Source organism: Accipiter gentilis, chromosome 9 (genome assembly GCF_929443795.1).
Source record: "Accipiter gentilis chromosome 9, bAccGen1.1, whole genome shotgun sequence".
In the NCBI taxonomy this organism is placed as follows: Eukaryota; Metazoa; Chordata; class Aves; order Accipitriformes; family Accipitridae; genus Astur; species Astur gentilis.
Window position 1 is genome coordinate 33,424,864 of NC_064888.1, and position 67,014 is coordinate 33,491,877.

Sequence of the window (67,014 nt, forward strand, 5' to 3'; positions counted from 1 at the left end):
CAGCCTCTCCTTTCCACCTAGCTTGCAGAACATCCAGTTCTCTGCCTTCCACAGCTGTAGGGGGCCATCAGTTTGCATGGGGTGGGAGGCTGAGGGGGATCTGATATGGGGCTGCAACCCAGAAATCTAGTCTTGCATTTGGGACACTTCCAAACTCGAGGCATGCTCAGATCTGGACTTGCAGCGATGGCTTCGTTTCTTTAAAATGCCTGTCCGAACCAGAGGTTGCAGGAGGAAGACGAGGTGAAGTGAAGAGCTTCTCTCCTAATGCAAATTTTCTCTTGAAGCAGCATAAACACCACTCCATGCCACAGGCATTAAAGATGGTCTTTCAAAGGTGGTGGTGTTTGTGTCAGGTGCCACACACAGCCTGACTCCTGCAACTATAAAAATCAATCACAGCGACAGATAAAATCAGCTCCAAACGAAGTGTTTTCCATGTTAAACAAATATTGCATCTGGCTGCCAAGGAAATGATGTTTCGTTTCTAATGGACAGCCTGGGGGCTGAGGTGTGGGAATGGTGGTGTCCAGGCCCTCGGCGGGGATCGCAGTCGTAGATGAAACTCCACCACCACCTGCTGGACACACTGAAGATGGAGCTGGGCTCATCCATGTTTGTCTATTAGCAAAATGACAAAATCCCTCTAAAAAAAAAAAATAAATTAAAAGGCTGGGACCAAAGTCCTTAACCCTCTGTTTTCCAGCCATCGGGAATTTTTCTACCCAAGGACGTAAGTGGCAACTACACGTCTCCTTTGGGAAGTCTGTTTTTATTTCATTTTACTGTAGCCCTGATAGATCTGAGAGGCAATTCTTACCTCACAAGTACAGTCTGAATACAAAAGCAGGCTAACAGTGGGGAAAGAGTGTTTTCTTACACAATTTAAACAAAAAAACCCTTATGTAGTTTACACAGTAGGGAGCAGTCAGACGCAAGATTAACCCCCTGTATGAGAATGAGTTGGGAGAAAGAAGCCACTGTACCAGAGCCCATGCAGACAGTGGAAATTGCTATAGTCACACAGTAATAACAGGGAGAACTGAATTTTTATGTATTAAAGAAGAAAATCACCCTGAGCTAGTTGGACCGGGAGTCTCACTGTGCCTCCCTTCCCTTCGTTTATTCCTACCTGCCGTGATGCTGCTGGGGGGACCGGGACCTGCTGAGGCTGGCAGCCCTCTGTGCATGCCACACGCTCCATCCCGGCCGTGCGGCGGCTGAGCAGGAGCCGTTCATCCCGTTCAGGGACAGGGATGGGGCAGAGGTGCCCACTGCAGGGACGCACCTCGGGATTGCCAGCACGGAAAGCCGTAGCACCGCGCCTATCAATACCTGTGGAACTACAGAGGCATCGGTCCATCCTCCATCCCTGCTCCCGGGACGTGGGTACCACAGGGCACCACGCCGTTACCTCCCGGCCCCCGCGGGACTTATCAACAAACATAGAGCATTAAGTGGTCTTCCCAGGGTCACATCTGGAGACCATTTCAGAGCCAGGAGCTGAGTTCCATATCTTCATGCATCAGAGAGACGTCCCCCCAGCCGTCCTCCAGTTGCACAGCCCTCCCGACCCTCCTACCCTCCCAGCTCCTCACCTCTTCACGTGACCTACAATAACAATCCCCAGGGAAGTGACCAGGATATCTCCGGGAGGTCCTGCATACCCAAAATTTCCTGCGCCAAACCCAACTTCCAGCTTAGGCCAAGTCTGCAGCAGGGCACGATACACCAGGCTATGGCAACAGCAATGTCTCAAGCCTGCTGCATCATTTAGATCTGATTCTTTAATAAATGAAGAAGTGAAGCTTTAATAAGAGATAAGGGAGCCTTGGTCTGCCTTTCTCAGACTAATATTTTAATGGTTGAAAATGATAGAAAAGCTGCTCCGATTTCTTATCTAGCATTTTGCTTTGAATTATTAATAACCAATTTGTACTTAATTTACTTAGTTCAGAAAATTAACTACATGTGTCACTGGTTCCAACATTTTTCATTTTTACTGCCTTCTGCATTGGCAAAGGGATAACTTCATATAAACCAATTAAAAGACAAAAACACACACGCAACCTCCTGCCCTGGTTCACTCTCCTAACTCTCTGGAGTATATCCAAAATATACCAGCTTCTAATATTTCTACGCTTCTTTGCTTCAGACTTCCTTAAACTACAACTTGGCTTAACGATTACAGCTGGTAAAGGGATAGAATTCTCCTAATATCTAACACAGTTTTCCCAGACTCTTGGATAAAAAGAAACATTTGGGGGTAAAAGGGACAGAATCTGCAGTTTTGAGGGAAGAACGGAGGAGTTCTAAAACCTACCACCAGAATTAATTCACATTATATCTAAGTATTACAAAAATGTAAACGTAAGACACGCCTAAACTTCCTCATCTCCTAGAGACAGGCAGCATTCACTGTTCTACATGTAATGATTTCTTTTGGGGATTTAAAAAATATTTTCCAAGGCATGTGCACTGTGGTATGGCTTCCTCAAAACATAATTTATTTGCATAGAATACATTATTCTGCAGGATAGCATTAAAATTGATCTCATTGAGTCAGGCTGATCATTTTCAAAAATAAAAAATAACATTTATTCAGGAAAACAAATACTAGTGGATTAATCAAGCTAGTCTCCAAAATGAAGAGGAGATGAATTACATTTCAATGACAGCTGAATGAAACATCACAAGCATTTCAAATCCAATTGTTTTGTTGAAAGTTTTTTATGGAAAACTTTTGAGAAAGATCGTGTTCTACCTCCACTTTTAAAACCCCAAACTGAACAAAGCCACTACTTCCATACAAAGTCTTTCTTCAGATTTAATTCTTTCACAAACACCTTGCCAAAATAAGGAAGCATAGAGAGAAATATACCTGCTTTTTAATACATTGATTTTTAAGGAGACAGGATTTTCTGACAGGAAAAAAAAAAAAAAAAGATGAAAAATATTAATTCATTTTAATTACCATGCCTGGATTTTAAAGGGGCTTATTTTTATATTTCAGGAGCTTTGTTTGAATGAGAAAGCTGAGTCACCCAACCAAAGAGCTGCTGATAAGAAGGACAATGAGAAGCACCTGGGAACAGGAACGGTGGTGAGGACGAGGAGTGTCTAAGCCCGTAGCATACAGGAAGAAGAAACTGGGGAAACTGGAGGCTATAAATGGCCAGCCAGCCAGAGAGACAAAGGGAGAGATTTGTAGGCAAAGATGCTGAATTATGATAATGAAGTTTAATGAAGGGGAAATATCAGCACTGAAAAAGGGCTTTTACAGCTTTCTGACAGGTAGTAGTTTAAGTGGTCTTCTCCATCGTGCAGAGACAAGAGGAAGGCTGATTCAAAAGGTGCCTAGCACCACTGCTAAAATCAGGCTTCAGCTGAATTTAGAGAACACATATATTAACAGCCATAAGGTGAGCCTGTAGAACTTTCCACAGATAGGCAAAATGTTTAACCAATCCATCAGCTCTGCCTCAGCCTCGTCTGAAGGACGACAACAAAGGTGAGACACTGGTTTTACAGACACATTCCAGCTGGCTGTTAACAAGCCATCTTGGGTACCATTTACCCAGCAGCCCGTCGTGCAGTACACAGCTCACTGAAAGAGGTTGCTTAAGTACTTTGGGGGGGAACCTGGAAGGTATTCCAAAGCAAACACATTGTGCTAAAACAATGCCACTGTCAATTCTGTGGCATTTATAAATGTTGTTTTCTTTCGGCAGATACAATCGCTGGAGCCTGAACTCCTGAGATAATGCAATAGTCAAGGCAGCGGTAAACCCAAAACTCGGGAAATATCACTTGGCTTTCAGCATTTCCAAAGCAGGGCCAGAGTTAAACTGTAATCTCTTAACAGATTACAGGGTTAATTTGTGATTTGTTATTGTAATCTGCCAGGAACAGTCTAGAAGGTGAAAATGCCAGGGGCAGGATTCCTTACACTTTTTCCAGTCACCAGGAATTTTCCTGCTGGCGGAGGTAGGAGGCTCCTACACATCTCTCCATGAAAATGCTCACACAACACTGAAGACGCCGTGCAGAGGCACAGCGATGTTACCCGGTTTCTTCTCTATTTCTTTCCTGATCACTGATGGCACTCCGTGTGCTTTTTGACCAGAAGAGACACTAAGCAAACATTTTTACAGAACCACCTTAATAAAGCCTTCATATATTTTATTCCTGAAGGATTATAGGAACAAGAAGTATAATCTATATTAGAGCTGCTCCTGATCTCAGGACTCGGGGTTAAAGAGCCAGCCAGACCACCAGTCAAAGCAGCCTGACCAAGCTGCTTCTGCACAAAGCCATTTCTATTTCACCTAGGGAAGACACCCAGGCCTGGAAGGGAGAACTTCACCTCCCGTCTGTTCTGCTCACCATCATGCAGCATGGGACAACCAGCAGGGACAGGGACCCAACACCCAGGCCATCTATCTCAGTGCTTCTCTTTGCTTACAGTAAAAAGATTTGTACGGTGTCTAACCTGATTCTTTTCACTGCAACTGAAGACTGAATTGACTACTTTTATCCAACCTGGGTACTCCCATATCCAGGGAATAATCCAGATTCTTGTCTTCTTCTCCACAAGGGGAAAAAAAAAAGCCTTTTTTTTCCTTCCATCTTGCCCATATCAACCTTCAAATAGAGCTCCTCAAACAGAACATGGTATCCCAGCTGAGACCTTATCAATCTGAATGGAAAGTTTTGCCCTGTGTTTGTCATTCATGTGCAGGCGTAAGGTATCTTTGCATGACATCTGCCCTTTTCATAACAGTATGCCACTTCTGACTCATGTTGTGTTTGTGATTTGCCAGTAAATAGGAGTTTTCTCCAAAGAATTGCTGCACAGGCAGTTTATTTCTTCTCCTGTGCCTGTGCATTTAGTTTTTCTTCTCTCAGTTGTAATACCATGTACTTTCCTGGTTGAACTGCATTCTTCTTTTTGCCTTCAGGTCTTTCCAAAATGTATCATTACCACTGGGATCATGACAACCTCCAGTGTACTACCTGGCTCCCACAGATCTTGTTAATCTACAAATGTAAAGAGCAAGCTCTCTCTTCCATTCCCCAAGTCACTAACGAAGATACCGAACAGACGAGACTCAGAAGAGATGCTAGTGGAATCGTGTCCACTACTGGTAGTAATTCTTCTACTCTATAATTCTTCCATTCTGACTATGAATTGTGCTTTAAGGAGAGAAAAAAAAAAATCCACTTAGTACCTGTACACATGCAGCTTTCCTTAAACTACCATCACTTGCTAATGAAAATACAAGACAGCATCAGAAGTGACATGTAAATTAGGAGCAAAAGAACAGGCTCATTGATGCCAGGGAGCCCATGCATGGCCTTAGACACATTATCTGATCTCCACGTTTAGGTTTCCTCATCTGACAGATATTGTCACTCTGTAAAACATTTGGGACCAAGAGGTTGCAAACACTATCAGCTTAAGAACCAATATTACTACTAAGCTGGAGAACACCTTTTTTATGCAGATTACTCATAGCAATCATGCCATGCATCTTTTATTGAAATTTTGCATTGCATAATTACATACACATGTATTTGTATAACTAATAGTTACACAATAATTAATTAGCTTTTGTTTCTGTAGCTGTCAATGCTTTATGACAGATGGAATCTAGAAGTCTCTTTGGGGTTTATGGTCTCTCAGGTCTGAACTCCAGCATAACATGCAGCAATGAACATTTCATTCATGAAAGTTCCTTATTCTAATGACAGCATCAACTATGATACTTTTTGGACAATTACATTAACAGGTGAGCCAACTTACAGAAGAATTAATGAGGATGACGCTTCTCACCCAGCAAATGCAAAGTGCAATGAACATCTACAAAAGACTGAAAAGAAAATGTTTCAAGCAGCAATTCAGATCAATGTGGAACTTACCTTGAATATACAGCGCTGCTGAAAACTCAGTGTACCATAAGAGAGAACAAAGCAGAGCTCACATCAAGCAATCCTTCTAAGTAAGCCTGACAAACTTTTATTACAAGAAAACTGAATTAAACAAAAACCGGAGATAAGTGCTTTATCTGACATTTGGGATTTTAAAAGACTGAGAAATAGGAAGACATTTACAGAAAGAATAACATGTAAGGTCATCACCAATAAGAATTGGGTTTTATTCAAGCTATTGACAATAATTGAATTTTAGTTTCCTGCCTCAGCCTAGAGTTGTCAATTAATCGAGCCTTGCTTGCATGTGAAGATTGCTAGAGGCCTCTTAAAGAATCAGTTGATTACAACTTTTTTTTTTTTTCTGAGGAGTGAAACAGCATCCCTCCTTCGCAATTTAAGTAATGATCATCTATGCAGGTTTTATTATATTAAAGCCCCACTGCAATTGATTCACATTTGCCAGATGCTGTCAGAATTGCTGACAGGTGCTTATTGCACTCCAGGTCAGCTTGAAATCGCCACGAGGAGGGACAGTCTGCAGCATCAGAGCAGTCCTAGACTCCTGAATGACACCCCCCCCACCACCACCATAAGGCAAGAGGGAGTTTTTAAAAGAGGAAGCCACGTACAAGAGCCTTGCAGGGATCAGGAAATGGAGAAGCAAAATGGCACCTCCGCTTCACAACAAAACAGTGACTCAGGAGTCAGGATGTCACCTCAATCTGCTTTTTAAATGGTTCTGCTCCAACACATACACTGCTGGAGACACACCTGCAATGAAAGCTTTTTGTGGTTTAATTTCAGAAGCTACCTGGAATGGGACAAAATTATTGAATGAATTATCTTAGCAGGTTATTTAAAAAAAACAAACACAAAAAACACTAGAACTTGATAAATGTCATATTAGCAAACAGTTTAATTTATTAAAATGACTCCAGTACACCTCTGTGCTTCTACAACAGACACAGCATTACACGCAACAGGTAAAATGTGGTAACATTCTCAGGAAAGCAGTATCAGGCTCATTAGTACGGAAACACGAAGAGCAACAGTATCTTACATCACCTCCCAGCTCAACCTTCTTCTACATGGTGATTCTGATACTTCTCTGTGGAGCAGGCAGACAGTTGAATGCAAGTATGTGCATATGCTTCCTAATCAAAGATAGGTGAATAAAGCCCTATACTGTCAAAGAGAAGGCAGGTATGCCTCCCATGTCAGTGTAAGTAGAAAGTAAATGTATTAACAAGTTTACAATCCCTGGGAGCCTGGGGAGCTGTGGCGGCACGGGAAGTGGAATTCTACGTTTTCGTCACTCTAAAAATGAGATCTACAGGATGCATATGGAAAGATTAAGCTTCTCATATCATGAAAGATCCTGGCCCCAAAAGACTTGCACACCTGAGTAATATGCTCATAGGAATGACGAGACTCCTGTAAGTCTTTGTAAGAGGAGAGTCCTAAAATACATTAGTGGTAATTCAGGGCCAGTCCTTTCTTCTTTACTGGTTAACTTTACCAAAATTAACTCATCCTGGCATTCTATCAGCAAAGGAAACATGAGAGATTAATAAAATTAGAAGACACTGAAGGTGTAAATACAGTGCAAAAGTGTTGGGTTTAGTTTTTGACTGTTACAGCCTGATAATTTTATATTCTGTGCTTTATTTTCAGGGAAAAGCATAGTTGTCGTGTGTCATAATATACACGCTTGCATATATATGTATACATACACACTTGCTGCAGAATGCAAAGGCTTCCAGTGGCATATGATTCATAGTACTGAATTCTCACATGCAGGTTTTATTCATACAAAAACAAACCAGTTTTAGAGGTGGACCCTCCCTGTGCATACTAAATGTATTCATTAATGTGTATTCACATGCATTATTACCCTACCCACTCACTGATTTATATTAACCAGATTATTTTTTTTTTTTTTTAAATGTCAGCCATAAATTATCTTAGGTGCGACACCTAGCCAGAACACTCCAGTGACCACAGTACTTCTGGGGTTTATGGTAACTAATATGTCAGTTGGCAGAATATTCTTAATAAAATTACTCAAGTTTTGTTTGCTTCATATTGCTTCATTTTCAAAAATCTTTTTTATGTACAATCTTTGCTGTTAGTACACTGCAGATTTACTGAAATGCAGTAAGCTACGAGAGCTTGTTATTCAGAAGCACCTAGTCTTTTTTTGACATTAAATGGAAGCCATCAGCAACAACTGTTGTATGGAGCATTCATCAGGTTAACGAACAGTGCATATTAGCTAGTATGAGATGAAACTGTTTTCTAAATAGCTAGTAGACTTCACGAAACAAATTATGTGCGATGTGGTCACTATCCTGCTGAGAGAGCAGAAAGACACAAGAACAAAAGCGACTCTATGGTCAGTTTCTATCCGTATTAATGTAGCTTTGGTTCAGAAATTCTTTAGTGTTGTAGAGCACCTGGTTTAGTGACAAAACACATGCGTCTCACAGTGCTAACAGTATAATGCTAATAAACTATAAACTGCAGGTTTCAAATATTAATAGCATTTCATAAAAAAATTTACAGAAATATTCTTGTTGACAGATGTGCAGTACAAACGCAAGCTCCTTGGCCACAAACTCAAATTGTGTGCATCAGTTTTGTGCTGGCGTAACAGTGCAAGTGCTGAGATTCAAGTATGCTTTTCCGTATTTATGTTAAGCAACAGAGATTACATGATGAAGGTTGGGGGATTTTCTGCTCACAAGGCCAGGACGTGAAAATCAAGCAAAACATTGCAGTAATTGAAATGTTTGATTTCCCTCATATAGAAGGCAATCTAAATCAGGAAAAACACATTTCACAAGCAAACCAGCTTCACATACCACCAAGTTATTGCTTCAGCTAGACCAGCTGTACTAAAATACAGGACTATAGGTTGCAATCTAATCTCCACTCACATGAAGAGAAGATGAAATCTACAGTGCAAGTCCTCCATGCAAAAGTATCAAATTGCAAGACCAGAGTCCTGTTTCATAGGACAGAATTTATTAATAATTCAGTTTTGCCTACAAATTTACTTTTTTTGTTCAGTTAAATCAGAGTCAAAAGTACATTGTTTATGATATTTCTGTGTTTCTAGAGGTTACTGCCAATTCAGATCTGCTCAGCAACAGAATACAATATGAACACTTGTTTCCAAAGAATTGCAAAAGTTATTGCTGAAATTTTTAGGGCCAAAATTAAAAATCATTTCACCAAATCAAGTCTTTACCCCACTAAAAAAAAGAAAAAGATCTGACATTTTATTAATTAAAAACAAAACAACAGCTTTTTTCAATTAAATAATAATCTAAGATTTTACAAGATACTCACATTCAGGCAACCGTCTCCTGACTTTCATCTGGCTGAATGACAGATGCCATAATAAAAACAAGAACGCTACTCTCACATTCTTCATGACAGCAGTGATTAGTGCAACTTACCACTGCACTACACAGCTCTAATAGTGCAAGGTGTGTCTGCTGACATTTTTAACAACCATCTGCTACATGACCATTATTCTCAGATGTCTGTAACTGTTATTAGAATTTTGGCATTTATGTTAACTTTTATGAAAAACTATGGCTTTATCCATGAAATATATATCCTGCCTAAGCAAAACTTTTAAACCATTTATTTAAAACAAAAATCTGAATTGGAATGAAAGTTAACTTGTTTATGCCATAAGCTGTGTTGCCACTAAACTCAAGATCTCAGGGTTAGCTACAGATCACCAATATGTGTATTTGTGCATCTGTTACAGTCTTTAAAACTTCATTTAAAATGTAACACTGATAAAACTTCACTCTTCATTTTAAATCTAATTCTAATCATTTATCTTATTTTTTGCAACATGTTTAATTACTTGTATCCAAAGTGTCATCTGAGTACCGTTGTATTACAACAGGATTGGGACTGTAAGAAACCCATAAATGCATACATAAGAAGGCACTTGTCTTCCAGTAGTTCAAGTCAGAGAAGGCCTTACCCAGACAGTGGCACCTTACACTTGGTAGGATTAGCAAATGTCCCCAGGCTTTGACACAGTCTCAAAACCTGTCTTCATGCCCCTGAACAAAGGTGCTATATGTGGTCTATAATACCATGAAGCTCATGATGAATTCCAGTAGTTTTTGCCTGTTGCGCTGAGGTAGGAACGTAGTGCTTAGTTCCAAAATGGTGTCTCTTCTTTGTTTTGTCTGATTGAAAACCTAAAGCACAGCATGAATATATGTAAGTATCACCATGTTAAAAGAATCTCCTTTCTTTCATGATTAAAATTTTACGGTCTATACTAAATTTGCCCTCATTTACAAGACTTTTTTTTTTCCTTTCTTGAAGACTCAGATGGCAAAGTCTTTAGATATTATTAGAATTCACTCAATGTTGAAGCCCTTCAAGTGGTACAAAAGAAGAGAAACTGAGAAGTAAGCACAGTGTATGGTAAACAGCAAGCTCCTAACACCAAGGGATAAAACACGCACTCTAAAGGCATCTGAACTGAAAGTGTAAGGACTTTGAAAATAAGAATTCAGATGCTATGGTCTAAGTAGGTGCTCGGCAGATGCTATCTAGTTCCACTTTTCCAACAGCAGAATAAACTAGAATTAAAATGATGGATTTGATATGCGCTTTCTTCACAGCTCTTACAGTCTACAGGAAGATACATTTACTATAGGCTTTACTATAGACTAACTACTGTTAGTTTATTTAATACATCAGAATTTAAAGACAAAGACTTCAAAACCCTTATCTAGTAATACTTTGCATAAATGCTGATGCTTTCAAAATTATAATGCTGAAATCCATCTGGCATTCAGGAAGCCATGTCATTCTGATGAAAGAAAAACTCTTCATTTGCAAAATCTAGATAGGTGATTTAAAATTCAAAATGCTAGTGGTAAAGTGCAAAACTGATCCTTTATTTTAAGGAAAACCTGTATCCTCATGGTGGACACAGGAGGTCTATTAGGATGGCTCTCCTGGAGCATCAATCACTGCCAAGCCAAAATTCAGTAACTAATACTTTTGGAAGATTTAAGTAGTCCTTCAAAATTAAATTTAGCTGTTACTAAGCACAGAGCATGCTCTCAGCCTTCCAACATTGTCACTGATGTCCAATAAGGGCCTGTAGTAGAGCAGTGGAACTTCATTTGCTGTGAATAAAAATGTCTAGTTACCTAGTACTAATCTAGGTTTTCTCAGGGGCAAGAAGTAGTACCCTGTTCTGCAATGTATGCTCTTTTCCTACAGCCTAGAGCCTTAAGGAAAGCAAAATGCTTAAAACCCACAATACATTTGCACAGATACATTCACAGATTTTAAACTGACACCGAACAGGTTCCATGAATTGTCAAAATTGTGCTCGTGATTAAAATGAAACTAAACAGTCTCCAGCTTTGATCACCACTTACCCCAATTTCCTTAAAGACTTTCACTGCATTTTTCACATGACTGTAGGTAGCGCTCTCAGCTGCAAGAAAGAAAACCCAGATAAACAAACTGCAATTGAATTTGGACTACCTTGTGCTAGGAGGAACAGAATTAATCAAAACCAGTTCCAAAACCAGTTTAACATACCATATACAGCAACATTCTTCTCTGTCCTGCTTATTAAGTGCCTGTGTAACTTTTGAAGGTATTCAGACTCTGAAACAGGACCACTAAAATTGTGCACGAAGATGACAGCAGAGCTGTATGCCTCCAGTAAAGGTCCCAATAACCTCTGCAGGAAAGTGATGTACTGCTGATGCTCTTGAGACTGGCTCACCTAAGAAAGGGCAACAAGAGCTTAAGTGACAGAGACCAGTGGAAACAGGAAATGACCTGCAATACAGTACATGGCAAAACAGCAGCCAAAATAATTCTTATTACAAAAAGGAATACAGGGCCACAACACAGCACATTATGAAAACATAGCAAAAAAGCAGTTTACCATGAGGGACAAAACAGGCGCTGCAAATCACAGATCAGTGCTACTTTTTTCTCCTCCAGTATATTAATAACTATTTTCCTAAGATGAAATTAAAGACATCATACTGTTCTGCAGCCAACAGAGGGGTTGCCATACATTCACAGAGATGGACATTTCCAAGTATTAACAAGATATCCTAAAGAGTATTTGTGTCTAAAATCAACATGATCAATCTGTGAAGTGAAATTTAGGCTGAAAATAAATACCAGCTGGATGTGCCCCTTTTAGAGTGCGTGCTGTCAGTAAAGAATAAAACATTTAAACATTAAGATACTCGAGCCTTTATTAGTTTTCATAACACTAAACATTGCCCTTCCACCTCCCTATAAGATTATTCGATGTTTCTTCAGCTGTTTTCCTCATGAGAAGGACAGAAAGATGTTTTACTGACTGTAGCAAAATACAACAGACTAACACTGTGAACCACCAAAAAAAAAAAAGCATTACCCCTCCCAAACTAGTGAAGTAGTTTGTATCTCTCACAACAGGCTTCAATATTATTAGCCTTAGGTTAATATTACCTTCAGGTAGCAATCTCTCTGCTCTTCTCCAAAATCACTGTCTTCATCTTCCTCATCACTTCTCCAAGATAATGGCTCAGGGAGTTTTTTATCCCACTGCTGTTCTGTAAGACTGGGGCTAACATCCTCCTGATCATCCTGCTTAAATTTGAAAGACAAGGTGGTAAATAGGTAAAAACCCCAATCCAGGTAAACAATGGATTTATTTTATAATCTCATCTGACTTAATCAGTCCATTCATTAACCAATATTCAATGAAAGCAGGTGAGACCCAATTAAAGACAGCGTTGAGACAAGCAGAGAGAAGAGACATTTGGTGAAAAAGATGGTTTTTCTTTAGTTTGCCTGTTGCATAGAAGTGGAAATCTTTGCAAGTGTTGCTGAATCTTCCTACCAGAGGCCATGCAGTAGCAGTTGCCAAGAAAGTGTTTTCAGCTGTGTTAGGATAGAAAGTTGAGATGCTATCTGGATGTGGATATGGCTAACCTCCATGTTACTGTTGCCTTAAAGACAGCGTAGTAAACTCAGTGTTACTACATTACAATAGCTAAAGTCTCAATTAATACAGAATGCCACCAGTAGCTATTTGGAAGCGGTAACTTACTGCCTCTAACGATGCTGTTCTTGCATTTGTCCCTACATGAGATATAGGTCAGAATAGAATGAGCCAGTTTTAATCACAAAGGCCCAAAATTGTTTAAACCTTGATTACATTGATGAAGGTATGTCAGAAGTTCAGGTGTACAGTAACTGAGATGGAAGAGAAATACTCCACCTCACCGACCAATGTTTGATGCAACATTCAATTTCAACAATGCATCTTCAGAAATTAGTTTTAGAGATAATAAACACACACTCGAAAGAATAAATGAAGCCTTAGTGTCAGTCATTCGCCATTATTTGTTTTGCTCAAAGTAGTAGAACAGAATGATTTTTCAAAGGTCACCAGTGCTAAGTCACTGAGGAAAGACCCTCATACATTAATTCCATTTAGAAATGGGAATCAGGGAAGATTAAAACCAATTGGGTAACAGACACCTTGTAGATGTGATTACTGTCATAATATTCATGACAAAGAAAAAGGCTTCTGCAGCAAATGAAGAATGACATCCTTCCAATCTTACACTGATTAAATGTTTTATTTTGAATGAAGCAAAGGTCACAAAATAAGTTTAAAAAAAATACCAAAGAGATCACTATGTGTTAGGAATATTTCTTTGAAGTAGACACTAGAATCACAGGAAAAGAATTTAAAAAAAAGCATGGGTCGATCAAGCTCAATTTAATGGGAAATTTATCAATGTGTTAATGTCAGCAGTAAACTGAAATAATTAGAAGGGACAGAAGCTAGCTACCTTTCTTAGAGAACAGGTTGTAAAACCCCACAAACATTTCCAACCTGTCCGAAGTCATGAAACCACCATTGTTTACAGTGTTTGCACTGATTATGCGAATCCTTAATGTGCTAAAAGTAGTAAGCAGGTACAGAGGTCTTCTAAGTTTAAGAAATTTCCTGACACAATATATCTCCTTTTTAAGCATTCAAATGTTGCACTTTTGTTGCACAAATATTTAAATACTGCCTAATAGCTATCTATATCACAGCTATAAACAGCAAAGTACCAGACTCAGCAGCCAGAACTTACAGAAGAACCCTCAAGGCAGGTTTCATCCTTGATAGACAGAAGTGCTTATCTACTGCTGTCCACACCTATTTTCCTCACCTGTCCCCAGGCATGGAACATACAGGTTTCTTCCTAATCCTCTGATTAGCATTCGTTTTGGGATTTATCTAATAATGATTACAATCTAATGCACAACAACATGTCTGTCTGTAGTTTAGATAAAAAAGCAAGCAGTAGTACCTCCAAAGAAGGAGAGTGTTTTAATATCCAGGTATATCAAGTAAATAGTACCTATGGTTACATATATTAAAAATGGAGGATGTATCAAAAGGTGAAGCATTAGAATGAAGCAGTGGCCATTAGCAAATGCCCCAGAAGCAGCTCTAGCCTCCTTTGAAACTAGAATGGTGCAAGAAGCAAGCAGCCAAATAGGTAACTCCTTTTCCATGTGCTCTTTAAATTTTGTTTCTTGCTCCTGGGTGCCCAGGTTTGTTTACTGTGCACAAAAAAAGTTTGAGGAGCAAAGGTATGCCGAGTCACCTGCCCCCTGGTCCCCAGGTTTTCTTTACACTGTACGTCTCTGGTGGACTGCACCACACAGTGACTCCAGTACATCCCTGAAACTGCAAATTGTGCTAGCAGAGGAGGTTTACAATAATTTTGAGATCAATGCAAAGGAATCAAAGAATGACAAAAGATCTGGACTACTGACTCCTGTAGAATAGAAAGTAAACACTCATGCAGTTATGCTACAATCTGAAAGGGCTCCAATAATAGAATAAATCCCAATTTTACAAGACAGTATAAAATATGTGTCTTCTTTAGTAGGTTTAATGGTATGATGAAATTACACACAGAGTCATTCCTAGCATCACAGGATGACTATACCAAAATGTCTGACGCTTATAAATGTAGGAATGAAGTAGTATCAGTCTTGGACTTGTTGTTACAAGCTTTCAGTAACAGCATATATTTAGAACAAGACTCACAACTAAGAAGCATAAACTACCTATGGCTAAAGTCAAGTACAAGAAACAGAGCTCATTTAGTATCTCTATCACCTTACCTCAGCCACTAGAAGAATGCCATATTGTATCAGCCTTTCCACAGATTCATGGCAAACTTGATATATCACCTGGCAAGGCTGCACAACATAAAAGAAATGCACTGAAAAAAATCACATCCATTACAGCAACACCAGTTCCCAGTTCAGTAAGAATGTTTCAGATACAGCAGTATTATTCCTTTTAAGCAAGTTATTAAACTTTTACCAGCATAATCCCAATGCACCACTTTCATGTTTATCCTGGCAGACAAGCAGACATTAAAAAATTACAGTGAAATAGGATATTTAAAATTTGTCCAGGTTTTTTTTTGAAGAAATGCATTAATACATTGATAGAAAACCACATTAAATATTCTTGCCTTTTAATCACCTCTAACCAAATTTTAGTTTGTTAACAGCTCTGGAATAAAATCATCATAAAACTAAAAACATTGAGACTCATATCAGTGATTTATTTGGAATTTAAAGGAAGGTATACTTTTCAGAAATTCCCTTATGTGTTTTGAAACTCTGAATAATAACCCAATCTCTTTTACATTGTTCATAATCACATAGGAAATATTTTCTAAGTTTAAAAAAAAAATCAGTTGTTAACTCTGAAAGCGGAAGGCTAAGATTGCTAAAGAACCCCACCATATGAGCTACATTACTGGCCAGACAAAAATACTAAATTTGGCTCATGCTTCATTTAAAAAGGCATGAGTCAGAAATATTTGTACAAATTTAAGAACTAATTTAAGGATCTCTAGAATTCTAAGTAACTTCTAAGTAACTAAGTAAGAAAAAAGAAAATATCTAGCACTTTAAATTGCAAGTATACAGAGCGTTAAGTATACAGAGTGTCTGAAAACTGAGATAACATCAGCTCTTTTCAACGTTTTGTAACAAAACAAAAAACAAAGTCAGGCCATGTTTAAAATTGCCACTAAGTACTAGGTGTGGCACACTGTGACTATTGCACTTCTATGCAAATTAAGAATACCTTTAGAATCTGGAGCCTTACTTCCCAGCATAATTTCAATCATCTATGCAAACTCGTATGAGCTGGGTACTCTCAAAGACGTGTATTTGTTTAAGTTAAAAAATATTTAAATAATTTGGGCAGAATGCAGATATAGTTGTGATGGTCCAATGACATAAGCAACACAAAATCTGTTAGAAGGCATTAAGAAGCCCAACCTCAAGTTGTGGGAAACTGACAGAGACAGAGTGAGAAGCTTTTCTTTCTCAGGAAAGGCCTAATGCCAGCAGAGCAGAAATGCTGCAGGCTCACACCAGCATCATCCACTTTAGCACTTCCAGGAGCAGCAGGCGTGTACTCAGTATGTATCCCTGAAACTGGATCAACTGATTTGGTTACACCTTGCCAAGGAAATAAGGTAGTGACAGGAGCTTGGCAAGTTAATTCACGTGTTATCTTAGGCCAGACATCTTTTGGATGAACTGTTCTCATGGAACTACTGTCGTTCAAATGTTCAGACGCTTCCTTGAAGCCAATGGGAGGAACACTATCTTCCTTTTTCAAATTATATTGAACCTCTTGACACCCCTTACCATCAGACTATACATACCGTGAATGTATCAAAACTGTGACACATGAAGAAAGCATCAATTAATTTCAAAGTAACAGATGCAGTTACAAGCAGAACAGAAATTTAAAATGTGGACAACTAATGCAATTACTTACTTACCAAAGATACAGTAAATTCATTAGAAAGCAAGTAACACAAGCTGGCAGCTTTTCGGACCAGGTGTTCTTGACTAATCAAACTGGGAGAAGCACCACTGGTACCATTTCTGTACCTCCTACTCTGAACCGCATGAAGACTGCAGGCTAGAGCAGAAATGAACATAAGCAAAGTTTATTTTTCCAAAAAGCTTTACAGCAAAGGAAACTTTAAATTTCAGTTTTGTCTATTTCTAGGCCTAAAAGCATTCAAACATTACACATGCAATTGAAGAATAACTACAGAATTCACCACTATTTTGTTTGTGTCCAATTTATGTCAGATCAAAACAAAATCTCATTAAAGTATTGAAACAAAATCTCATTAAAATACTGCTGATCAAAGCACAGGTTTTGCCATGTTGGCTCAAAATTCTCATAGTAACTTCCCAATGGCACTGACCAATACACAAATACTTCCAAGAAAGATAAAGGACAATGAGAAAAATGGGTGGAAACATTCCACAAAAAACCCTGAGTTCACTTTAAAGTTGTTTTTGTTAGGGTAAACATGGGCTGAAGCAAGGAGGGGAGATATAAATAGAAGTAAATTACATGAAAAACTGATGAGGTTTTTTGTGCAGATACTTCAACTTCATGGGTTACAAGAAAGTCTTTCCTTGGTAAACCCCAAAACATACCAATAATGGCCTCTTTAATGAATACATGAAGTACTCCATTGCTGTAGAAGTTGAGTTCAAAGACAGCAGGTATTGTTGTGCTGGGAGTGATGAAGAACTCATTGTTTCGGCTAGTGTTTGTGATATTTACACAGTTCCCCAACAAGTGGATGGCATGCATGACAACATCATCTGAGTTTCCTGAAAATCCCAAGTCAAAGTCACGGGCTAAGACCTCCTCCTTCATGGAGAAGAAATCTTCTACCAACCTGGAAAGATCAGTTCCCTAGACATAAAAAGAGAATCACACTGTGAAACAATATTTCTGCACAGCAGTTTATCTGTAAACCACATAACCATGTATATAGCAAACACATAAACAATACACTAATTGTCAATAATCCAAAGCACAACAGTCATATTAGAAAAAACTTATTTTCATGGAGATTTTGCTGAAATAGTCCACAGGTTTTGACTTGCATGCAATTAAATTTTAAAGCCATGCAGCTATTTGGGAATGGAAGTTTTTTGTTTGCTCCTTGGTTTATTTCACAACCTGTAGAGACCCGAGTTGTTCTTCAAGAACACGTCAGAGATATCATATTTTGATTACCTATGCTATAAAATGAATAATCAATTATCTCGGAATATTGTAATTAACAGAACTCTTCATGTGGTTGGGGCCATGAGGAAAAGCTTTTCCTCAAGCACTTTCCTTCTGTGATTTTTGTCTAGATGGCTTCAGATCACATTGTAAAATGCTTCTTTGTTCCCACTATTGTAGGAAATTGGAAAGACTGGACTGACAGGAATGGTGATACTGTCCTTGACAAGCAAGATTACAGATCTGACCAATATTTTTCAATTTGTTCTTGATTTATGTGAAATAAAAGCTTCAGATTAGAGGGAGAAGGAATTTCAGAAAAAATGCAAAACACATTTGTAGGAGAGAAAAAAAAAAAAAACAACTTCCAAGCTCCATGCATAAGACTTCAGTTAAACATAGGTATCATTCTGCCATTATGATATAATTCTAGCACTGAGAAACAGCAAAACTAATTTGCCAATTAGCAGAAGAATTTCTAGCATATTCAATGGTGAATGTGTTTTGAGATCTAAAACCCAATCTTAATACAATTAACCAAAACCATGTATTCTTCAAAAAAAGCCTAACTACATTTTGAATTACAAAAATCTGTTTCCACATGAGTATTTATTATCATCCCATCAATAATGGCTTATCTTCAATCATCTATTACTAACTAAAATATTAGTACTCAGACTACCTAAAATGCACTTTAATTTAAATGCATCTTTCTTCTTTTGTAAGTATCATGCAACAGTAAAGCACATGCTATTTTTTTTAATTAAAAGGCCAAAGTAATGTTTGGCTATTTGAGCAGCATGGAAGCCTTACCTGCCTGTGTCTGTACAGCAGCAAGCAAGCAACGATATGGGTAGACATCACAGCACAGGACTTGTTAGCAGCTAGAGGTAAACAAGACAAACGTGTTAAGCACCTGAGAAGTTCGGAACATCATTACAAGTGAAAGAGTACCCACTATTTAAAAAAAAAAAAAGAAAAAAAAAGTGATACTGGCACAGAACTGTACCTTCTGAATTAAATACAAAGTGTATTATGTCTACATAGTAACAATATTAAAGTAATCAAATTAAAGTAACTTGAACTAAGAAGGCTGAGTAAAGCTTAAATGTTTACTAAGCTAAGTACCATTTTGTATGCATCTTTTGTACCACAAATCACAGAAATCACAGATCTACTGACTGAAGCATACACCACATAACCTATAAAACCTGGCAACACTGGTCCATGCAGCTAGATGAGTCCATGCGAGTATGACCTTAAATAATGCTATTAAGACACTGCAAAACTTCTTACATGAAGTGATAAGAAATCAGTGTATGAATATGACAAACACTTCAGAGTACAGCAAATTCAGTATACTAGTCCAATAAGTTAACAAATACAAAAGTTAACAAAACAGAATAAAAAGCTTGTACTTAATCAGAAAGAAGAGTTTATAAAACTTTGAAGAGGAGGGAGAGAGGCAAAGGATGGAGAATTGTCAAGACAGAATTTGAAGTCATGAAATAATCACCTGAATGGAGGGAATTGGGAAGCATGACATTACCAAAAGAACAAGGTAGTTCATGCAATCAGCAAAACAAAACAGGTAGCTGACAGCGATACTGTAACACTTACTGAACAAAATATGCTCAGCCAAGTTGGCTATCAGCTCTCTTCTGAAGGGTTCACTGGTGATATCCCTGGAGTTGGGCAGTGAGGCCTCTGTACCTTCATCCACAGTATCATTAGGTCTGAATACAGAATAAAAATTCACACTATGACATTTAGATTTTGATCAAACTGTAAAATAACCTAGACTGTTTGTTTGGGGTTTTTTTAACATACACTAACTGAACTACAGCACAAAAAAACACTATGCAGTCTGGTAAAGGCACAAAAATGTTATGCGTAACAAGCTCCACAAAAATTCTAGTATCGACCAACTCTTCCAGATTATTTCTTCACACTAAACAATCCAAGATTAGACTACCAAAAGAAAAATTGCAATCTTGTCCTATAGCTATTCGTGACTTTGCCATTACATCATTTGCACCCCACAGCTCTTCTCCTTCAATCAATATGGACAACAGTAGATTAAGCAAACCTGCCTAAAAGCCAGCTTCCAGCCCAGCCTCTCTACAAACTAGAAACGGTCTTTTGAATGGACCTACAACTTTCTAAAGATAAATTACTGACTTTGTCTCTACTAGGAGCACACAGGTTTGTGCAAGTCCAGCAAAGACCTCAACTACAATGTGTATCTATGTAACAAATGTGGCTCTAGCCCTTGAGTGCCGTTTTGCAGTTCTGAGTGACAGTCACCTCCCTGAGCAAGAGGTACTCACTCCCAAGTCCTATTTGCTTTGGAATTGTACCAAAACCCACCTGAAATGTTTGTGAGGTTTAAAAACAAATCCTACATTTTTAATTGTGTTATTTTTTCCCCCTAAGTTATTCCATAAAATTTAAAATTAAACCAAGAGAAGTCACTAAAATTTAAAAAAGAAAAACAAAGCCTCCTCGAGCTTATTTAAATAGAGGTCCCCAGAAAGAATGCAACTCTTATAATAAATTGCACAGTTACAATTGTCTTAAGTTTTTAGTTTTTCTATACATAATTAGATTACCCTTGGAGAGTTCAAGTACTACTTGGAATGTAACACAGAAGACCAAAAAGACAAACAAATAAACAAGCAAACAAACCCCAACCTGTCCTCCCCTCTCCCCAACATCCCAAAAATCTCTACCTCGACGGTAGTATAGCTGGTAGCAAAGCTTGTTCCAAAGAAAGAGGAGCAGGCACAGGTTTTTGGCTTTGGCTGTTTACATATTCCTGTTAAGAGAAGACTTGTTATTTTTTGTACTTTTTCCACCTAATACTATTATTATACGAAAAAGGCAATTATTCAAAAATGCAACTGTGATTAAAAATAGCTCACACTAAAAGAGCAGTAATAAGGTCACAGAAATTAAAAGTTTTCAACCGTTTATTCGCTTTTGATGTTATTTTATGAAAAGGCAGACTTTCCACAGCAAGGAATCCGTACTTCATGAAATACATTGCAATGAAAACAATAGATAACCCCTGACAGCACCCTGCTGGGAACAACTCCTTTGAGACTACCTTCTCCATGATTAAATTAATGAGAACTGCCTTCATTAACATGAGTGAAAGCAAAGTCTAATACCCATTCAGAACCAACATCGAGACTGTAATTATTGCTTGCTGCTGCTTTCCTCAAACACCAGGACAGGGAAATTCTCCACAGGTAAACACCAGTTGCAAGACCCCTCACAGTGCCACAAACTAAAGCACCCAGGAAGCAGGCAGGGTACTGCATGCTTGGTGTTCTTGAATCCCAAATTTCTCAAAAGCCAAACCACCTCTCCTTACAGGTTAGCATTTACATTATTCTGTTTTCAGGACACTGTGTTCAGGACAGTTTCTATACAGACTGATGTGGGAAACTAAAGAGCCACTTAACCTGCTGGTCAGGAAAACAGTTCCCTCCCAGGAAAGCTGCTCAAAAGACTTTCCCAGCCAACTCACTCTCCTCTGCTTCTAAGCCTGTGCTCACAGAACTGCAGATGCCCAAAATTAACCCCCAAAGCTAACCTCCTTTCAAAAAACCTGCAGTGACATAACTACATCAATTTAAAAATACAGTTACACTTCTGCAAATCTTGGTTAAGGCATACTTAAACAATTTGTCATTTATTACCTTTCTGGAGTACAAAAATGAAGACATGTACAAATGAGACCTGACAGAGGTTGCTAGAAAGGTATAGAGTCATTAGCATTTCACTAGATTAAGAGGGCAGATAACCTTCTTTTCCTTATACTGATCCAAGAACAACTGTTAACTCCCTACCAAGAATAGCCCACACCTTCTCCTTTGGAAGTGAATTAATATCTTTCCCTACTATGCTAATTACAACGCGGTGCAGACGGTCACAGTAATTTCATGCTGCGGTAATTGAACCCTCCAAAGCTCTCCAACCTACTGCTTTTCTGAGAGAAGTAGGGCAGAAAGAAGAACACCTAATTAATTTGAATAATGTTCCAGCAGGTTGTTGTTACAGTGGTTAATCTTATTAAAGTCACACTAAAAAATAAGGTATACTGTAGCAGAACACAGATTAGTGAAATGCAGATAAGTATAGTACTAGCAGATTCTGCAAAGGTATCAGAGGAAATTTAAAAAGTGAAGGCAGATACTACTGCACCACCCCATTCCCTAAGAAACTACACAACAGCATTTGGTGAGCTACTGTTGGTAATAGTTGTAAACTAATAACAAACTGTGACTTTCAAAGACTATGCAGATTTTTATGATACATTATCCATGATAATTTTATAGCTACTAATTTGCTTAGCACTTTTAAAAATGCAGTGAGATAAATGCCCTTCCTCAACAATAGTGTAAGCCATTAAATTACTTAAACTGGAGAACTGTATTCAGTTTCCTTCAACTCCAGATGTCTCTACAGCATCAAGAATTACTACATGGTACAAGGATAACTTTAAAGATTGTTTGTTAACACAAAACAAACAAACCACGAACCCCAGTAAGAATACTTACCCCATTTCAAAACTAACATAACCCTTTATATCAACTCTGAGACTATTTCAGCTTAACACAAATGTGTCCAAAGACTCATGCATTCAGCAAAACAGTGATACTTTTGTACCGCTGAAATCAACTTCAGCAAATAATGCTAGTGATGATAACCCACAAATAGAAAAATCAAAATAAATGTGTCCCACTATTGAAACACCAAAAATGTCAAACATTCAAAAGGATCTTCAAAATATCAAACTTACTTTTAAGGAAAACGGTTGTGCAAAATCTACCCTGACACATCCGTAATTCTTCCGCAGCATTCTGAAGACTCCTCTAGCTATACTCCACAGACTTTCATTCTTCTTAGGCTTGCCCTGGAAAACATAGGTGGTTGGTTTGGGTTTTTTCCAATTTGCAATTAAAAGGTTATGTTTAAAATTAAAATGCATGCAATAGCAGACAAAACAAGGCCGAATCTTTTGACACACCTTATAACTTCCAAGTAAATCTAGGGAACTTGTTTTCCATAGAAATCCACTTGAACATATTATTTGTTATGTCATGAATCTGCATTTACGAGTATGTCACCCATACCTCAGCGCTCCCTATCAGAGGTTTTGTGATTCAGGGCTGTACGCTCTTCAGCACTAACACCAAGTACATGTGACAGAGGACTACTAGCACATCGTTTAACTATGTAACACATTTTCCTGCACATAAACAGAAAGTCCCCTAGGCAAAACAAGTTGTTCAATTGCTCTTACCAGCTGTTCACTGTTGTAGTGACCTTCAATTATGCGATCATAGGAGATTCCCACAGGTATAATTAGGACGTCAGGAGTTGCATTTGAGAAGAGAGCATCCACCACCACAGATAAAAGACCTGCTCTAGCTCCAGATGTCTTTCCACTTCGAGACCGTGTGCCTTCCAAGAATATTTCTAAAAACTGCTGCTGTCTCAACAATTCTTCTATGTGCTGAATACAAAAAGATTGGAGAAGAGGAAAAAATAAATATCTAATTATATCGGCAAATTCACATTTGAAATATATTGTCAGCAACCATTTCCTTTTAAAAACATCAGAAGATCATGAGTTGGCATGAATACTTGTGAAAAAAATAAAGGCAATAATTAACAAGTAGTATAATGCCATTTGTTCAAGAACCACATCTCTAGCAACAGTTGATCTAGCAGATTTGCATACATCTCTCCTTCTGGTTCCTCAGTACATTCCATCTTCCAAGATGAAAAACCAGCTATTATACTGAATAGCACAAAGGATTACATCAACCCATCATAAACACAGACTTCCATTAAGTTAACAGAATCAGTGTAGATATGCTTCAGTACAAAAGAAATCAGAGAAACAAGGCTTAAGTTTAACATTATTTCAGAGAGCATTAATTCCACTTTCTTTAATAAGGAGTACGCCAGGTGAAAATCTGCTCATCCTCAAAGGTGCTGGGCATTCAATTCTCTTTTATTCTACACATTCAAGACTTCATACAAAAATGTATCCTTTTTTTGCAGCATGAAACCTAACACAAATTCAAAGCAGTAAAAAACATCCCCAGACAGATGGAACTCTCCTTTCCGTTTGCCACCTGACTGAAATGCTACCTACAGAAACAAAGACAAGAAATACATACCACATAGAGCAAAGCTCTGTAGAGGAAGTCCTTACGACCATCAGGACTCTGATCTAACTTTCGACGAATGAAAAATCCTCCTAGCTTGCGGATCAATGTGCTATGTAATAAAGAAGAATTGTACTCATTGGCTTTAGTTTGCAGGAAACTACTACACGTCCAGTTCAAAATTCCCAGCATGCAACAGGAACTGAAATTACTGAAATTCTCAAAGCCTAAAATGTGTTACACTATTTACACATGATGGGACCACACAAATATTATTCTATTTAACTTAAGAAACAGGCTTCTCTACACTGTCTTGCTTCATTTCACTCCCCTGACAGACCACTTACCCTCTGCAGTGACCCTGAGCAAGAGACTATTGTACATTGAGATCTTGGTGACCCACCTAACAGTTAACCTAAGCTGGCCCAACTCTGTGCTGTGCTGCATGCACATACAGCATGGCCTTTGTACCCATGTTGTACTGCACATACCCCTTGGCTGCAGAATCAGCTCAGCCAGCTAATTTTAACAGAGGAGCCTGCAGGCACCTCCCACTTGGCACCAGCAATTACGCCGCCTGTGCGGCCTTGCCTTTATCTAACAGTGCAGTAAGAAGTTCTCATGAGAACATCCTTTCTGCTTGACAGAAGAAATGACGAATACAGTTGTTTTTGTGTAAGAAAATCCTGTACTAGCTCAAATAACCAAAATGGGGTAATCCTTTCTGCAGACAGGGTCTGCACAGCATGCTGTGTGTGGATCGGAGGCCTGCTGGATAAAAGACCTTAGGTTCTTCAGCCACTTCTTCAGAAATGTAATTTAAACAGAGACCAAATTGGAATACTTTCCCACAAAGTATTTATTCACTCAGTATTGTTGCTGCCCATTAGCCAGCTCATTAAACTTAATGAAGAAGAGTTGTCCATTCACAACACTTTTTCACATACTCATCTTTCCTTAGTCACCTACCCACTTTGAGACTCCTAGAAGAAAGGAATATCCTTCCTTAGGTTAAGGAAGGATGTAACCCTACTTAGGTTATGACACAGAGTTTCTCAGAAGGATTTTGTTATGCTCTCTCTCTGAGCATGTAATAGGAACCAAAGATGTTCTATGCGATGGCCCATTAATACTCAGATTGTCTTACACTTGGACATAAGATATACTGCACAATAGGTCACCTGAAGAACCCCCACCTCAGCCTTTTTCAAATAAGAAGACCTTATTACCTGAAGATGGGTATGTTGAGATTGTTCCCTGCAGCAATGTAGGGTGCTTTGATGTTATGGCAGAAGAGAATGAATGTAAGGAGCAGGTAGTCAATGTGGGATTTGTGAACAGGCAAGAAGATAAGAGGCAAATTCATCTACGGTGGGGATAGTAGGAAAAAAGAGTTGGTAAGAAATGTGGAATATTACTCCTTTTCTAAAATCCATTATTGAGACTGCTAGCACCATATAATCAGAACTGATGGTAATTTCCAGTTACCATCATTCACTTTGTTTACTTCTGGTTTTCATTCATCTGTGACAACGAGAACATTTTAGTCAACTGTACTTAATTTTCATGGACCGCAGTTTTCAGTTGTATGCATTACATCAACAATGATTAATATTCCCAGTTTCTTCCGACTCACAGTATTGAGACAGCAATCAAACAATTAAAGGGATGTGGCCAAATCATCAGTGTCACCAAAGAACTGCTATTTCTATTACATATCAGCAAGGATCTATGAATACTGGGGTTCCCAAACACTGTAATCAAAAGATAACAGAAAATATTAGGAACCTTTTTTGTTTGTTTGTTTTTCATTCATCTATCCACCTTTCTAAGGTAAACCCTGCAAAAAGAATCAATTCCTTTGAGTGTAAAAAAAAAAAAAAAAAAAAAAGAAAGTAGAATTTAGGACTTATTTTGACCAATTTCAATAAATATCGAAGGACTGGGAACAGACTGCTGGTAAGGAACAGGAAAAGTTTATTTCTTAAATACTTTTATTCCAAATTAAGGTAAGACTGAAAAATCCTAAATAGACCTATTAATTTATTACTGTCTGCCTCAACACAAAAAAAGAAATAATACTGGATGCAGGTTATCTGAGATAATCATTCAGCCCGATAGTTAAAATTTGATCCTGAACAAAGGTAAAACCAGAGTGCACATAGTATTTTAGGTCACACAACTTTACATTACATTTAATTAAAACACTATTTCACAGATATGAGGCAGTTCTATCTACAATCTGATATCATAAAGACTTAGCAGAGCTCTCCTAAAAAGTGCTGTAAACATTAATAGAAACTACTTCAGAAATGTACCTTACTAGATTCTTTCCCACCCTCCCTTACCTCTGTTGCTGCTTTGACCATTTCTATTTGACCTCTGTGGATCTGAATATTCCAGAAAAAGCTGTTAAACAACTTCAGTAACACCCAGCCAGTCAACCTGAAGGAAGAACAAACACAACTCAAAAAGTTTCATCCATTTCTGACTCCATTTTATATTTATTCTATATGAATAAGGGCAAAGCCATAAAATCTAATTACTTCATATTCAAACAAAATTACTATAAAATCCAACTGCTTAACAGGTTTTTGCCTATCAGCTCATCCATGGTTAATAACCACATTTCAGCTTCCTGCAGTTATGACACAAAATTTGTGTCAACCTCATTGAAAGCTGTTCAAAGGGCAGAGACCACTTTACATAGGGGGCAAGTTAATGGAGGTGCTATGATCAATTTATGATAATAACTAAGCTAGTTAGGTGACATGTTAGGTGACAGCATGTATCTCGTCTTGTGGGAGAATTTAATACAGTTACAAAAAATATAGGCTATGCATCACAAAAATTGGTGAAGGGGACTAGGAACATGACAGAGACAAATTAATCCTTAGTAGCAAAGGTAGACATCACAGTAGAAGATTTTATCTCAGGTAAGATTTTATCTAAGGTACTTATAACTGCAGGTTATGATATTCAATGGGCCACTGCAAAAAAGATCTTTCATCACAGTCTAAGATGCTGCAGCTAGCTGCTCTCACCCACATCAGCCTGAAACAACAAGAGATACTAATATTGGTCCAAGCATTAGCACCAAAACTAGTTTCAGAAGGAAAAAAAAAAGTGTGTATTTAATCTTATCACAAGGTTTATCCCTTGAAAAGGCAGAGGGTTTCTGCTGCATCTGAAAATGAAGAATAACTACTATTTCATTAGTTAACATTAGAAAAGGGATTATTATGAATAATGCATTATTTTTTTAGAATAATTATTATTTACGAATAATGTGTTACAAACTCTGCTGGTATAATACAGAGACAGCTTGGCTGTCCTTCTACCCGTTGACAATACTGACAAGTCATTTCTCTTACCTGATTAAAGCAGGTGACACATTTGCTACCATTTCCTGGAGAATTTTCCTAGCTTTTTTCTTCACTTTGTTGATAGCTTTAGGATCCGTTTGAGCAAAACTACCTGGAGCACTTGGTTCAGAAGCTTCATCTACAATGGCCTTCTGGACTCTTAGCGTTAAAAAGTAAAACTTATGAGACAGTCCCACAACAGAAGAGTTCAAGACACAGACAATAACTGCTGGGAATGAGCTATATATTACTACAGGAGTAACTGGCAGGCATAAAAGAATACGCACACTAAAGTATTGTGTACTCCAAATGCATTAAATTTAGTTCAGTAGTTTTCTAAGCTCTGATTAAATAGGTGGATGATGGATGAATTTGCTCAACATTGACCATATAAAATAGTACGTACGTAGATCAGAGGCACTGATATCAAGTGATTGCTGATTTTCAGAAATGGTTAATAAGGTTAAAAATACAGAAAGAACAGCTGAAATCTCCTCTTTGTTAATATTTTCTTTTTCCTGCCATAGCAATTTCACTTACCTCACTAGACAGATTTATGCAGTGGCTATTTTGCACTTCTACAGTATCTTCTCCCTTGAATTCTCAGTTTTACTAAGTGTAACTAAGTTTTATAAGGGCTATTTTCCGCATTTAAAACACACCTAAGAGAGATTAAGTGGTTTAACACACCACAACTGTGGCACAATGTGGTCTGCTTTACTTTTCAAAAGCAACACTATCATCTCCAGATGGGACTCGAACATTAAAAATTCAGGAAAGTTAGGAATGTTAATGTAGGCAGTGTGTGCCCTCTGACAAAAGTAGACTCAAGCAGTGGACACGTGGTTGAATTTTTTTGTGTCCAGGAAAAACTGATACCTTAATAGCTAATCAGGGGCCCACTGTGCCATTGAAAATGTGATCCATGAAATGGAAAACAAGCTCCACAAAGTAAAGGGTGGGTATTTCATTCTATAGCCTCTTTCCAGTTTTTTCCTCACACTCTTGGTGTACACTCAGGTGTACACTCTGAAATGCTGCTTTCCTATTATTTCTGAAACACTGACAACTTCTGATGACTGCAGTATGATTTCAGTGGTAGTGATTTACATGAATTAGATAAACAAACATGTGAAGAGTTCCCATGTAGCAATTTATTTTTCTGTGTACTGTCTGCTGTCTACCCACTATGCATCATTCATCTGGAGATTTATAATAATTAATCTCCCCTCTTTTACTATTCAAACAAAAATTGCAAGCTACAGTCCTGAAAGGCTGTGCTGAAGATACTGTATCTTCTAATATTTTAAATATTCTGATTTTCAAAACCTGCTGCTTCCAAATTCTGAAGTTGTATTATAAAGTATCAGTCATTCAAAAAAATCATTTATTTTGCATTATCTTACCTGCTGTTATTCAGCACATTTTCTGTCAGATTCTTGGCAAACATACCCTTATGAACATCCCTCTCTTGCACAAAAAGGACATAACAAAAGCGTCTTGCAAGCCACCCTCTGTACCTACAAAAATATGAAGGGTATTTGAGAGTGACCCTCAAAATATTTCACTGCCAAAAAAAAGAATATTAAAACCACCCAAAAATACAATTAAGAAGCAAAAGTAAGTACAATTTTATGAAGGGCTGCCTAAAAGCTTCTGTATCTTCTAGTAAATTGCCAATATGTTAATGTTATGGATGAAATAACTGATGCTTAGCACAAAATACCTGAGACAACTGAGGTCTACGTTTCTTCAATTCAGAGTGATACTGGCCTTAAAACATCCACAGTCTCACAGGAAAGTAGCTACACACCAGCATACGTATTTTGTCTGTCCGCTGGAACGGACTCACCAGCTCAGCGAGGACAAAAGAAGAGCTAGTGCCGATTTCCAATTCAGTGACTTTACAATGAGGAATGTAAATGCCCCACTAAGAGGTTTGTCAACTGCTTCAAGAAACACCGAGTCCTCTTGGGAAAGTTGCTCACATTGTACGCAGAGAGCAAACTCTCACAAACACTTCTGAAAATATGTTTGCATTAGCCACCGACACTAAAAACAATTTTTTGGTAATCTTTTCTTCCTTGCTAGTGTTTTTAAACACCCAGGCCTATGTGCTTCCTACGTACCTTCTCCTTGCAAAGTTTTAACAGGAGTAGAACCACTAAATAATCAGTAAATCTCTCTATGCATTCACGTGTTTAAGTAAGGCAACTTAGCTTATGCAGCCAGTCTCTTCCTTTTGAATTAACCCTGTCCTCCACTCTCTGGATCATATAAGCAGCAATCACCTGAGAAAATGTTACTTTGAACAGTTTTCCTAACATCACAGAAGATGCATGTGACAGATGAAGGGCTAAAATCCAGTCCCCAGCAGTGAATATTGACTATTTTCTCTCCTCACCACCCTCACTCACCAGGCCAGGACTGGACAAGCCACCACTCATGCGGGACTTCTGAACAGCAGAGCTGATGTGATGGGACAGAATTAACAGTTGGAAGAGGAAATTAAATTCTGGCCATTCCTAAGACTAGAGCAGTCAGCATTATGCAAAAACCCTGTCCTGAGGACTGCTGGTGCAATGCATCGCTGATGCTCTAATGAGAGTCCCAGACAGAACCGTGGGTGGCAATGCTCATGCTGCTTTCCATGCTGGAGTGCCACTAAGGTCTCACTCCTTGTCATCACCCAAGTTACTGATCTTGGCTGTTAAACCTCCCTACCACATTTCAGTAAATTTATACATGTGTTAAAACCAGCTAGGAAAGATGAGAAGGAACTTTTACACTACAAAAGGCCAAACCACCTGAGTGCACAGGCCACTTGCACTGTTAATTGAGTGCACATGCACAAGCCATCGGCACTGTCTGACACATAAATGTTATACAAGTATTCAGACAGTCTCGAAGGACAAAGAATTTTCCTATTCATGCTGTCAGGGAAGTAGACTAGTGACTCTGTTTTAATTGCTTTTCCATTTTTCCCTTCTCATCGGAGTTTGAGAGCCTTACTTATTCTTCTAAAAAGCGAAGTTAAGGATATCCTTCTTTCCGACAACAATTTCGGTAACTATGAACATATCATCACAACAGCACACAGCTGTTGCAGGGATCTGTCAAGGTATAAAGGCTTCTACATTCATTCTGCAGCTTAGATATGGCATAGTATAATTAGAAAAATCTGTTTTCTAATCGTGTAGCAATGATAGCGGACAAAAACCCCACAGAACAGACCCAGTCAAGTTATATTATAAAACTGACATATTCACACCTCAGAAAAAGGCTGTAGTAATGTCTCAATACAGGTACAGTATGCTAGCAGTTAAAGAGAATCCCTCTTGCTTTCTAAGGCCAAGAAACTGTGACTATGTAACCCCATGAGACCTCAGAACTTCATTAAAATTCTCAATTTTCAGACTATAATGACATTCTGAGCTAAAGGCATTTTATTTCAGAATAATTCATTAACCCATTTTTTGTTGCCCTTATATTTCTAATTTAAGTAATTCTGACCATTCAAAACCATTCAAGCATTAGACTTCTGAAACTAATTTTAAAAAAAATGTTAAAATTAAACACTATTTCTGTTCTTTTTCTGTATTCCAAACTACAAGCTCAACTCTTAAAAAGACATAATTAATTCAAATTGAAGAAAGAACAGCCTCGAACATTAGCTTCCTCCCTCTCAAGCACAGCACAATGCTGCCTTTCTTCCACTCAGACACTTTGGCTCATTTCTTTCAGGCTGCTGGCCTCTCTTTGTTTGCTCTGACTCTACGACAAACACTGCAGGACCTGCTTATGCTAATGATTACCGTAAAAACCTCAGCAAGCATTATTAACTTTCCAAAGAACAGAATAAAAGATTTTTGTGTATTTCCAGTATCTTCATCCCAGAACACAAGATATCTTTCCAAAAATGCTAAGATACACCATCATTTTTAGGTCATATACACCATCCTTCAGGAGCTGCACTCTGCCACTGAGGCAGAGGAGAGACAGTCTCGCAAGACATATTCAGATTTAATTGTCATTAGTGATAACAGTCAACACCTAAATTGTGAGCCAGATCTGCTCAGTAAATTAAAATGCAGCCTGAAGTCATTCTTGAACATGGGAATAAAACAGCTCCTCTCAGCATTATGCTATGGATGCTGCCATTTGCACTAGTGGAGAGAGGATTTAAACACCCTCTGGTTTTTGTGAAACAGGTTTGACCCTCACATTCCTTGTCTATAACCCCAGAGGACTTTGCCCAGCTCCCAAATACACACAGCCGGATTTAAAAAGTACATTAACTTTCCTGAAGTCAGCACCAATTCCTGCAATTTAGGATAGCAATATATATTCACTCAGTCTGGACTACCCTAGAGATTTCCCTGTCATAAGATCAGAAAACACTGAATTTTAAAAGCAGGATAAAGACTTGCTACATTACCTCGTATGTGTTTCATTGATATATATGACATTACGCAGACCCAAAGAAGGAATACTAGCGTTGAAGAAGTTATCCTGTAAAACCAAGAAAAAAAAAGGTTGGCGGACTACTTAATTACATAGGAATAGTTGTGCCTCTACATTCATCATAACATTTAAGATAATGCAATGTTTTTCACCTCTGTTATAAACAAAACCCAAAGCAGAGAAGTGCTGAACTTGCTTATAAAGTACACACAAACTGTTCTGAAATGTAAATGAAATTCAGAAGTTCACTATTCCTAACTCCAATACTTTCAAAGTATTCTCTAGGCTTTACTGCATACAGAAAAGGTTGTATTCTTCAAGCTGCATACATAAATTGGTTGTATTCTTCAAGCCAGAATATTTTATCGCATTCTGATGTAATATAAACCAGGACTTGTCATAATACAGAACTCATACTTGAGACAGAACTTTATTAAGTCACATTCAGTGTTAGTATAACCATGAGCCTTTTGACACTCAGTCTGTGACAACCAGTTTGCCAGCAGATCAGGCATCACATAACGGCAGCCCAAGGGTCAGGATATCCATCCATGGTTAGGTGGCAAATCTCCACATTCCTGCTCTGCCTGAACAACAAACTCAATCCAGCCTTCTACATCCCTGATACAGACTCTACGTGCCAGGCTATTAACTGTTCCGGAATGAGTTTGGGAGCAGTTCCACTGTGGATAAAAAAAATATTCCTTGCCAGGAAGACCTAAACTTTGATATTACGTATTCCAAGTAAGTAACTTGACCGAGAGGCTAGTTTCTTTCTGCCCAAATAATACTTAATTATAAAACTGGTAGCATGCCAACAGTGAATTACAGCTAAAACCACTGGGACTGTGCATGTCAAGGAAGACAAAACATGACAGTGAAGGAGAAAGATGGTTACCAGCAACAGCTTAGCTGCGGAACAGCCTCACTACCACTTTTGCAATGGGAATCAGGCAAGAGTCTCATTTGTTTGTATTTTGTTTAGGACATACCATTTGCCACAAATTAAAATATGTAAGTGTCCTATGTCATTTGCAAATCAGGTAGAAATTACGTGCTACAGTGGGAGCACACAGTCTTTTGCCCCGTGTTAAAGCATAACTGCATAGTACATACAATCAACAAATTGTTGCTCTAGGCTTTTAAGAGGAAGCTTCAAGGTAATACTAATTTCTTTGACTATACATTGGTAATTTTTTGTGGATCTTAAAGCTAGATGAAATGTTCTGGCAAAGAGAAGTGAAATGACTTGCTCTTGGTCTCCCAAAAAATCAGCAACAAAGTTAAGTATCACTGAATGCCCAAGTCCACTCCAGTGCTTTAATCATTAGATTATAACCTCGCTCTGTGAAATTCATCCTCCAGCTGTAATGTCACACTTCAGCTTTTCCTTATTTAACTCTTCCCCCATCCTGTGTCAGGCAGAGGATGTGGTTCTGTGAGACAAGTGAGCTGATAGAGCATCTCCCTGCTGCTGCAAGGAAGAAGCCCAGCTCCTGCTACCACATCCTACCCTTTCCCACTGAACACTATCCCTCACCTCTTAACTTACACCATCTCTAGCATTCATCACACCCCTTAACGAGCCAACTTCATTCAGACAAGCCAGAAAACTAAGACAGCCAGAGTAAATGAATAAATAAAGCAGGTAATTTTCTGCATGGTTAGTGAACTTGATCAGCCCCCAGGAGAGCAAGAAGGAAAACTATAGGGAGAAGCAAGACTGCCCACTCTGAGCATTGGCAAGCTGTTAGTTTGGCCAACACACTTAAGGAAATGTGTTTCACTCATCCATCCCTTTTCCTTAAGAGAATTAACGAACAGGCTGCTCAAAAAAAAAAAAAAATTAAATATCTGGAGTCTAATGAGAGGATCTGCTTTGTTATTGTCTGCTGCAAGGATGGTATTTTCTCCTTGTGGCAGAAGACAATAAAGGGCTTAATCAGGTCATGCCCCTTTCCTGAGTGGGATCTCAGGATAGGCAATTAGTTTCTTATTAAATGGACAAAATACAGAACAAGATTTTTATTTTTAAAGCATAATTCCCAACTTGAGAGGAACAGCCTAATTACTAAATGTATAAAGCCCTAAGTTGAGGATTCCTACACACCTTTTTACAAGTCAAAACACTTAAGTGTCTGTTAGAAGTAGTCTCAGTTTATCTAATTGCTTGTCTTGTTGCCCATATCATACGTAGCCTTCACAGAACATTTGGATTTCTATCCCACACTTGTATGTCATTGCTGCAATTTTCTATTCTGGCATAGGAATAGAGTGAAATAACAACTTTTCCTTGGTCAAAGAAACAAGCAAATTTTCACTCTAGTCCAGCCAATCATGGAGCTCAATGCAGGTGTAACTGAGTGCGATTGAAAGCCCAGGTTGTACACGTAGTCAAATTACATGATGAACTGGTTGTAAACTATATTATGCCATTTATCAGCATTTTTCAGCTTCAGCTTATGGAAAGCCTGCCCAAAGCAGTTCAATAAAGTTCACATTTTAAATCAGCTTGCGCAACCCCTCTAGAACCACCATCTTGACGCTGTTCCCAGCAGACAAATATCCCCACTATCATAACTGGCACTCCTTTTTTCCAGGCTGGGCAGAGTAGCCAGCAATCAGCCAGGTGTAGAAAACCACCCTGTCTCCTCAAGCACAGGATTAATCTCTTCAAGTTTGAAGGGAACATATTGCTTACTTTCAAAACTATACTTATTCTGTGGATAGAGAATTAAGCATCTCAAAAGTAAGCCTTAACATAAGCACCTAAAAGTATGCCTTTCATATGCAGCAAATTCCCGTTACTAATCTACCAGAACAGGTAATTTTTTTCCATACAATTTCCTAGTGCTAATTCTGAAGAGCTGTTAAGTTTTGTGCAAGGAGTAAGTCTGCACTGAAAAGTGGAAGACAAAGCATCACAACAGGTCTGTGTCATCTATTAATTCCATGACAAAGAAAATATAACCATAAACAAAGCTGAAAAACTATATTTCTTTATGAAGGAAGCACATTGTGACCTTAATTCCGAAAGTAACAAAACCACTGAAACTTCATTACGCTGCAACTACAAGTTATTGTCAAACATAATCCAGTCTGTAATCTTCTTACCCGGCTCTGGGGAGTGCATACATAGCAACACCGTCCCACAAACGGCCTTTTTCTGCTCAACAGAGTCTCTTTCCATTTTAAAGTGGCGGATCGGAAGAGAGTAGGCCTAGAGTTACACTCCCCCTGCAGAACAAAAGACCACTCTGTAAGTATCCAGAAATATATGTTTTACTGGGTATGTGAAAATTTTGAGTAAGAGGAGTTGCCAGACACAACAACAATAACAACAACAACAAAAACCAACAAAAAAAACCAAAAAAATTATCCCCCAAAATTACATAAAATTAACACAAATTTTTCCAAGATTTTTCTAAAATAAATTACATTATCTCCAGACAATGCCATTTTTAAAAATAAAAGCAAAATCACACTGTTGTACTTACGTATCCTAAGCACTGCAGCATTTGCTGACACACAAAATTTTAAAATAATAACTCTAATAAGAAACAGCAAGGAAACTGACAGCCGAGAAAAGTGGAAGAAATTAACAGTAAATTACACTCTTAGTAATGTAGGGGTGCTTGTAATATGAGCAATGTACATTAAGCTTTAACTGGACATCACCCTGTAAAATTGCAAGAAGACTGAATGTACACAGAATATTAACTCCATTGACTCTGTACACCCTTTTTCAGCAGTTTCATGCAAAGGGATATGAAAAAGGAACCACTGTGCCTTCTCCAATGTTACGCTGTCTTTCTGAAGATTATAGAACCAAAAAAATCAGAGTAACTGTATTCACAGACCACATTCTCTTATGTTAGGACATAATGAAAATATACTTAACTATAATTTTTACAAAGACATTGACTGTTCCCAATAAAGTCTACTGAATTATCGCTTGCCTGAGAATGAACACTGGATTGCCATTTTCTGAACCATATATTCTAAGTTTTTAATAAAAGGGAAGTTACAGAAACAAACCAAAACATTGTTTAAAATAGCACTTTTAAGTGGAAGAGAAGCAGGGTAGAACCAATACCTTAAACCAGCATAAGGTTTGGGAAACACAAATACAGAACATCACATACTCAGCTAGAAAGCCAGCCCAGTGAGAAACAACTAGAAAGTCAAAAGCAATGCTCAAGATGCCTAAAAACTAAAACGTGCGTATATCGCATTTGGCAAGCGGTATAAATTGGCAACTATTCCAAGGCTAAGTCTTCCATCTGAAATAAACAAGCATCAGGATGCTAAGCCTGGCCCAATCGCTTCTCTATCACCTTCTGTAATGCTAACTCTAAAATTAACCAACTTTGTAACAATACTGTCCTCCTTCTGCTTGCCTCTAAGCCCTGACTGAACTCACCACCACTTTCTTACAAAACCTCCTTCCCATCACTTTTGTCTCACCTGCCTCTATCCCACTGCCTCACAGATCTTTTGGTTACTGCTAGTTGCTGTCCGATGTAACTTACATCTAGCTAGACAGAAAACCCAGCTGCCAGAATGTGTGTCCCTTCCCTCAACGCTGACCATGTCTCCAACTCTTCTTCTGTATCAAGTTCAAACTCCTCCTCCAGAGCCGTGTCTAATTCTTCCTGACCTATGCTTCTAAACCAACTGCTATCAGCCCAGTCCCCATGTGGCTCTTTCTGTTCCACCCAGACCTCTCTGCTCACTGCTCCCTTTGCCTCCTCCAAATCCCAAGCCTCACTCAACAGAGGACACAGACTTTTAATAGGCTCCTTATTTATATCCACCAAATTTTCTCTGCCTCCTGTATTGCATGAAAAGCTCCAGCTACAATGGCTACATGACCATGCACCTTTAGCTTCAGGCTCCTTTTCACTTGTGCATTTCAAACTACATCCTTCAGAACAGCAATGAGGTTTCTATTTGACTTTCTGTTTGACCTCAGCCTACTCCAGAATGGGATTCTGCACATTTACTGCTATATAAAATGATTACTAACATCACATCAGAAGACTGTAAGACTATCAATAGGGTTTGATAGGGTTTTTCTTTTCTAGCAACATTAGTCTTTGGCACAACACTAAACTGTTGGTTCCTCCTTACGTTTCAAGTTAAATTAAAACCAAACTGTATCACGCATGAGAGAGGTGGTGCCTTATCTTCATTCTTCTTCATAATAAAAAAAAGTCCACCTTCGACTTGAAGAAAAAATAAGATAAATATGGCCAGTAACATTCACAATTTTTACTTACCCATTCTTCACTGGAATGCTTACATCTACTGATACTACACTCTGCTGAGGTGGACAAATAGGAAACATCTATTGTTCCAAGGGACAAAGCAGTTTCATCCATGACCCAGGAGTTGAACTGAAGATCAGAATCTGCAAAATAATAACATACATACATACATATATACACACACACGTACACAGAAACACATACACACACACACATAATTTCAGTGATGGGTATCTAGCAAAAAATTAGCAAACTGGTATTTTTGCGCCCTTCATAAAAGTTAGGTTCTGAAGGAGTTTCACTGTGGTCAGAAATCAGCATGACTTTAATACGATTAAAAACCCAGCATATTTGATTTCCATAAACGCAGCACACCAACCAGCTATCTCCCTGTTTTTCTCTCCCTGCTTTTCTTCTCATTACAGGTCAGTACAGTCCCTTTATACTTTTCCACTGTTCTTCACTGCATGGTTTAAACCATGCAGCCACAAGAATACACATTTCAGCCACTTCCAAAAGTTTACTATTCTCTTGCACTCCATGACCTCACTCTTTCATCATTTGCTTCTCAAGGACGCCCATTATCTACAAAAAAATTCATTAATGTTCTCTCCCGAGATATCTCCTATCTCACAGTATATTTTATGCGTCTGATCTAGCTGTAGTCAAACCAGTTTGAAAACTCCTCGGAGGAAGGAGCGCTCTATACAAAAAGCACACCCCTAAACCTGAACGCGCTGCTGACATAAGTGACCTTATGGGCTTGTGGGATTAAAAAGCAGTAAAGTCTAAACTTGCACTATTATTTTAAAAGGGAAGTTTTATAGTTCATATAATAAGCACAGTAAAGAATTCTCCCTTGGCCAAAGAAAAAAGAAAGTAGGCCAAACATATCAAAACCACTTGGCATTGTATGGTATATCCACAAAAGACTACGGATTCAACTGCTTTGTGATGGTGAGCCACTGAAATAGGAATCCAGGCGTTTTCATCTAGAGAAACTGTAAAGTGGCAATACCGCCTCTTCCATCTGTCACTGCAAAGAAACTTATGCTCCAGCCAAGCTACGAGCCATCAGGAATGAGGCTGTTCCCAGCCTGTACGCTAACATTTGCAAAAGCAAGACCTAAAACTTTAATCCAACATTTTGTCTTTCTTACCGTCCTCCCCAAGCAGACACAAACCTCTCCCGTAATACCTCCACGTACAGAGCTCCCCATACAAACCAGTGTTTGAGCTAGTATATCCACGCACACACTTACCTTTACACGCAGCCTAAGTACATAAGTTATCCTTCTTTCTTGGCTGGCTCTTACGCTCAATTTGTCCCTTTTTTTCTTTTTTCATTAGCAAATTAACATCTACACCACTCAGTAGGTAAAAAAAAAAACCCGCTCACGACCACCCGGACGGTGAAAGGCAAACGCGTCTTCCCTGCGCTCAAGGTGACCTTGGCTGCACCGGCACGCATAAAAGAGGAACTTTTAAAAAAAAAAAAAGATACGTAATTAAAAGCCTGCCCGCGCAACGGCAGCTCTCTACGCACCTCCGCCAGAACCTGCCCTGCCGGCTGCCCGCTCTCCGCCGCGGCGCTCACGCTGTCGGCCCGCCGACGCACGCCATCCTCCGGGCTCCGACCGGGGCTCCGGCCCCCTGCACTCTCACGGCACCTGCTACAGAAGCAGAAACGCGGCGGCTGAGCGCGGGTATCGCCCGCCGAGCGTCCCCGGGGCAGCGCCGGCGCCCGCTGCCAAGGGGCCGTCCCCGCGCTCCGCCGGACGCCGCCGGGGGCGGGCGCCGAAGGCGGGCGGCCGCCCGCCCCCCGCCCCGCAGCTCCCGCACCCTCAGACGCCGCCGCGGGGACGGACGAGGCTCCCCGGGCCCGCCTGCCCCCCGCTCGGCTCCGCGGCAGCCGCGGGGAACGGCCGGCCGACCCCCCCCCCCCCACACACACACACACACACGCTCCGTCCCTGACAGGAGGCGGCGCGACAGGCGCCCTCCGCACCCGGGCCGGCCGCTCCTCCGCAGCGCCGCGCAGCCCACGCCCCCTCCCGCCACGCGGCAGCCCCTCGCCCGGTCCTGCCCTGCCGTCCCCCGCCGCCGGGGGCAGCGGGCCCGGGCCCGGAGCCGGAGCCGGAGCGGGAGGCGTCTGCGTCTGCCGCGCCGGCCCCTACCCGCACGGCGGGCTCCGCAGCGGCCGCTGGACCCCTGCCCGCCCGCCGGGCCGCGCGGCGGCGCCGGGCCTGACGCGACTTCCTGAGCGCCCGTCGCCATGGTGCGGGCCCGCCGCCTCCCCCCGCCCAGCCCCGCGGCCGCCTGGCCCCTCGCCGCGTCCCGCCGGGGCGGCAGAGAGAGCCCGCGGCCGCCCTCCCGCTCCTCGGCGACCCCTCTAGAGCCCCGCGCACCCGCTGTGGTGCCCGTCCCCGCGCCGGCAGCGGGTCCGGCCGCCCCGGCTTAGGACCGCGGCCCGGCGCGGCCTCTCCCCCCTCGGCGCCGGGCGCCCCCGTCCGCGGCCGCCGCAGGTGCGGGGGCATGGTCGGACAGCCCGAACCGCCACCGAGCCGCCTCCCCGCCCCCTCCTTCTGGCGGCAGAAGGGACTGACGGGGCTGTTCGGCGCTCAGATCCGAGCCGCGGAAAAGGAGAACGCGGGGAAGGTTACGTAAAATCGCGTTTCTGGGGGTTTACGGCGACCGGGAGCTGCGACTGCGTTGCCGCCGACATGGAAACAGTTGCAGAAAATTCGGGACGGGTATCGATCTGCCCACCCGGCCTTGCAGCGGTGCCAGTTTGCCTTTCACTGAGGGCAAAAGCAAATGTTGATTGAGATTGCTGCATATAGACAAACATGGGCCGAGAGTATTCTTTGGCTTTGGCAGTCTTGGGCTATTTAAAGATAGTCTTTCTGTGGCTCAACTTGAGTTACAGACCTCTGGGAAGGCCAGCACCCACGTTCCTTCTTCGAACGTCCAGGTCTTCGCGGTTATTCAAAACAGCGCAACGCGGGAGTAAAGTGACAAAATACGGGGTGTCATTTTACGCCAATGCAAATACTCTGCTCACAAATTCAAGTAACCCAAGGAGGTATTCTCCTCCTAGAGGTCTCGCTTCTAGATGTCGTTTTGAATTTATTACAAATGAGAACGGTTAAGCAGGAGTTACAAATGCTCTTCACACATAAAAGAAAATGCATGCGATGCGATAGGCAAAAAACAAACTGCTACGTGCATATGCGAGTTGCTGTGCTTCCCACAACTGAGTGCCTCCCGGGGAATATCACTGGGGTATTGGAGCTGATACTTTATGAAGAGCGTTTGCAGGTTTGGGGTCAGAAGAGATTTTGGACCTGAATTTTCCTCTGTTTAGCAAGAAAAAATACTCTGTTTTGTTGCAAGGTGGACTTTGGAACACAAGATGTCTACTTTTCAAACAAAAAAATACAATAAGCTGTGATGTAGTGAAATGTACAACTTGTGTAAAAGTTTGTCTTTCTGCATAATATACAGTGCAGCACTTGTGCACAGTGTATAGCAAAGCACCATTTTCTAGGGCATGGTATTTTGTACAGAGAAAGGACAATGTCTAACTGTATTCCTTACAACACATTCACATACTAAAGTTTTCTCCCAGTTTTCTCATCATCTGGGCCAAGAATTCCAGATTTGATTAGCGGTTCTGTGTGTCAGTTCTCGTGAAGGAGAGTTGGTTGAAATAGTGCCAAACACCCACTTTCAAGTTTTAGCCTTGAAAAGCAACGTAGCCAGAATCTCTGGCCACTTCTGAAATACAAGCCCATAACTGTCCAGCTTTATAACAAAGCTTTTGTCTTTATATCAACTTTTTCTTGAATTGATTTACTGAAGGTCAGCTGGGAAAGAGGGGGCAGATTCTGCTTTCATCTGGGTCTATAGCAGCTAAGTGGATTTGTAACTGCTTTGCTAATCAGAGCCTAGCCCAGGAGGCCATCTATCTGGAAAGAAACTATATAAGGGTTTCCACCGACAGAGAGCCACAGTGCTATGTCAGATTTGTGTGATCTCAGTTATTACATCCTCAACTCAGCTTCGCTTGCATAATGAGCATTGCATTGACTTGGTGGAGTTGTGGAGGCCAGAGAAGGAGACGTCTGTCTCTGATCCTGTGGCCCAGCCGGTCCCGCTCTCAGGATTGCGTGGAGTGTGTCCTAGGTGCATTGGAAGCTTCAGAAGGGGAAACTCTGAACTCCACTCAGAATAAGTGAAATCCAGTGTCACATCATGTATTTTTGTAATTCTCTTTGCGTAAAGGAGCAGATGTCACAGAAGTAGTCAAAGTCCCAATATAATGCTGCAGCCCACATCCTGATCACTGCTTCCAGGATGGGTCTGTCTGTGTAAGACTGTGTGCAATGCGGGAAGTCAGAGCTGTGACTAAAGTGGCAGAATTATCTCAGAAATCACATTGGAGGAGATGATTCAACAACTGGATTACACGAAAACTGGATATAACAGGGATGGCAATGTCTAAGAAAATGCATGAAATGTAAGGCAGTTAAAAATCTTATTAGTGTCTGCTAATAATTTCATTGCTCCACTGCATTTGTATTGTTACTCGGGAACTTCTTAGTAGGTACTTTATATTACAAAGGACCATCGATATTGCTTACACACAACTTTACCTTCTCTAGGTATGGAATCACGTTAATTTTTTTTCCCCTCCCAGGCACAAAAATAGGGGATCAAACAGTGCACTCAGTTTCAGTGTGCTATAATGTAATTCAGAGCAAACTTTCAGCCACTGAGTGCAAAGCAAGCTTGTCTGCTTTGCTTCCTTCTATAAAAGATGAATTATAGTACATTCAGAATGTAATATGGATCTTTTGGCATGATTTTTCCTTGCATGCTTTTACACTGGTGTATTTTTCAGGTTGCGAAACAGTTATTTCTGTGATATAAGTAACACAAAAATCAGAAAAAAAAGCTTCAATGGCTTTGTCATAGTTTTGTGCAGTCTCTAGAGTCTGATTTTAGTATCATTTATGAGAAAATTGCTTAGGCTATTCTCCAGACTGTTTTGAAAAGAGTAGTAAATAGATACAATGTTTTACTCAAACATAGTAATACTGTGCAGTGAAGACGAAAAAAAAAAAAGTTGTTTCTGGTATGATTGTAGAGCAGTTTACTTGTTTTTCTAACCTTAGAAAATTCTTGGCTTATTGTGAAATAAATCCAGAGATAATTTTGTCACTCATCTGAAAAGGATGCAGAATTAGTCCAATGGCAATTGCAGCTCAGCAAGATCTTTTTACAAGATACACTTGTATAAATCCTCAGGCTTAGTAGTAAAATCTCATTTCAGTATTGAGAGCTCGGTGATGATGTTGTGTTGCCATGGAATCAAGCAAATGGGAAAAATTTTGGAATGCCCTAAAGGAACAGACTTTCAGAGCTGCATGTGCTCTAAAAAGCTCAAATACCACTGGGTCTCGCTTCCAGAAAAGAGAGACTCTATCCTGCTTCCATTGAAGTCAATGGGAGGCTTGCCACTGATCTCAGTAGGAGCGGGAGCATGCCTAAGTTTTGCAATCCATCTTTTTAAACTTCTTAAACCGAGGTGTTTGCCGTGCCAATGAGTCCAGGGAGGTAATTTGCATATGATGGCAAATCAGCAGAAGCCTGGCTTTGTGTGAATAAGCTGCTGACCACATCGTGCATAGCAGCCTGCAGATGAGAAAGAGCTGGCAGGACTCGTTTGTTTTTGTACATAATGATTAGTCCTTCCTATGTTTAAATTCCTCATGATGCTTTCAGTGGAGTTCAACAAAGTACCTGTTTGCTACACAATGCTGTGGAGAGGAGGAGGGAGAAGGGACGAGGGGGACTTCTTTTTACACTGCCTCTACCCCGGGTCTGTGCTCTCAGCTCCCTTCCAGTGATTCCCATGATGTCACTTTTAGTAATGGAGACATGTTTACAAAAGAGTACACAGCATCCTCTTTAAAAAGAAACTTTCAACCCGGGGAGTGCTACAAAAGTTAGGAAACCAAAAACTGCATGAGGAGGGAGTAAAGATCCAGACAAAGGTTCTCTGTTTGCAGTGACCGAACTCGACCTCACATGACTATGAACAATAATGAATATGCAATTTGGCAGTTGCAGAACTCCATGTCAGCAATATTGCCTTTGGTATACGATGTATTAAGAGCATCTAAGAGTGGCAAGTAGCCATGAAAAGGACTGATAAGATTGTACGTAGAAATGCTTTGGGTATACTTTATATCTCCTTTCAAGACAAATCATTTCTTCTCTTCTATTTCATCTCCCTTATCTTGAGAACAAATGGAAAATTCTTTAAGAGTACAGTGACTCCCTCCTATATAACACAGCACACTGTGTTTCTGTAATTTCTTCTCATTCAAATATCATATTCATTACTGTAATTTTGAAAAGATACGTGCATTTCAGCCCAAGCTGCTCCTAGCTTTTCCCTTGACCTTGTTAGTCACATTAGTATAAAAAAGGCTTTTGTTCTAACAGAAAGCACTACTGGGTTAAAACCAGTATAACTAACTTTTACACTTGCAAACTTAGCACCATTTATCTATCAAGCAATTACACATATACTTGTATTACATACAAATCAGAAAATCTCAACTATCCAAAGGAATTTGCCAGTATTTTTAATTTAGGAACACTGACTGACAGAATGTGGAACAAGATTCTTCCTTACTCAGACCTTAAGCAATTATCTGCCATAACAATGCAAGCTTCCCCATGCCTTCTGTGAATAAGGGGTACATTTTGTAAGGGTGGTTATTTCAGTTCTCTGCATTTGTATGTTGAGGGTATCTGCAAAGCTGACATTTTATCCAAGAGTTGATTTTATCTGAGAAATAACACAGATGAAACAACTAATTTACTGTATATAGGCCCTAAATACTGTTGGATACCTCAAAAATATTATCCATCTGTAAATCATTAAAAATCAGTATGCACGGGGGACTGTGGTCACAGAAAGGATAAATCCAGTTTTGTGTTTGCAGATATTTCAAGTTTCACTAGTGGCCTTATTTTACGTCAGGCCCAATGGACTTCTACTTGTTGCCAACTCCCCTGCAGAAGACAGACAGAAGATGGGTTTCTTCTCCTCTGGTTCTCTCTCCAGGAATGCAGAGCTGCTTTCTATCCCTCCAAAGAAACAACCAAGGAATAGAAATAAAGAAATCTGAGAGCTGAAGTCAGTATGGACCATTTTGAAAAAACAGCATATAACAAAAAAAAATACCTCAACAAACCCACAAAATTGTGATCTTGTCAAATTTGCTGTGACTCATCCTTGAGGGATTGCAAATTGTTCTAGAATAACACAACCCCTAATTATTATGAGATGCTAGGCAAGTCTTTCATCAGTATCTCAAAAGGAGGTAGTTTTCAATGCTCAGGTTTGCTCTGCTGTGCAGTTGTTGGCTTTAGAAGGACTTGTCATATCCTATAATTTAAAGCACTGTAGGTTTTGGAAGTTGGGATCACAGCTCTTGCAACCGCCAGTGCACAACAGTCTTTGCAACAGAGGGTATGGCCCAGGTGTTGAATCACACGATGTCCCACCTCTCCCCTCTATTACAGGTATTCAGGACCTTAATCCAGGAGTTGGCACTGGAAGAGTCTTAATGCCTTTGACAAGGAAGATGCAAGACCCGTTCATTGGGAAATTTTCTCAGAATTTTGGGGGCATCTTTGCAAACACGTTGGGAGGGTTAGGAGAGCGTCAAGCCATCTGTTCTGACCTGATGCAATGATCCTGATGCAGACTACCATATATTCCAATGAAGGCTTTACAACCCCAATATTTTCCAATCTCCAAAGGGCAACACACCCTGCCCCAATTTACCCAGGCAAACAAAATGGATTCGCTGATTTAGGTTTTGCAAAAAGCAAACAGGAAGTAAAACTTCCCACAGATGTCTTTTTTTTTTTTTTTTTTTTTTTTTTGTAAGTCAGTCTCACTAAAAAATACAAGGTCTCCAGACTTTAGTTCATCATAGATATATATAATTAAATTTATGTAACTGAAATTTTAACCTTGCACACAATCAACAAAAAGTAAACTATCAATTTTGTTTCAGTGCTACAAAATTAACTGAGGGCCCTGACAAAAGCAATTGTTTTGCCGTCTCTTTGCACTAATCTGGCTACACCAGTTGTTACATTCCAATTCTGACATTCAAATCATGTTGAGCAATTTTCCCACAGTGTGTTTCCCAAACAAAAGCATTTTTTTCCACTCCCACTTATGTGTCTCCTGGATCTGGGAACTGCAGAAAAATATCCTTGTTTAAGTCCTAAGACCTGGCCAACAATTGTATTGCAGTGCTAGATTTCACAAACTATCAGTGATCATTTGAGCAAAACGATACCAACTGACCCGGCAAAAGCATATCTTTCAGTTACTAAATAACAGATATTCAACTCTCAACGTTAAAATCCTACCTAGTTTGGTTTTTTTACCTGTTTGAGCCATAACCCAATACTTTCCCAAGCACCTTATGCCTTCACGAGAGCAGAAATATTTTTGTGTACACCCTAAACTATTAAATTGCTTAATTATTCCAGGATACTCACCTGGAATGGCAGAGGTCTTGAAAAGGGTATCATGGCTTGCTAAGAGGTGATGTTTTTGCAGCTCTGGCCTTTCCCCTTTATAAAAGAACAGTGCATATTACTAGCCTGGTATTTCACACACGACCAGCCATTGCTGCAGGAAAACTAGATGGGGCACAGCATGACAGGCTGGTTTCATAAAGCTGTTTGTGGGCTTAGGACTGAGTCACTCCACAGGTCTTTCAGATTTAGGATAATGCAGGATTATATATGCCTTGTTTATTCTTACAGCACTTTCCCCTTTCATTCTCTCCATAGGAGGGGTAAAGCAACAGTGGTTTCCGAAGGGTTCTTGTTTGTTTTACCTTTACCTGCAGTGAGAGATGGGACTACACATTCCCTGCAGCAAAGTACCCTAGGCTGTAGAATAGAGGTGTTTTGAGCCAGGTCTTTTGGGGAAGTGAAATTATTGATGTCTTTCATTAGGACCTAATCAACTTAACCTGAGCTACCAGAGAAGGTTATATCAGCTTTTGCCTTTAAAACACCTGTCTTTCAGAGACATGAAGTTACAAAAAAAAAAAACCACCCACATTTCATCCAGCATAAAAAATTGGGCAAATATCAGCACCTATCCATCATGATGATTTACTAAAAGTGTCGTGGTAGTTCAGGTAACATAAAATTGGCATAACGGGTGATTGAATTCAGGTTGAAAAGCAAGATGAGGAGACTCTTGAAGCAGCAGTGTCTTATTTCTGCTGAGGAGCTGGAAAAACTAGTAAAGTATAGATGCCACTTCTGCATTTTCTGATTGAACTTTTTAATTTTCGATGTTATAGATTGACTACACCGGTCTGATTTTACGAAATAGAAAAAGTAATGAGGCAGGTCAGTGCATTTTGATTGTGCATTCAGAAATCCGCTTTAGTGGTCAGAATATACTGGGCATGCATCTGCCTCGGGCTCTTCCTTGCAAAAAGTTTTCTTCTCATTTTCTATCTGTGCTACTGCAATGTCTCCAAGATCAAACTGAGCTCCACCACTCAAGCTGAGTGATGTTTCCTCCCCAGCTTTTTCACAAAAGAACTTTCTATGCATTTACACCTGTGACATTTCTCAGATATGTTTTTTGTGTATAGTTAGTATTTATTATTTCTTATACGACACAAGTTTAGAATGTGCTAATTAAGTTAATGAATAAAAAAAAAATACTTGGGAAGCACTGGCGAGATTTGAAACTGGAGAAGGCTCCCATGCAGTTAAGAAGTAATTTCTGGAACAGCCTTCCAAGAGGTTTATGGGGCAAATATTAGCCTGTAGTGCAACCTGCATCATGGGATCATCCTGATTATTTTTGGCCATTCCTTGTTCAGTTTCAGCTCTTCTGGTAGATCATTAGTACATATGGGCCCGGAGGTACCACCAGTTACCCTAGTATGATGAAACACAGAACAAAATTTCATCGTTTGTTTACACTAGGAACACTTGTTGCTAAAAATGTCTTAGTTACTATATTTTAACTAATATTTCAAGCACTAGCATACATAGGTTATCTGTTCCTGCTCAGCCCTCAAAGTGAGAGCCAATATATTTTGAAACATGATTTATTTTCTAACCTAGGCCTTGTTAAATCTCATAAAACCTGGGTCAGGCAGATCTGGAGAAAAAGTCATCCATATCTCTGTGCTTGCAAAATTTGGAAACAGAGCAATGAACGATTGAAGAGTCCAAATGCCACTTTGCAAATCTGTGGTCAGTAGCATGATCCACTCTCTCTGCTTCTCTGTTCTATTCCTCTGGTGAATCTATATAAGATGTTTCCCGACCATAGATGTGCCACATCTCATATTTGGGTGGTCAGTTGATACTCAGAATTGAAAAAGGCTCCATACAAAGCAAGGTGTGCATTTTCAGAGGACCACACCAGAATATATATGCTGATGGAACACTCCAGAGAAGAAGTGCCTTAAACCTAACTTATGGGGTTTGCTATGGGAATTAAAATTAATCATTTAGAAAGGTGTTAAATTAATGTTAGAGAAGGAAAGGAGGTGTCATTATAGCTAACAACATTTCAAATTGCAACTCTGTCTATAATCCTTCTGATTTAGATTTAAATACTTGTTTCATTTTTGCTATACTAAGATACCTTTCCCCATCTCCATTCTCTTCAATTTCTTCCATTCCAGGCAAAACTCTGTATTTAATGCAACGTCCAAGACATCTTTAGACTCTCTTTCCTCAGTACAGATCCTGACTCAGCGTAATTAAAATTAGATTAAATACAAGAAAAAGGGCTAACACAGTAAATGTAGTGTAAAATTAAAAAAAACAAAAACCCAAACTACCTTGTGAACCTTGACTATGTCTTCTTCTGCTGTCTTCTCTATCCACACATTATTGTGTTTTAGGTGATACAGTCTGAGATCTTTGGGGTACAATCATGGCATGGCTAAAAGCCAATAGCAAAACTCCCACCCAGACCAGGAAAGCTGCATCACACTGGTATATGGTATGGTGTATGGCATGAATATCACAAAACTTATACACTATATTACAGGACAACCACAGCTACCTACTTGCTGAGCCCTGTTTGAACTTACACTGTACACTTCTGTATTAATCAAGCATTTGACTTATGCAGGGAGGATTTCAATTAATGTAAAATTAATTCACCTGAGAGTAACCTTTGAAACCATGCTTACATTATCAGTTGTGATTTGTGCAGGATACCTCATGGAGCTGCAATCTATGCATCCTTACGTAACAGGCATTAAGAAGCAGTTACACAACTTAATGCAAACACCACCGACAGATGACAACCCATGGCACAGATAGAATCTTGAGTAATCATCAAAGCAGTGCCAGAAAGCAAATTCTACCTGCAGAAAAAGTTTTTTTCATGTTAAATGCATTTCAGGGGATGCTCTGCATTTCAGTTGCTGATAGTCTTAATGCAAAGTCTGCCACAAAGTGGCTTTTTATTGTAAATTTTTCATCCTTCAAAACCTGTTAATACAAGCTTTGACCAACACTGCCACAAAACGTGTGTGCAATTCAACTTTACTGACTGTAATAATAAACTTTTGGTCTAAAACAAACAGATCATTAGCATCGTGCACTGTGATTACTTGGGCCTCTCTCCTCCTGTTATCCCATGTTTCACTCACTGTTCACAAGCTTAGCGTTTGATGTCTGAGTATGTCTTCATGATGCCAGGGCCTTGCAGCTTTCTCAAATTTAGTAGAGGTGAAGAACATACTCCATTTCTCTGTGCACAAAGTTTATTAGTATCCCCTAATTATAACTGTTAATTCAGGCAATACTTTTATCTCAGGTGTTAACTTAGGTCACAGTGTATGTCTAAATTCAGGCAGCCATGCCCATAGATACATATAGTCTAAATTCAAGAAATGATATCCAATTATCTTTGTACTACCTTCAGAATATTTTTTAAGTTGAAGTAATTTTTTGGTAAATAAATTCCATTTCGTACAAAAGGAGCATTCCAAGACCCCTTTTAGATACTTTATGTTGCAGAAGTTGAAGTGCTATACAAACTATTTTATGCGACAGATTCTGGTCACTTTTACATCAATAGAAATTGAGTCCAAATTTCTACTGGTATAACAAAACAGATTTTTCTTCTTCAGCCACTATAAAAGACTCACATGCATGGAAAGACATAACAGAAATACTTTTTGAAAGATGCATAGTTTATCACAGTTTAACTACATCACATCTTTAGAAAACACTCAAGTATTTTAAACACCATCAGGCCTGGAAGAAGACATTTACAGGGCTTGTTTTTTTAATCTGTGGCATTGCCTGTTTCTTTGACTGAGGTGTTCACAATGGTTTAAGAGGTAATGTGTTTGAATCAAATATATTCAAACAGCAGTAAAATAGTAGTACCAGATGACTAGGGCACAAGAATTGGGCTGTGTTCAGGGGGACAGGAATGCCGAAATAAGGGGAAGTTTGGTTTTTACCTTTTTCACGGCCTGATAAGAATCCACCCATCCAACGTTACTTCTGACCCACTAGTCTAAGGAGGCATTTTATTTCCCCTCTTGAGCGTCCTCTTTTTAGGCTTCCATCTCTCCAAACACAATCACTTGGAAATACTTAAATATATTCATTCAGTCACTGAAAAGCCTACCCCAACAAAGCCCAAAGACCAGGTTTAAGAATCACCTGAAACCCCGACCCCGCCTGATTCACCTTTTCCATTGCTTTTCCCTCCCTCTCAACAGAAAGAAAATACACCATTCCTTTGGGGTTAAAACTCACTAGTGACAAAATATATCCCTCAGCTGGGAGGTGTGCAGTGAGCTAGATGGGGGAAACAATCCATCTGAAAAATAAGTCATCATTAAAACTATCAATCATGCTGGTCCAACCATAGAGGCAGAGGAAGGGTGGGAAGAATAACCAAGGGAGGGGCAGGAGCTGCACAAAGTGGCAGGGCCATTAAAAGACATGTATGTGGATGTCCTGGTTTTAGCTGGGATAGTTAATTGTCTTCCTAGTAGCTGGTACAGTGCTATGTTTTGGGTTCAGTATGAGAGGAATGTTGATAACACTGATGTTTTCAGTTGTTGCTCAGTAGTGTTTAGACTAAGTCAAGGATTTTTCAGCTTCTCATGCCCAGCCAGCGAGAAAGTTGGAGGGGCACAAGGAGTTGGGAGGGGACACAGCCAGGGCACCTGACCCAAACTGGCCAACAGGGTATTCCATACCATGGGACGTCAAATCTAGTGTATAAACTGGGGGGACTGGGGCTGGGGGAAATCACCACTCAGGAAGTAACTGGGCATTGTTTGGCAAGTGGTGAGCAATTGCATTATGCATCAGTTGTATATTCCAATCCTTTTATTATTACTATTGTAATTTTATTATTGTTGTTGTTATCATTATTAATTTCTTCCTTTCTGTTCTATTAAACTGTTCTTATCTCAACCCATGCGTTTTACTTTTTTTTTTTTTCCAATTCTCTCCCCCATCCCACTTGGTGGGGGGGAAGTGAGTGAGCAGCTGCTTGGTGCTTAGTTGCTGGCTGGGGTTAAATCATGCCAGTGGAGTTGTGCTCAAAGAGTTATATCCTACTGCTTGTGAGGAATAGCATTGTTTCCTGTTATTGAATGAGAATATAAACATGGGAGAAGGAAAGCCCCAGGAGGAAAACAGACTTCATGGAGAATGAGGTCAAACTGTGGCTTTAAAAAGTACATTCTTTACATGATTACCCAGGTTATGGCTTAGTTTTATTTTCTGGGGCTGAAAAAAAGGAAAATAACTTCAATACTCATATCATGCCTTTTCCCTCATCTAAATTCCCAGTTAAAAAAAAAAAAAAAAGTTAATCAGTTTTGCTTATATGCCGACAATTCAATTTACCAGATTATATTTGTATTCATTCCCTAATTAAAACTAAATTCCATTTGTCAAAGCCCTTTTAGAGCACAGTGGTGTCGATGGGATTAATCACCAAAGCATGTTTTTCTTGAACAAGGTGTTTTCCTCAGTGTGATGTTTTGCTACAAGTTACATCCAATTCAGCCATGCTTGAAAACACTATAATTATTTTGGTCAGGAACATAATTTTTTTCTTAATGAAATAGGTTTCCAAAGTGGTTTCTACCACCTACAGTTTGGAAACCAGTATACTGTCATATTGGCTGTTTTCTTTCCTTGCCTACTATTGGCAAACTGCCATTTTATCTCTATATGCATGGTTAGAGCCTCTGCATACAAACTAAGGATCTATGAGTACAGAAGAATCTGGGAAACATGATGAAGCATTTATTTACTATCTTCTGAATTACTTTTACCATCATCTCTTAAGTTTTTAAAGGCTTCTTTGTACCGGTTATTCCAGAATTGTCTGTCATCTACAATATCCTAATTGTATTGCTTTAACTAACAGAAAAATAGAAAACATCATTCCACAGACTTATTTTCAAACATGGATTTCTCTTCCTCAACTGAAAAAATAAAAATAAAGGAACACATAAAAAGATAACTGTAAAGCAGGCAGTGATTCGGAAAGAAATTAAACTGCTCTGCCCCAATTCAGTTCACTTTGCCCATAGTAAGACATGTGAGAACCATTTATTTCCCACCTTTCCCTCTGCCTGCAAGTATCCTGAGCACTGTATGGCCATCTCTAACTGTATTTTCTTTTCCTTTTATGCAAAATCTAATGACAAAATAACACTGTCTTACCACATCCAGCCAATCCTGCCAAATATGTGATTGTGAACAAGGACATAAATAAAATCTGGTTGGATGAAGCATGATTCATATTTAGAGGGGAGGTACCCAGAAGAGGTGCCAGGGATGATCTCTGTCCCCTGCTATTTTATCTGTCTTGCTAAGGCATTTACACGGCTCCCATTACTGTGATGCCAGAATATATAGGAACATATGGCTATTCTTACAACACCCAAATAGGGTGGACAGATTACATGGGTTATCCCACGTCGGAAGTTTGAAGTAGAACAGCTCATTGCGCAAGCTTCACAAGCTCTTGATCAGTAGAAGGTGTTTACCAACCATTTCTATATAAATCCACGCCTAACCCCATTCCCAAAGCATCCAAGTGTTTCTCAAGCATTTATACTAAAACAGTCAAGAAGCCCCATCTTGGAGGTTTTATTGGACATGAACCAATGGCTGAAATGAACCAGTGTTTGACTTATAGCAGCTTCTTTTGGTGCACATCAAATGCTCTTCAGCTATGGCTGTCAAATATATTTCCTAACAACACTTCTAAATTTCTATTTTAGTCAATCATTTTAATCATAGAGTAAGACCATATTTCCCCCATTGCCCATGTGGTCATAAAACTGAGTTCTTTCCTAACAGATGAAGATGTCACTAACCTACTCATGCCTTTAGGTTTTCAAAGTTAAACTGTTAGAACATGCTTTAAAGCAGTATTATACCTGAAACTGATTTGGAAGCAAAACATGCCTGTTTACATGCATCAAGAATTTATCCCCAAAATACAAATATATGAATATGATCTTGTTAATTTATGGAAGCCAGCAGTGAGATTTCTGCATGGGACACAGGCATGTTAACATCTACCATGAGTGATGTAAGTTCAGGCTCATGGTTGGATGTCACCTGGTAGCTTCTCCTGTAGAGGTACCCATTGCTGGCTGGCGGCTAACACATCGTATGCCCCTTAGTCCATAAACTCTGTACAGCTGCTTTGCTACAAGTGGAGGAATAATGCTCTCTATAAAATCCTTTATGATTCCCTTATGATACCATACAGTCAGAAAGCATTAACATGTTTATAGTTATCTGTAAAATGGCAAAATACTTACCAACCTGGTAGGATGTTGGGAAATATTATTATCATTTGGAGAAGCTCTTAAGACTCTCGCATGCTAAGTCCTGTGTCCTGAAATATATGATCCACTGACACTTGGTTAACAGACAGCCATGTCATCACCTGTGCAGCCTTTACGGCTTCACAGGCCTTGGTAGCTGTGCTGGTTTTGGCTGGGATAGAGTTAATGTTCTTCACAGTAGCTAGTATGGGGCTACGTTTTGGCTTTGTGCTGAAAACAGTGCTGATAATACAGAGATGTTTTAGTTATTGCAGTGCTTACCCCACCCCACCAGCGAGAAGGCTCGGGGGACACAAGAAGTTGGGACGTGATACAGCCAGGACAGCTGACCCCAACTGACCAAAGGGATATCCCATATCATATGACGTCATGCTCAGTATATAAAGGTGGGGGAAAAAGGAAGGGGGGACATTCAGAGTGGTGGTGTTTGTCTTCCCAAGTCACCGTTAGGCGTGACGGAGCCCTGCTTTCCTGGAGGTGGCTGAACACCTGCCTGCCCATGGGAAGCAGTGAATGAATTCCTTGTTTTGCTTTGCTTGCATGTGTGGCTTTTGCTTTAACTATTAGGCTGTCTTTATCTCAACTCATGAGTTTTTTCACTTTTACCCTTCTGATTCTCTCCCCCATCCCACTGTGAGGGTAGTGAGCAAGTGGCTGTGTGGGGCTTAGTTGCGGACTGGGATTGAACCATGACAGTAGCCAAAAGATATAAGCAAGGCTGAATTGCTGAAAATTAATAATGAGTTTGGACAACAAACACAGTTGCTGACATCGTTTCCCTTAAAACACCCAGTATTCCAGTTTAATAAAAAAATTTTTCATCTAGTACCATCCTTCTAACACAATGCATTACTGTATCTCCTATCATCTAGGAATTGGACTAGATGTCCTTTAAAGGTCCCTTCCAACCCAAGGGTTGATTCTATGGTTCTGCTTATGCCAATATGTGGTCATGCTCAATAAGCTTAGTCAGCAGTAATTTGCTTCAGATTTCATTATGAAAATTTTTTTTAACCATTTTATTTTCTAAGCTAACTTCTACTTTTTTATTCTTGAGCTTTAAAGTCACATGGATATGTTGTAGATACCTAGACAAAATTCTCATGACAGAAAACCTGTGACCAATAAATGTACCAAACAAAAAGCACACAAGAAGAAAATATTATGAAATTCCAGATGCCAAAGACACTTTCTGCAGCAGCACCATTGCAGCAATGTAATGAAGGCCGTTTTCAGCATGTATTCCATCAGTTTCAACTTTTAGTGGTGACAATTTGAGCTTAATAAAAATCAGAGTGGTTGGACTGGAATTGATGGCAAAATGCTAGACAGTTTCACACAATGCACCCATTCAGATGACTTAGGGAAGTTATGGGCTCCAGCTTTCCTATCTTCATGCTGAAATATCTTGGCTATTTCAGCTGTAACCAATGTGAGCTTTAAGATTAATTTAATACATTAACCTTAATATGGTGTAGTCAGATCTAAGAGCCAACCGATTCTGAAATGTTCTTAACAGCTTTTCATAACATCTTGCACTAGAGCTGGTAGGATATTTTTGCATGAAAGAATGGATGGAAAGTATTATATAAAAGTTAGTCTTTATGGGAATTTTTGTTCTTGTTCAGCTCTCATGTAATTCAAAAATATGAGTAATTTTGACTCAATCAGTTGCTGAAAAATGAAGATACTAGCTCAGAAATACTGCAACACTGCCTTATGGAGCTGGAGGATGAGCTCACAGTTTAATAGTGTGTTATCAATGACGTCATTGTGTTTCAAGAGAGATGTAGTTCGAATGCTTCCTGCCTTCATTCTCCTCTCTGTGCTGGGATCCGTGGCTGGGTTATATGTTCTGCAACATCTGCCCTGTCATAAGGCATCTTGAGACATTTTGTCTGAGATAGATAGAAGTTCATGCACCGAAATGCATCTCTCCAGGTCTCTGCGGCAGTATTTCTGAATAGACAAGCATTTCAGTTTTCTCTCTTGGAAGTCTTTGGACAAATCTGTGAACACAGACTAACTTTTCTCTGTTCTCTTTAGAGAGCCAGCATTGCACATACACATGACAATATTTCCAGTAAGTTCAGCCATGCAGGGCAGTTTGTGGCAGAAGAGCATTAACAGATAATAGAAATTCAAGTCCTGACCCTCGAACATTTGTTCAGCTCAACAATCCCCTCTCAGGAGAGGAATCTCAGTGATGCTGAAAAGGCCTGTGACATATGTATTACTCACAGGAGCTATGGTACAAGACTGGAAATTCACTTCCAACTCATTATGCATGTATGGTTTCAGTTCTCTTAATGGCAGGCTTACATAGATACATACATTTTAACTATACAGCAGTGGGAGTAACAAAAATCCACAAGCATTCAACGTAAGTGTAACAGCAATATACTGCAGTAGACACCTCTCCACTGCAACTGGGATGAGCTGGTAGCTGCTGCTGTGCCATACTTCAAACCAGCACCTTCCAGGGAGAGGAAATAGGGCAGAATGAAGGCTATAAGGAGTTCTCACATTTTTGCACCAGCATGTCTAAATGTTCATAACAGAACTTCAAAACTTCCATTCCAATCCCTGGATATGCATATTGGAAAGAATAAGATTCAAGATGCAAGGACTGTAAAAGGCATTTTAAAAGAAATCTGTGCATGAATAAAAGGAAGGAAAAAGTAGATTCACTAGTCACAATTCAGTGGAGATGGAAATCTACTGACGAATGAGGCTGAGAAAGCTGAAATGTGTCTTTTCATTTTCCACAACCACCACAGATAACAGTTCAGTGACTGCTTTTGCTAATTCCTTAAATATCCTAGAGCAGTTTTTTCATATTCTGGTTCTTTCTATATGCATGCTTTAAAATATTCTTTAACCTGTTCATTCTGTTTTCTGACTTAAGCTCCTACCACAGTTAGAATTAATTTTGCTAAACTTCTGGACGCAACTAACTTTCAGATTGAAAGCCTTGAATAATTTCACTTTCTTATAATCTACTATTTGATCTCATTTCATGTTAAGTAGTAAAATTCTAACTTGCCTTTGTCTTTCTTTATATTTTCATTATGGAATCTTTTTCTCTTGTTTTTTTTTATACCCTCTCAAATATGTATCAGTTTAGCCTTCTTGATTTTATTCCTATATTCTTGACCTTTATTCTCATCCTCAGATATGTCTCCTTGCTTCTATTTTGTATACACATTTCATTCTGATTTTCAAGTCACAAAAGTGATCCTGATGCAGCATTGTCAGTTGGGAGGGGGAGCGCGTCATAGACAGAGCTCATTCCAAATCAGAAGATTCAGTTTTGAGTCTTCTTAAATATATCCCTACAAGAAATTCGTTTATTAGATACCAATATCCAGGAAAAGCCAGCTGCTGACATGATAAGATATAATATGACCAGTAGATATTCAGATGAGTGAAAACAGATTTGGTGCTAATCAGGTGGGAACGTCTGAAACAGCAACACAGAAAACCATTGTGGGTTCTTAATCTAGGGGAGACAACCATCCGGGACAATATTGCATGTGTCGTGACCACAATATTGTTACCTCCCAAGAGGAGGTGTGATTCTGTCTCCCTGGCCTTGTTCTAGAACTAGAAGGTCTATGAGGTAGCAGGTGTTGCTCTAGCACACTCAAAAGGGATGATAATTGGGAGTTTTTTTGAAAAAGTATTAATAACACAAAACTGGAGTCCACTTACAGGTCCGAACAAATTCTACAAATGATTTGCCACACTGTGCTTTTCTGTCTGCTTTCTCTGTGCCTTCTACAACACAGAAAAATCATCCTAAGTCCTGCTTAGTCCTGCTAATACTGAGAGATTACTGAGAGGCTAAGGAAAAGCTGAACTGGACTGAAGGGCAAACGTACTGGGTGAGTTTCATCCAGCTAAGCTTAGATTATCCATATCTGTATCTCACTCTGTAAAGAAACATTCATTTCTAGGGCACAGTTCATCTGATCCCAAAGTAGATGCCTCAAACATTCAGATGCATTGCTCGTAACAGGCTCAGAAGGACCCTGCTTCTCCGCACTGAATACAAAATTAGTTTAAGGTGACTAGTCCAAATATAGAGCAACCGCTGACTTCTAGTGATGGGCAGGGTAAACTCCATCCCAGCTGACAAGCCTTGACAGTACGGTACGAAGCAAATAAATGAAGAGTTTATCTAGATGCACAGGAGTGACATGAAGCCCTGAGATATTTGTAGTTACCCACTGGAACAGTTTAAGGAAGTCAAAGCCTGGACTTTGAAATATGAAACTATAAACAACTTCAGATGGATCATCAAAGGCTTTAACCATCTTAAATCTACTCCAGCAGAACTTTGCAGCTGGGCTCCCATCTTCCCTGCAGGGTTGCTTCAGTCCTTGGAGTAGACATTATCCTCCCACTGAAGATCTCCAAGGATCTAGCTGTGATGGAGCTAATTATAGGTAATCTGCTGATGTATGATTAAATATGCTCACCAGCACAATTTGGGGGTTGCATGGTATGCTCTGCTACGCCAGGCAAAAGGATCTGACATTGAACAGCAATAAATACCAGCTCAGAGATTAGTGATTCAAAACACCTGTTATGTGACAAAGACATCCAAGCTGGGATGCCAGTTCAAACAAATTCCCTTAAACAAGGACGCCATGTCATGTATGTGCTAGGAAATACAATTCTTTCTTAATCACGATTAAGGAATCATTTTTTAATATTTACTTTTTACTACAGGCCGGAGGAGGAGTGGGGAAAACGGCTAATCCACTCACTGTGCTGCAAATACAGTGAGAAGAGACAATTCTTCCTCTAAGGAGACTGGAAGCTAAAAATACAAGGCAGAGGCTGAAGGGCAGCCAAAGACACAGGGTGATACTCTGTGCCTGTGATCACGCAGCTGGTCTGTGTCCAAGGACTCTTCTCTGTCCCCACAGCACTGCTTAAATACAGCTCGGAGAGTGATGGTGGAAATGAGAAAAGCCTCCAGAGACTGTAGGAAAAAAGGTTGCACGGAATGATGTCTTTCACACTGTCCTTAAGTTAACATGAAGCCAAAGACCTCCATCAGTGCAACACTGCATGAATTGCTGGCTGCTTTTCTGTAAAGCGGATGGCAGAATCTGCTCCTAAATGACTGACCCTCCCAGCACTGTCTGAGGACTGATGAAACCAGTAGTGGGATTTGATTATGAGTAGTCTCAAATTGGATCAGAAAGCTGTTTTACAGAAACCATTGCGCAGATCACAGAGCGAGCCTTAGGAGAGGTCCAAGGCACTGCAGAAAGCCCTAGTGAACCGGACGCACCAGCCTGGAAAGGGGCTTTGTACTACACCAAAGTTCCCAGAGTGCCTCCATTCTGAACACACAGGCCTGCAAGAAACAGGAATATGTTCTACATAATAACACAGAGTGATTCTGTCTTCTACACCTAATAGTATGTAACCAATACAAAAATAAACGTACCTTAACTGCTGAATCCTGGTGGGAAAGTCGAGGGGAAATTACATCCTCCCAAAAGTTTATGCAAGTGTCAAAGACACCCAGAGCTCAAAAATACACAAGAGACCCCCAGTGAACTTGGTGAGTTTCTGAACAAAGTCCAAAATGTTCTGTTCAAGTCATTTCTTTGAAGTTACCGTCAAAAATGAAGCAGCCAAATGAAAAAAATTGCACAAGAGCACTACCAACAGAATATGAAAAATCCAAAGAAACTGCACAAGGCTTCTGACTCCCTGTGCCAGGGCTAGCATGTAGCACGTAAGTACTTGAATGTGACAGGATTTATTCCTATCCATGGACTACTCAATGTATTTATGTTTGGAATTGATCTATTGCACAATGCAGTGAATAACACAATAATAACAGAGAATAAATCAGTTTCCTTGGCACCAGCTTCCGGATGGTAATAATCTGCAAATGACACATGACTCACTGGCAATTCCCTTTCATATGCCAGTTTAAAGGGAACACTATTGAAGTTAATGAAATTATGCCCTTACAGTCAGCTATATCCTCTTCAGATAACCAGTTTATATAGATGTTGGCTGTGAGGTCCACTAACCAAGGTCCTGAGCCAAAGATCATTAACCAAAAGCACTTACAAGAGAATGATAAACATAAGTAAAGCAGTATCTTTAGGCCATTACATCTACAACAAAACAACTGCTATCACATAAAAGCAGAGCATAATCTCTAAGTGAATTAACAGCTACCTATTTTACAGGTGGGAGAAAATTAGTTTTTCCCAAAAAGAGGGTGGCAGGCAATTTGTTTTGGAAACAATCAATGCCTTCGATGTTAAGATCATAAAACTTAAGCTACCGCCGTTGGTTGTTTCAACAAGAACAGAAGAAGACATGCCACCACATCACAGGAGAATTCCTGGCCTCCTTGATGTTCAATCAAGAAATGTCCCAGTCCTGAGCCTTGCTTATTACTCCTGCTTGGGTTTGTAAGAACAACACAGGGAGTAGAAATTCATCACAGGGGAGACAGGTGGTGGACACAACACACTTCCAAACACTGCATAGTTAATTACAGCCCTGGAATCACACTCAGTTGATAGTGTGGGCCAAATAGATTCTGGGGTTTTTTAATTGCTTGTTGCTATATTAATGTTACTTTCATAGTGATTAGAAAAGATGTGACTCAGAAATGAGCCACCATAGGAATGACAAGTATTTCAAACTGGAAAGAAATGCACTGGTCCTTCTTGATGCAGATCCACCAGGTGGTGAGGCGGTGAAAATGAAAGGGAATCTTATAGCAGATTAAATATTTTACTTAGCCCATGCAATTTATTAAATACCTATCAGATATGAGTAGCATAGAGTCTTGCAGGGAACAAAATTGACAAAATCAGGTCCACCGTGCAAGCGATTCAGAAATACCAGACCCTTCTAGAGCTGAGAATGTGAGTGAGCAAATCTTTACTGTCTCTGCACTGTTGAATCACATATCCGCAGGTAGGTGCTTAGCTAATGGGTGTACTTACACCCACAACCGAACACATGCACACCAGCAGGCATGCACCCCTGTCCTGATTCAGTGTAACATACCTGCACAGCATCATACACACATTGAAGAAGAGCTCACGCCCCTCCATGGTAATTTTCTGCTCTGTGCTAAGAGCATATCCCCTCACTGCTTTGTGCTGATTTGGCCTCCAATCTTTTTTTTTTTTTTTCTTATTCACTTACCTGCTTGCATTTCTTTTGCCTTTCAATGTTTTCCAAAAAGAAATGAATGCTATGCAAAAGCTGTGTTAGTGCAATGTTTACCCAGCAAGGTCAGGAAGATGGCAAATGCTATCTGGCATACAAAGATGGGGGAGAAGTGCAAACAAGAGCAGTCATGCCAGACACTTTCAGAAGCATAGCCAAAAGCAGGGACAAAGAGACCTGAACAGTTAAAATCAGTCAAAATGTCCTATCCTGAGCACTGCCGTAAAGATTCAAGGGATACTCATGTAAATCATCACCAGTCTCAAGAGACTAAAAATATGTTTAAATTTTCCTTCGCATCGTGTAAGAAAAAAGTTTTCACATCAGAAGCAGCTATTTCCTAGTAGAAGGCTTTTGACCACAAAACATTGTCTAGCTCTTCTAAAGGTATCTCTCACTTTAGGGCAGAAATAAAAGCAGGATATGGGGGCTGACTATTTTTCCACTCCCTACTAGCTGCTAGTTGGGTATTTAGAAATTCATTAACTTCCTTAAGAGACCTTGGCCCTGATTAGTGCCTGGACTGATGAGCCTGCCCCTTTCTCCTTCACCTCTGCCCCTCAGAGCCTTCCACAATGATTAAAGGAAACCATACTCCTTTTGTACAATTTTAAAAATGGAATTTCCTGAGCTATCAGGATCTGCACACGACTGTTGAATTCTTTTCTGCCTCAGAGCTTACCAGACCACTCCTGAATTCTCCAGCTTGCTTTGACACCCTAATTCTTCATGTGTACACATATCACTCTTAAATCCTTCTCTAAACCAGGCTCTGTAGCTTCCTTTCCTTTGCCTTTCATACAACAGAATCTGTTTTAACTGCAGTTGAAGTGTCACCAGGGCCATTCAGCCAACTGTAATGTTAATGCCAATCCTGCAGTCTTTTTAACACCATCAGTGAGAGGGAAATGAACAAAAAATGGACTCATTTCATCTTCCAAAATTATAATGTATTTTGTATGTAGATATATAACCATACACTCCATAATGGTGAGAAAAAGAACTTATCAATATCATAGAAAAACAAGAGGACTCCTCACTTTGATTTCTGTCTAAATGGATGCAGTTAACAATATTAAGTTCCATATGTATGTGAACTGAAAGATAAACAAACCGTAGAAAGCAAAATGAGAAAAATTGTGATTACAAAGCACAACCACAGTCTTACTTATACACTTACACAGTTTAATGCATGTGGCCTGCTTGTGCAAAATGTCTTTATTTCCTGAATTTCTTCCAATTTCTCAGAAATATGTTTCATATTCAACATGTCTGCACAAGAAAATAAAGGCTACCATGCCCTGACACTGGTCTTTTTGGATGACTGGACATGGGTTCCACTGCTGCACAGCCACAGGTACACTCATAGTCCAGCTAAAGCCATCGTCTGCCCAGGTAACTGTGACAGTCCTTATTCACCAAAATAAGAGGAAGTATTGTCCTTGCACATGAACTATCAAAATAATCAGTCCAAGGGCTATAAAGTAGTAATACTACCCTAACACCTCTCTAATTAATATAATTACTGGAAATATCAACTAAAGACACTTATCTTATTGTGGATATGCACACAGATCTTCCATTGGCATTACAGGAAGGTAAACGGAAGCCATCATAATTCATTATCATAATTACCTATTAATGATAACCCTAGATTTTTTTTCCAAAACAATGTTTGAAAAACATCATCACTACAACAGAAATCCCAGCAGGAGTGAGGGTAGTAATCTCCTGAAGGGTATCCTACCTGTAGCAATTAAATGAAATTATAAATCAACAAATTTCTCAGCTCAAAAACAGCCTGATGAAAATAACAAAATGTTTTAAGAAAACATGATGCCATGACACTTAAGAAATTTCTTAACATTATATCTAAGAAAGGCATGAAGCTACAAGGTCTATTTAAATAACAGTCAGTAGTCCATTAAAAATGTTCCTGTTCTGGCATTCTTACCTTGAGTAGTCACTTATTTACCAACCTTGAGCTGCAGGTATGGTCAAACCACTGATTAAGTATTTCCTGAATTCTATTGCTGTTTTGCTTAGGATTCCATATATGTGTGTACCCGAGCCACACTTGCCTGTTTTCTGCTTTCTCACATTCTCATACACAAATTTTCAATTCTGTATTAACTGTCCTTTGTATTCAAATACAATTTCACTCACATACTCAGGCCTTTTCAATTTCTTAAAGACCAGTCTTTAAAAAGAAACATACTGAATAAGTACACATTTCCCTCCACCCTTCCTAAGTAAAAATTTCAGTCTATATAGTTCTTGGGAGAAAAAGACTTCTGCTTCAGAGAATTCTGGGGGACAGAAAGCTTTCCCGAACAAGAAGCGCTTCCAGCTTTGTAAGCACAACTGATCAAATTTCAGAATTTCCGTCCTGAAGAACATGGCAATATTTCCACATTCATTCTCTGCAGAATTTGGATGAAAAGTTGAAATAATGAACTCTGTGGAAATATTGATATATCCTATAGATATACTCTCCTGCCAGAATGGAGCATTATCTCCTTACCAGTTCTCATTTTTAAATAACTTAAGGGCAACGGATCGTCTTCAGAGTAAACACTGCTTTTCCAAATGGCCCTCTCTGCCAGTATTCTCAGGGCAATGAATTTAAATTGCCCTCAGAAATGATGGAGGCTCCCCGTACTTGCAGGATGAAGACCAATCTGAAGAACAGGTGGTGGGCTCAACAGCCTCGTTGTAAAGTAGTCTCACTGCAGGCAAAGTAGGTTCATTGGAAAAGGTACTTTGTGAAAGATAGGAGTTATTTTTTAAAAAGTTGTTCTGCATGAAACTCAAAGTGCAATAGATTTATTTGCCAAATATAGATGGAGAAGCTTCCAGTGCTGAGTAATAGTGGAGAAAGGACCATCAGGTTTGCAATCCTGAAAATCACTAGATTCAGACTCCTAAATAATTTCTTTTGAAAATATGAGTTAGCCATCTAAATCTCTTAGATCAATTTTTTTAAAGGTATTTAGGTGCCAAGTCCCCCTAGAGTCAAGATATTTGACCATAAAGAGGAGGTTTTGAATAGAATAGCTATGTAATTTCAAAAAAACATTTCAAAATTAGAGCATACTGGCCAAGCAGAAAAAACTATTACCATCACAATAGTCAACGACATAAATAAATCATCAGCATGATTGATCTCAGTGGCCTTTAATCCTGATGGCTCTTTTCCCAGGCCATTTAGGACACTGCGCCCAGTAAGTTAAATCTAAAAGATAATGATTATTGTAGATAACATGACTATATAGAGCATTTAAATACAAATATCAGGGCATGTCCCTGCACAAGAACTATATTGCCACTGGTCAGGATGCCCCCAACTTTGGCATGGACAGACAAATAAGAGATAAGAGGACAAAAGGAGCTGCTCCTTCTTGTGTGATCTCTGCAAAATGAGAGGCAAGGACAGTCCATGCATCGGGGAAGGCTGGGGCAGGTCCCCTTGCACACAGAGCCGTGGAAACCTCCCTGAAGAAGGCAGAGCAATGAAATATCAAGGTACAGTTTCCCTCTTTCTTCTTTGAGCTTCTGGGGTCTCTGAGCACCAAAACTCAGGCTGTACCTGGCCTCCTCACTTCACTTCAAGAGAGCATAGTTAGACTGAGACTAAAGGGTCTGGGCTGGCTATGACTGCACAGTAAACCAGGAAGCACAAGAGCTTTTATTTCCTTCTCTTTGCATGGTAGTGATTAAAATAGCTGATAAAGTACAAAACCATGCCTGACTAACCTGGGATCACAGCAACAGCCTAGTGCCAAGGAACCATGTTAGCTGACCACCATCGGCTGCCCAACACCAACTAGTGCCTCTCTGCCGGCAGAGCCTTTCCTGGCTGATGGCACACTGCCGGCGAGAGGAGCAGAGGCAGAAGAGCAAGCAGGAAAACACCACTGAAACCTTGCACAAAGTGAGGGAGAATTGGAAGGAAAGATTTACAAACGAGATCTCACGTGCAAACTTATTTAAGTAGCATAGGCAAAGGCATGAAGTGAAGGAGACCGTACGAGCATCAGTGTTTGCTCAATGAAAGTGGTAACTGAACAGAAGGGTGGTGGGAGAGGAGACGTTAAAGGAGGTGTGAAGATGAGAAGCCAGCCCACAATGCCAGAAGGTGGTATTACATAGTAACAACTACAGACAATGTGGTTTTAGTGCTGTGTTGGGCAGACCGTAAGGGTTGCAACTACAGGAGTGAAAATGAAGACTAGAAAGCAGAGAAATGAGCTACTGTAGGGATTAACAATGCTGATAGAAAAGGAGACTGGAAGGTTTGAGGTCATTCTGCAACTGGGGATCTCAGCTGAGTTGGCTCCTGACAGGAGTTGAAGGAGGAAGGGAACATGTGGCAATTGTTGTCCTGGAGAGAAACATCTTTCCAAACTACTTGGTAATAGCCACAAGAGTAAGGCTTGGAAAAGAAGTCAAAAATGTGTAGGTGACTGAACGTATTTCACTCATATCTGCTATTCCTGAGTGAAGTAGGCCTTGATCTATTCTATTTTATATTACCTGATAACAAATAATCTACATTATTAGTTAATGAATGTATCCCCAAAGATTCAAGGAAATTATGTTTGCCTTCAGGTCCTTGCTTGCTTGCCATATTGAAACAGCAACACTAAATAGTAATTATTACGGACAATGCAAGTAATCAGAACAGGCCAATGAAAGGTCGAAGAGATGGGGCAGCACTCAGAGGAGGGTGAGATATCTTCACCATATTTCATATGAGTGAGTGAGTCACATCGCTTTTCTGTGTCACGTGTTGCCTGTTTATCGTACACCACTAACACCATCTCCTGGCCAGCTGGTGTCTGCAGTAAAATCTTTCTAAAGGTCTCCGAGACCCTGAAATGAAAGGTATTGCAAACACAGAAAATACTATCTTTGCCATATCTTATATCCATTCATATTCATTGACTTTACCTATGCCAAAATAATACCACCCCACCTCGAATTAGATGTAGGGTGCAGGCATTTCAACTATGGCATTTTCAACTTTTTTTTTTTTTTTTTCCAAAGGGTTTCCAGCAAGGTGTATCAGAATACTCTAAGAGCGGCTTCCACTTTCAGAACTGACTATTGATTTGGGTATACTTTCTTTTAGAGTGCACTGAGAAAAACCAAAACCGATATTAAGAAAAAGCCTGTGAAAACAGACACTTTCCCAGTGTTCCAAGTTCAACATGTTTCTGAAACACCACTAATGTATCTTCACCACCTATTGTTGTCAAAGATTCAGTACTCCCTGTTCTTTTTACTTCTTTTTTAGGTACCAAGACCATCCAGAGATGTAAAGAATAACTCTTCAACTTTATGTGCTTTTGGTACAGCCAAGTCCAGTTAACCCTTACTGAATTTATCCAGCTGTTTTCAAGCATTTAAAACAAGGCTTTGATATCTTCTTGATCTTTCAAAATCTTAAATAGCTGTAGATGTCCAACATAGCATGTTAAGGAGTTACCTTGGAAATTGTTCAGGGGTTACTGCTTATATATCAATTGGCCCAGATACCTTTCATTTCAAAATCATTTAAGAACTGACTCACAGCTCAAGGAAGATACCTTCTGAGCTTTGGCTTTAGAGACCATATTTCCAGAAAAAAACATCAGAATCAGTAACTTGTATTTTTGCCTTTAAATTAATTCAGGAACACAGGGTCAACTTCTAATTTTAGCTAATCTCTGAATAAACAAACAGCAGCAGAGCCTCCTGCGTCATTAACAGCATAATCAGTCTAGCGTCTTCAGCACAGTCTGTCCTAGAGAATTGAGTACTTGGAGCTGTAGTGGGTTTCTGAGGAGAACAACCCTATGAATCCCTTGGAAAGTAATCAGATTATTGTACTCCTGAGGGATTTTCATAGACGAGAACTGCAGTGTCATACTTTCTGGAATAGCTTGCAGGAAGTATGATATGAATGCCGTTGGTATATTGTAATTGCAAACATTTTGCAGATGACCACAGTGCTCTGTTTGGCTAGCTTAGACTGAAACGATCGCTTTCTGCAGAGTGCCTACTTCACCCAGCTACGTTACTGTAAGCCACACTAGAAGACAGAAACTGCCATTTTGAAAGCTACCAAATAGTACTTATGATCATCATACAAGATGGTCAAATTGATTTTGAGTGAATCAATGCAAGACCAGCTACAACCCAGCAGAAGAAAAAGCAAAGGTGTCAGCTTGGCTCAAACTCGGCTATTAGAGGAAGCCTGTGAAAATCTCTGAAGAGCTGCATACGGGCAGTAACAGCCATCTCTTGCATTCGGTGGTTCAGTGATTCTCCAAGAAATCCTGTCTTCAAACAGCCAATTAAAAAAGGTAGATCTGTTTTTTATTTGTGATTGGTTGAGTCATAAAGCAACAGGTATATGAATACCTGAGTGCCTGAAGCTTCTAGACTCAATTGCTCTGCTTCATCCCACTACAC

General features: G+C 39.7%; 1 protein-coding gene across 5 annotated transcripts; it reads right to left on the reverse strand.

The window, feature by feature from the left end:
• Positions 1 to 6,822: 6,822 nt before the first annotated feature.
• Positions 6,823 to 46,143, reverse strand: GPAM (glycerol-3-phosphate acyltransferase, mitochondrial). Of its 5 annotated transcripts, XM_049810378.1 has the most exons (22): positions 39,556 to 39,581; positions 38,925 to 39,051; positions 37,391 to 37,521; positions 35,223 to 35,345; positions 32,083 to 32,156; positions 29,051 to 29,164; positions 27,654 to 27,803; positions 26,628 to 26,724; positions 25,509 to 25,645; positions 24,292 to 24,391; positions 23,406 to 23,618; positions 22,902 to 23,015; positions 20,824 to 20,909; positions 19,712 to 19,827; positions 18,905 to 18,975; positions 17,509 to 17,773; positions 16,833 to 16,975; positions 15,142 to 15,219; positions 12,451 to 12,591; positions 11,536 to 11,725; positions 11,370 to 11,428; positions 6,823 to 10,166 (listed from the first exon to the last, which is right to left on the reverse strand). In XM_049810378.1, the coding sequence occupies exons 3-22, from the start codon at positions 37,490 to 37,492 to the stop codon at positions 10,050 to 10,052; spliced, it is 2,490 nt and encodes an 829-aa protein (XP_049666335.1). In that variant the 5' UTR covers positions 37,493 to 37,521; positions 38,925 to 39,051; positions 39,556 to 39,581; the 3' UTR covers positions 6,823 to 10,049. The 5 variants fall into 5 exon arrangements, with proteins under 5 accessions (XP_049666335.1, XP_049666338.1, XP_049666334.1 ...); XM_049810381.1 differs by lacking the exons at positions 38,925 to 39,051; positions 39,556 to 39,581 and adding an exon at positions 45,980 to 46,143; XM_049810377.1 differs by lacking the exon at positions 38,925 to 39,051 and having other exon boundaries at positions 12,451 to 12,588; positions 39,556 to 39,590.
• Positions 46,144 to 67,014: the final 20,871 nt, after the last annotated feature.

What these genes read in the sequence shown, in the direction of transcription:
- GPAM (XM_049810381.1), bottom strand. Translation starts at nt 37,492, where the DNA reads ATGGATGAAACTGCTTTGTCCCTTGGAACAATAGATGTTTCCTATTTG. An exon ending in CACAACCGTTTTCCTTAAAA is followed by an intron (nt 20,910 to 22,901) that starts GTAAGTTTGATA and finishes TTCTCTTAACAG; the next exon opens with GAATATGTAAACAGCCAAAG. An exon ending in AAGTCTTTAAGGAAATTGGG is followed by an intron (nt 10,167 to 11,369) that starts GTAAGTGGTGAT and finishes GCTGTGCTTTAG; the next exon opens with GTTTTCAATCAGACAAAACA.